Source organism: Peromyscus leucopus, chromosome 5 (assembly GCF_004664715.2).
Source record: "Peromyscus leucopus breed LL Stock chromosome 5, UCI_PerLeu_2.1, whole genome shotgun sequence".
Classification (NCBI taxonomy): domain Eukaryota; kingdom Metazoa; phylum Chordata; class Mammalia; order Rodentia; family Cricetidae; genus Peromyscus; species Peromyscus leucopus.
Window position 1 is genome coordinate 36,290,758 of NC_051067.1, and position 72,089 is coordinate 36,362,846.

Sequence of the window (72,089 nt, forward strand, 5' to 3'; positions counted from 1 at the left end):
CACATCACATCCATTTAACAAAAATCTGATCATATCCTTATTAATGGAGACCATGACGTCCTCAAGCACTGTTATTTCTTTCTATTTGTTTTTCTTACTATCTACAGATATAACCTTGTGGTGATATTTTATTTGTGCTCTAATAAATAAAGTTTACCTGGAGATCCAAGGAAAAAGCCAGCCACTATATTAAACATAGAAGTCAGGCAATGGTAGCACATGCCTTTAATCCTAGCATTTGGGAGGCAGAGATTCATCTAGATCTCTGTGAGCTCAAGGCCACACTGGAAACAGAGCCAGACATGGTGGCACATGCCTTTAAATTCTAACACTAGTTGACCATAAAGGTCTGGAGGTCTGTACAGACAGACAGGAAATGACAGAGCTGGGCAGAAAGAGGAAGTGATGAGGCTGGGTGGAGAGACGAAGTAAGATGGCAGGGACAGAAAGGATTTAAGCTTCAGTATGCAGGAAGTGGCTCTCTCTCTGGAGGCTGAGGTGTCAGTGAGGTGAGGTTGGCTGTGGCTTGTCCTATTCCTCTGATCACAGTTTTCAACCCAATATCAGGCTCCAGGTTTTTTTTTTTATGAATAAGACAGTTTATCAATTCATCTTACATAACCTCTGGATTTTCTTGTGTGAGGTGACACACAAGAAATCAAATCAGCTAAGAGTTGATTGCAGTTTATAACTGTTGTGTGTCACTGCTTCATTAGCTGATAAACTTTGCCAGGATTGCCTTACCATGCTGCTGAGCATAACAATTGTTGATAATTATCCTGAAATATTCTACATAATGACTTTTGGTACTATGGAAGCCATTCCAAGGTTTGGGAAGTTTTACACCATTATAAGCTCAATTTTTAAAATTTAATTTTGCAGCTAAGTTTCCTTCAGTACCTTCAGTAATATGTTCTATATATTTAGTTTTGCTGTGGAATCAGCAACAGTTATAGAAGCATATGTAGATTAGGAGCATCACGTGCCTCCTTTTCCAAAATCTCCTGTGTAAGAAACTGACCCAATGCACTAGCCATTTATTTAATTGATTTATAAACATCAGGCATATCTTCTCCTATGTCTGGTGTATATATATGTACAAATTTTTAAAGTGTTAGATTTACTGTTTTATTTCCAGATGCATTTTTCCACTAATAAGCAATGTAGGAGATAGAAATGTCATGGAAACTTATACATGGTGACCAATTTCAACAGAGTAAAAAATTGTCATTTGATTTTGATTCTGTAGAAATAGTTAGAGAATTTTAAGAAAGTCTCCTACAGTGTAGTTTGTCCTCAAAGCATGTAACAACTTTTTCCTCTGGAGTGCAAGTTGATTAGCTCAATATGTATGGAAAACACTGCACTACTTAATTTTCTGTAATCTGCTATCGTTCTATCTGAACCTGCTTCTTCATCTTATCATATTGAGTAAAATGACTGCAGAGGAGAATTGCTAAAGCCAATTTTTAAAGATAGCTAGGGATAATACATGGTTGTATCCTAACACTTTCAGATTGCTTGGCTGATAGTGTACTGTATAGAAGCAACCCATTTTCATCGTGCTTGATTTATCCAATCCTACACTAGAAATTTGTCTCATAGAAATGATCTAGCTTTCAACCTTTTGGGAAGACTGGATGGATTTGTTAATAGTGACTTCCTTCTTCAATTCTGAAAATCTTGGCCCATATTAACTTTCTATACTTTTAAGTTATTTTGCCATTTGTATTATTTATAAGCCTTGAACCTGTTATTTGTGACAAAATTTGAAAACATGATGATGTAAGTGTAATATTTTATATTAAATTAACAAGTGAAATGTTGACAGATTGCTTTTTCAGACTTTGGCGTTTTTAAAAAGTTAGTTTTTATTCTTTAAAGAGACCCATTGCACCCAAGCATGCACTGAAAGCTACAATACTAACAGAAGTTTTGAAGAAACAGACGTTTAAGGACCATCTCAGAAGTAAATGGAATGAATGTGGACTTAGCAGTTGTTGTTATGGATAATTCTGCATCTCAGGAGCTTGAGATAATTGTCAACTTTGTGGGTATCCCTGCGCAGGCAGCGAATCTTGTTATAAAGAGCCAAGTCTCTGGATTCTTCATCAACTCCCTGCAGAGATGGAAGTTGTGACCAAACAGAGTAGATCGCATTTCCTCTGGCTTCAGGATAGGCCTAATTAGAAAACAGATAATTCCAATTAGCATTTTTACATCCTTATTTCTTCTAATTGTTAAATTCATGTTTTGGGGAAAGAACAATGTAAAATTTTAGCCATAATTAAGCAAGTTACAAGAAGTCTCTCAGCCATCTAAATGTTTGAACCAGAGTATACAGATACGTTTGGTATTAGGCAAGTGGTCTGAGCTGAAGTTTGTCTTGTTCATGTGGACAGATGATAATCACCATGTCCTAGGCTTTTACCAAGGTATGGTGAAAGAGAGAGTGTCTGCTTTTATCCAAGGTGTTTGTCTGTTTCAACGACTTTGTACTTTGTCACTTCTGATAATGCATTATTTGCCATCTTACTGTTTTGAACTGAATTGCACTTATTTGAAACCTTATTGAGGAAGAATATGCTTGGTACCTCATTATGAAATAATCACGAAGTCAGAATGTAGCCTCACAGAAATGAAGATAATACCTCAAAATCAGAGTGTTTACTACATATGTTGCTGTTTTAATGGTTTTATTTACATTTGCATATTTGTGTTTATTGATCAGAATTGCATTCTTTCATGAAAATTACAAAAATGTCATATGTTAACATATACACCAAACAGCTAGGAAGAAATATAAAACAATTAGTATGTCTATACTCCTACTTTCTTTCATCAAATGTATTTTATTTACATGATTTTCAGAAAGCTGATTAGCTATTAATTTCACCAGCACTAATAATTATCTTAACTGGAGAAATTCAAACTACTAAATCAACTTAAATATGTCAAATGATTTGGGTCTATCAAATGCAATGACTTGAGTTTGATATAGGAAACTCAAGTGAAACAACATGCAGAATAAACTGCATTTTGTTCTATACATGATAAAAATAAGGAATATTTTAGAAAAAGTATGCCCCTTTTGAGAGTTTCTGGAACAGTATTGATGACCCATCCATATCTTTCCAGTTTCCTATGGACGAGGGCCAAAGTTGGCAGGAGGGTTTCTAATTTGATTTTTATTTTCTTTTTTCTTCCTTCACACTTTAATTCTCTGGTGTAGTTGTAGAAGGGGAATCTAACCAGAATGTCAATACATGTATATGACATTTCTTCAAGAAAGCTTTATCTTGTCAATTCTATAGTCTGTTTTCCTTTCATTGTTGAATTTTTAACCATCCATTCCCAAGAAAAGGCAAGCCATTTGTGAATTTGTAAGAAGCATAAGGAAGGCCACACCTAACAAATATCATAATTGAATTTTAAGATTCAAAGACATTAGATTCTACTCTAGTAAGAATTTGGTTCTTGCTTCAATAGAACTCTAAAATGTAAAATGCCTAAACTTTGTTCTTGCAAACAAGAGTTTTTTCAAAATTTGTTTCTCATTGTAGACACCAGATTTTGCATGAATAAGAAAAGCAATCAAGTTTCAGGGAAGTGCTCACCTGGCCAAGTATCTTCTCAATTCCCTCTAGAAGACGCTTATTTTGTGCCTCGATCTCTTTGGCTCTTGATAGGAGAGCATCAGGGGCTTCATGAATACCATCTACTTCAGTTATTAGTTGAAACAGAGGGTCATTCCAGGAGTGCACCAAACTGAGTATCAGGTTCAGAAGGACTTCCGGCTAAGCAATCACATTGAACAATAATTAAAGCAAGTGAAATACAGCCGAGTTAGTGACATATGGCTTTTCTTCATAAAAGTGGGATTAAAATATTTGTTTTATAACTGTGTGTATCAATATGTTTCTAGACCACAAATATATAGAGAAGTAAAATTTAACTATTGGCATATACTTTGAAAATTCAACCAAAAAAATGACTTATTTAAATGACTACTTTTCTTTATGCATTTACATATGTGTATGTGTGTGCATTTGTGTCTCTGTGTGTGTATGTGTGTAGTGTGTGTGTGTGTGTGTGTGTGTGTGTGTGTGTGTGTGTGTGTGTGTGTAGTATGTATGTACAGGCTTTTGGAGGCTTGGAGACTAGAAAGCAAAGTTAGGTGTCATTGCTCAGATGGAGTCATCTTATTTTATGAGACATGGTATCTCCCTAGCCTGAAAATTTCCCAGTAGGCTACGCTGACTGGCTAGACTGTCTTTACCTTTCCAAAGCTGAGATTGCAAGCATGCAACCTCAGGTTCTATTTGCTTGTTTGTTGTTGTCAGTGATGGTAGCTGTTGTGAGTTTTTCGCTTTGTTTTGTTTTGTTTGTTTCTTGGCTGACCTAGAACATAGGTCCACCTGTTTCTGATTACTGAGTGCTGGAATTAAAAGCACACACCACCCTGACCAGCTACACTCATGCTTGGCTTTTTAAAGTAAGGTTTAAGGAACAAATTCAGGTCTTCATACTTACGTGGAAAGAACTTAATTTAGTTATATCTCCTTAGCATTTAAATTACCAGTTTTTCTACTAAGATACAAATTCTCTGTGCTTGATATCCCTCTGAAATTCTACCATCTGCCCTCATGGTCAGGTTTTTTCTATTTCATTTCTGTGTACGCCCATAACAAACCAAAGCTTTGGTGGCACTCAGTACTTACAAGAAGTCAGCAGGTTCTGGGAAGACCACAGGCAAGATAGATACTACCCCTAGAAATGACCAGTGGCCCAAATAATTTTCACACTAATGAAGGAGACTGGTTATTATGTGACTATATTATTTTTATCTTCTTTAGAATATTAAAAGACACAATAAGAATAGCATGATACCCTTTCCATCACTTTGAGAAGAATGGCCCATTGTTTGGTTTGTACATATGAAGAATAATGACAGAGCACTGTATTTAAATAAAAGTATGAATGAAAACCATAATGGAGTTTTGAACACCCAATGTTAGCTCACTCCACAGATAATACATTAAACTCATGCTTGGTTTGAAATACTTGCTGTACAGCTGTCTGTTATGTACTCAAATGGTAATGGAAATGATGAGTAGAGTACAATCCAAGGAACGTTACAATAGAAGAGTATAAAGCATATGAGGGAAAGGAATAGGACCAATGGTAGTGGCAACATAGGCTCCTGGGAGCATAATAGCATGTGAGTAAGAGTTAGAGCTTGAGTTAGATGAAGCCAGCACTCCTTGTCTACTAGTACCAAAACTGCTACAAATGCAGTATTACCTCTTGGAGCCCAAGTCCCTCATCTCAACAGTGAAATAATAATACATTGCAACATGAAACTTTTTGTAACGAAGAATTGGAGCAATGTAAATTGTATGCTTTGTGGAGAGTATAGCAATGGAACATCTTTCACCAAATATTTCCTTTTCATCCCTTGTCCTGCTATTTCAGTTTCTCTTCAGTTACCACTATAACATTAATGAGAACAGCAAGAATATAGAACTCAGATGTGACTAATAAAGTAGAGAAACTATTGTACTTTGGTACAAAAAAAACCCTATTGTTTTGTTATTATTTTTTTTGTTTCTTGGCTGACCTAGAAAACACACACACACACACACACACACACACACACACACACACACACACACACATATATATATATATATATATATATATATATATATATATCACATAAATTTATATACAAATGTACTATATATAGAGAGAGAATGATTGGCTGATTGATTGGTTGAGAAAAGATAAATGCCACTAGTGTTGACCAAGTAGTCCAAAACATTTTTTGAGACAAGGTATCTCTTTGGCTTCTCTCAGGCATAATCATCTTGTGTATATATTTTGATTTCAGTTATGTTGAGATTGGTTAAGACATGGTTTACAAACTTAATGATTAAACCTGCTATAATATTAAGATGTTATTAATATAAGAGACCCCAGTCACAACTGTGAGAAACACAATAAAGTATTTTTCAGATACTGCTTGGTGAGGAGACTTTCAATTAAGTCATAGAAGAAGGCAAAGGAGTCTGGGAAGAATCCAGATGTTGTTAGAGAAGTAGAAGTAGAACTAGGAAAATGAAAAGTTAAGAAGTGAAATTGCAGCCGTCAGTAATGGAAGCTGTCAATGGAAGAGTTCCTGAAATGTAGAAAAAATGCAACTGAGTTTGCATTTCTTACATATGCATGAATGTTAATTTATCCACAACCATGAAAACATTTCAAAGTTTCCTACAGAATAACATATGTAATGTCATCTTCATGGACAGCTCATGACTCTGTTACAAAGTTATTAAGTATGACATTTTACTCTTACCCACTCTACACTGTATATTTATTTTGGTAAATCACTCCTCCTGTTTTTTTTTTAAACCATGATTATTGTACCTAACTCAGTGCTCTAATAACCTGGAAAACACCAAAACCTCTGTACTACCTCAATTATGTTGGAAATAAAACAGGGTTAGAACTCACAGGGACCTGCTGGGCTTGTTCCTTGTCTTCAGGGGTAGCCAGGGAAGAAGTAGGGCAGTCATTGATGGCCTTGGCAATAAACTCATGGTCATGAGCATACTGTTTATCCTGGAAATGATACAAAAATCTTATTAGTAAAGTTTAAGAATTAAAAGATATATAACCAGAATGTTAAAGCACTTGGTGTATATTTAAGTTTAAATTAGCATAACACTTGAAATTAAGGAAGTATGTAAACCTTTTCCTACTTATCTCCCAATTATATCCAATTTTTTTCTTACATTCAATGTCTAATCTTCCAACCTATTCTATACTGTCTTGTTTTCTTGTCCCAACTTCTTATGAATTATAATTTAGAAAATAAACATTAAAAATACCTAAAATATAAAAATATCTTTTAAGTGTTATTTCTCATATTTGAAATAAATACCATAGCATGTGTTATCTATATTACTTTATTTATTGTTTCCCATGGCTTCAGATTGATATGATTCTTTTTAAGTAGTTATTATAAAACACAGCTTCATTCAAGTGCTTCTGAATCTATATATTTGTACAGTACAAAGTTCTTCATAAATACTGAACATAATTATGTGTATTGTGAAAAAGTAAACTGCAAAATGCTAGACATACATCTTTGAAAAATGTTAAGTGCTGGCCAGTGGTGGTGCACGCCTTTATCCTCACCACTCAGGACACAGAGCCAGGCAGATCTCTGTGAGTTCAAGGCCAGCCTGGTCTACAGAGCAAGATCCAGGACAGGCACCAAAACTACACAGACAAACCCTGTCTCAAAAAAAAGTTAATTAAAAAAATATTTAATATATACATTGCAATTAATATTAAATCATTTGTGTAATTTTATTATTTATTGTATAAGATATTGTTATAAACTAAAAACTAGTAAAACTGAAAATTTAGAAGAATTTCTAGGAGGATTTCAAAAGTAAACTATGATCAGTCAATAACTGAATGAAATGCTAATGAGTACAGAGAACATTATGGATTCATATTTATTGCTAATGATGAACCAATTTCTGGATATCCACTGATGTACTAAAACTGTTCCTGGTAACAGTCCTGTAGATTAACTCAAAGAAATAATGTAAGTCCTCTAAAAGACCCTCATCAGCATGAGAAGAACTTTCTCTGCTTCTGAACTAGCCTTCCCCCTGTAATTGAAACCATGCTCTGAAAGTTTGAACAAATGACTTAGCATTTGGGGCTGTCTGAGTGGTGCTTATTTTTATTTTCTCTTCTTCATATGGTTTTAGTTTAGGTTAATTCTAGTCCATCCACAAAGTTTACTCCTTCCATGCTTTTTTCCCTTCACTGGGCATCTGCAAAGCACTAAGTGAAAAATGCTGCTTCTGGAGCCTGACCCTACACATGCAAGACTGGGAATTTAGAAGTCTTCTCCAACTACACTGAGGGCTCTACTTTACATCTCTAATTTAAGTTCAGAAACATGATTTAAAAAAACTGAAAATCATTTCACTCTTGTAAATCATAAGATTTCATGAAATTGCTTCATTCTTGTTGCAATTTTTATCAGCTAACATTTTTTTTTCCCGTGAAGATGCAGTATTTGAAGTTTGGATCTTTGTTTAAGTTCAACTGCAGCAAAGAGACCCTTTTGAACAGATGCCAGATTTGAGTGAAGTACTTACAATTTCAATGAACATATCTGTAGACAGCTTATAGACGTAGCGAGAAAGCATGATCACCCGGTCAAACAGCTCCTGGAGGGACATCTGGCAATTCTCGTTGGGACAGATTGGCAGAGGGTGCACGTTTTGGCAGAACAGCAGGTTAGACATCAGGAGCAGCAGGAGTGTCCCTGCTAAGTAAACACAGGAACCATTGTGAGATGATTTTTTCAACTGAAGCAAAACCTTATCTGTCTCTAGTATTTTACATGTATGGTTGCATCTCTGGGGAAGGAAGACTCACCATCTTCCGTGTTTTCCCAGACCTGTAGCTTTAATAGGATGGCTCTTGTCGTTTTGTATTTTGCTCAGAAGTACTTGCGCACTTTGCAACTGCTTTGAACATAAATAAGTCTAAACTACTGTATTAAGTCAATCTCCTAAAACAATTTCATGTTGTGGTAGTTTCTTCTGGTCTTGAGTAGTCACATTCCCTATGAAAATTACTATATGATATTGCTAAATAACCTATTAGGTGAAAACTTAAAATGTTATTTGGGTATAGTTCTTATAAAATACTTCTAATTTTCCAAAAACATACTCCAAATATATTTATGTAATACAGAATACATAAATACATTTACGTGTGAGTGAGTGTATGTGGTGTGTGTGTGTGTGTGTGTGTGTGTGTGTGTGTGTGTGTGTGTGTTAGGAGACTTGATAGTTTATATACATGTGTGAGAGAAATATACTTTGCAGATAATGGTGCTATAACAAGAGCTCTTGTAAATTCATAACTACATAGATATTCTCTAACTCTGAGTACACTGTTCTGAATATTTATCATGTGAGGGGTTTTCAGTTTAAGAAGAAATAAAATAGAAAAAGTGTTTGTTATACATGTTACAAAACAAATTTATGGTGCTACTAATTCTTTTTTTTCTTTAAATGACACAAAGAAAGTAAAGGTAATTAGTTAGTACTAGAGTCCTAATACTTTTTTTCTCTTCTATTGAAATGTCATTCAGCTTCCACCAGATTGTTAGAGCAGTGTAAAACAGACACCTATTATCACTATGTGCATTATGCCTACATCACTGGAAGTTTCATCATATTTACTTCAACTGGCCAACATAGATATTTGGCAAAAAGAAAATATTTCTTGCTTCTTTCTAGAATCTGACAGGTGGACCCAATGTTCTTATGGTTTGTGTCAGTACAAGTTCTCAGTCTCAGCAACACCAACTTTATGAGTTGAATTGCTTTGTAGTAGAGAATATTTCCGAGCATCCACTGTTTCTGCCCATTAGCTACCAGTAGCACTCTCCTTTTTCCTTTTTACTTCAATTATGTTAGCACGAATTGTCCTTTGACATCCCAGGAAGAAGTACATCTCTCCCATTAGAAAGCCACTGATATAATAGTCTGTTATACTTAGGTAAGAAAACTTTATAAATCAGTTAATAGGATAGTCTTCTAAACTATGTTGTTAATGAAAAGACAACTGCATCTTTGAGAAACTGACATCAGAATAGGTGGTGATGCGTAGCTGGAGTACAAGGTGAGTGTCCCATGATGCTCCCAACTCCTTCTGTGGAAAATTAGCAACCCCACCACCCTTGCTTTAAACCTAATTATCTCTGTATTTTTGTTATCTGTTGCCATGAATAAGGTATCAAATTATTTTGTACAGCACCACAGTTGTCTTGGGTTCATGTTGATTCTAGTTATCCCATGTCTGGAGAAAAGCAGTTATTCCCCACCCCTCTCTAGAGTTGAAATCGGAATTAGCTAAGTTTTTACATTAGACATCCCCATACTTCCCCAGAATACTGAGAAAGCGAATTATTCACTGAGCAGCAGCACATACCTTTCCGGACTGGACCCTGGCTGTTCATGGTGGTGATTATTTCTGGGAACACACTTCACCAAAGAAGGTCTGAAAGAACCACAGCTTTCTCATCTGCAGATATTGGCTTTATAAACCTTTGACATCTTCATGAATATATATATAATCAGGCATCCTCTTCCCCTCCCCGTCATCTATTTCCGTCATTAAGATTGCCCCCGTAATTTTAAACATCAAATGGTATTTTATTTCTTATTCATATTCAGGAAGACATATTGGCCAGAAATGAAGGATTTTGATTAATTACCACAAAAGGAAATGAGAGTGTAGTTTGAGGTAGAGAATCTGTAAAACTTATAGAAGGTGATTCCTTCAAAATATAACCTTATTTCTTTTCAGAGTCTGCACCATGTATTCTGACTTTTAATTTAGGAAATAGCTTGAAACTACACTGATTATAAAATTTCTCCTTCAAGATTATTGGGTGAATTAAAAGCTTCAAAATGTATGCACTAAATACCAGAGAATATGGACATAAGCTTGAAAGTGCAGGATATTCTGTTCCCTCTAACACTCTGAACCCTTTTAAGTGATTTTTACTATCTCACAAACTATTTTTTTCCTTTTAAAAGTGACATGTACATGTATGATGGTTATAACTTTTGGTTATAACACATAGTTTCATATGTTTATCTCTTGATTTTAGTATGTGAATTTGTATTTTCACTTTTTATGTGTATAGTAAAAAACAAGCTTAGAGAGACTAAATGCCAAGATAGTAGACACTCTTTTAAAATGAGGTTAGATGTGGGAAGGATTGTTGCTTGAATAATGGGAAGACTTGTGAAGACAGAAAAATGCTAATTACGATGTGTCTATGTGTACTCATATCTAAGGAGAACCAGGTATCACCTATTCTTGCATGGTTTATTTAGGGAAGAAGCACAGTCATTTTTAGGGCAAAAAAATACGTATGCACACACACACACACACACACACACACACACACACACATTTCCACATAGATGCAAGTACACAATGCAATCAAAAACAATCCTAGCCCCTTATCTCCACTCACAGGGAGGATGTAGATAAACTGTTATGAACTCATGATCTATCTGCCTCTCCTGACCCCAAACCACACTAGGGCAAGGTGACAAAAATGCATTTGTCCATGCACTCAAAAGTTCCATTCATCTGTTAGAGATTATCTAAGTAATTTTATTTTAGTGAATAATAATGAAGTTACTGATGACTTTCTTTAATTTGGGGGTTCATGCATCTGAAGCAGTTTGTGACCTTTAGTTTTGGCTTTACTGAATATGGACTGACAGATGCAATATATTTTTTTTTTTTTACCAAATCATATCTTCTTGTGGTGTTATCATTTTTCCTCTTTTAAAGAAAATTTTAAATATTTTGCTACACACACACACACACACACACACACACACGTGTGTGTGTGTGTGTGTGTGTGTGTGTGTGTGTCTGTCTGTCTGTCTGTCTGTCTGTCTGTGTATAGGTGTGAGTATGACTACAAATACTACAGATTCCAGAAGAGGGTGTTACATGACCTAGAGCTAGAGTTACAGGTGGGAGTAAGCCTTCATTGTAGGTTCTGTGAACTGAACTTGGGTCCTCTGAGAAGCTAGTACATGTGCTGTTGACCTATGAGTTATCTCTCCAGCCTTTTTTATTTCGGTTGCACATTTATTGCACATGTTTGTGCTCTTATGGGAACTTAGAAATTTTTACTAAAGAATACCATCCTTAGATGCTTTCTTGGTAAATGCCTTAGTTGTCCCCCCTCCCCAAATTGCCTTGACATAATGTCAGGTTTCAAACTAGAAGACTCAAGTGTGGCATCTCACAGATGTATCTACTAAATGTAGATTTGGGTTCATTCTTGCATGCATGCTTAGTATCCATTTATCCTCTTGGACAAAAAGTCTGGATTGTCACAGAAATAAAGATGCATAATCCTGTGCAATACTCTCCTTCTTTTCCATCAACTTTAGCATAAGGAAATCTGCTATAAAATGGATACTGCCAACATAATATTAAAATTTAAATGGGTCGGCATTTTGACCATTTGAGCAGTTGTAACTTCCTGTTAGACTCTTTATAAACTGCAACAGGAAGCTTCTTTATGGAAAGGTGAGAGCTGCACTCTTCCGTAGGTATGAGGATAAGTACGCAGTAACTAGTTTAATAAGAAAAGTGACAGTGGTGGCTTGTCATCTATCATCCATGGCCTCACCCATTCTTTTAATCTGATGCTATCATCATCATTGAAACACACTTTCCTAGTGTAATATATAATTTCATAGTCAGATAGTAACTAAAGAGATAATTATCTAGCTAAACTCCTTGTCCTTTGAAATTAACATGGGAGGAAATGCAAATATAGATTTGAATAAACTCATTGTTAATGAGCTCTATTTACTAAGAGCAAGTAAAAGATACAATAATCAGCATCTTTTCAATGACAGGGGACAAGTAAAGTTTCAAAGTCATGAGGAAGACAGCTGATGGGAGGAAGACCACAGAATCTTGCCTGTAGCTGGTTCTGATGAAATGAATGGATATTATTCTTTAAAGAGCTAATAAGAATATCTGTGATCAAATATAGAGAGAAGTATGGTTGTATTGATTGAGATTTATAAACAGAAATCAAATGATATGTTCAAAATGATTATGGAAAAGGAAAGATTTCACAAGATAATGAGAAATGATAGTTACAGCTTGAGAAATTTCAAAGAGATTGTAAACTTCTACTTGTAAAATTATTAAACTTTCCATTTGACAAAAGATAAAGAATAAAATAGGAGGAAAAGACACAAAATCAGAAAAAGCTCAAATATATGAGGAATCTTTATTAAGAGAGATAAAGAGGCACTCTCTTTAAAAAGTCAAAATCCAAATTCATGCTTGCATTCAAGTAATAAAACTTTAGGGAAAGAAAGATTTCTTCCCTTGTCTACTCTAGCTTTATGGCCAAGACTCTGAAAGTGTAAACACAAGAAAATATACAACTTCACAAAATGTAAGTGTTAAATGTCATAGAGCCTTAAGAAATGGATAGGCAAAGGAACCTAGAAATGTCTGTTTTCATGCTTAAATAGGAGGATGTGGGGACTGTTGTGTGGAAGGATAACTAGAGAAAAAGTAATCTGAGCTAATGGTAGTATATGTAAGTGAACTTAGAAAGGTCTGCTTGTTCAGCTCTTAATTGTATCTCTGTCCCTAGAGGACAAAGGAGGTCATGTACTTTGAGTGCAGGGAAGTCATTTCTGGAACAGAGGGTCTTGTGATCTACTTTACACAAAGGTCTGTGAATTCTTTCATTGGCTGCTTAAGGGGATAAAGTTGAGACATCTCCAAGAATGGCCTCTCTGTTTGTAGGTTCTCTTAAGTAAAAGGCTGCTGTAAGTAGGAGTAGGACATCCTGATACTTCAGATGTAAAACTGATTTTCCAAGGACAAGAAGTTAGTGGGTGATTTCTGTGTCAGTTGGGACACATATGGATGGCTAAGAATATTTTTGATCGTACTGCTGCCTTTTGATAATTAAATGACAGCTGTAATCCTAACCATCTGACCCACACAGGGACAACCTCAGAGCTACATTATGCTATCAAATGCTAGTCAGAATTTACTAAGTAGGCCTGATTTATAATGAAATGCCTAAGAAATGTTAAGGTTTATTCTGCTAAAGAAACTTAACAATAAAATGACTCCTGATGGAATATTGCTATCCCCAGAGATCAGAGCATCTCTCAATCCTTATCAGAGAAGCTGCTTCTTGCAGTAGATGATAATTAGCAATGTATAGAGACTGTAAGACTTTGGAGCACTTGTCCCTAAATGTGACATATTTATCAAACCTCTACTCTCAAGACTCAAGGATCTAGGTGGAAGGTAAGATGGAAAGATTTTAAGAGCCAGAGGAAGAGGATAACTCTAGGGAAATAGTATCTTCATGGCACAGTGGGACTGATATACATATGAACTCATGGAGACTGTGACAATGTACTTCTTGTATTTTTGTAAATGTTTTGTTTTGCTACTTTTTTGCCTTATTGATTTTCCTTAGGATTGTTTTTCTTTTTATTTTTTGTTTTACCATGTATTTTTTTTATTTTGAGAGAGAGAATATGATGCTGAATTGGTAAGAAGGTAGGGATAATGGGAGGTGTTGAGGGAAAAGAAATAATAAGAACAAATCATAGTCTGTGAAAAAAATTAATACACTTTTAATAAAAGTTATAAACCAAAAGGAAAAAAAGAAACAAGATATAAAAATAGGCAAATGAAAAACTACATTTAAAATTACTGGAATCATACATTTATTAACAGATAGATGTGTTATGTTACAACAATTTGTGATATTTCATACAAAAAGCAGTGATGCTAAGGCTGTCAATACTCCTTTAATGTTCAATTACAGGATATAAAGCATAGAGCATTGATTTTTAAATGCCAGAAGAAATTATCCAAGACATTTCAAGCACCTATAATATTTTTTATTTGTCCTTAAAAAAATGTTATAGTTTAAAAAAAAAAAGGAGTGCTCCTGGCAACAAGAATATTAAGTAGACATAGTAGTTAAGTGTGTTTTGAATTATTTCTCCTAATGGTCAGCAGTGGTCGTCCTATTGCTGGCCTATAAACAGCACTGGCAAAGTCACTTCACGTAAAGCCTGAGGCCATGAAACAAAAATCCCCAGGCCCCACGTGATAAAAACAAAAAAACCAAAGTCCTGCAAATTATCCTCTGACCTTTAGACATGCATTGTTACTTCTTTGTACCACCCCCACAACACACACACACACACACACACACACACACACACACACACACACGAAGGAAGGAAGGGAGTGTGAAAGGGAGGTAGAGAGACAGAGACAGGGACACAGAAAAGGACAGAGACTGGGTATATCAACAACTTGGTTCATTATCTTTGTTAACTTTTTGGTCAACCCTACATTCTCAGGCTTGGCTAGCTGTTTGATGTTAGAATCACTATATCTGGGAACATGCCCCCAAATCTGTTTGCATCTCCTTCATCCTGGTGACACATTGATATTATTTTGCCCTGAAACTTCCATGAAATTCCTCATTATTCCTTTCCCTGGTTTAGCCTGGCCTAATTCACAATTGACTTTCCTTCTTTTCTCCTTCATTTAAATAATACAGTTTTATTCTCTTCATTTCTCACAAAGATTAATCATTCCAGAAGAACAACTTCTGAGTCATCCTATTTGGTTTAGAGTATGGAATTCAATGAAGAACAGTAGAATAAACCTGATCAATTGCAACATTTTGCAGATGGGAAAATGAGGAAAACTTACTCAGTTACTTGTAAATTGGCATTGTAACCACATGTTCAGTAGTGATACTTCTTGCCTTCTATCTTCATACTCATCAGCATTATATATGGCTGTCACAACATTGTATATGGAAGTCTTTATGAAGAGATGAAGATGTGACCTTGAAAGTATATTGAAAATCATGTTATTATCTCAAGAAAAAAAAAGTCAAGGTAAATTGGATTAGCAACAAGTAACAAGAGAGAAGTGGGGCCTTCAAGGAAGCATTGCCCTTGTCAAAGAGAATTTGAGTCCAATTCTAAATCATGCTATAAAAACAATTCATTTGCTAGACACTTTGTAATATGCTGTTTAGATAAGTGATGAAAAGCTCTTAAATGTTTTTCTTATTTAAATTGGTGCTGGTTTTATCTTCCATTTCGGTCTCCAGGAGTTATTTTACTAATATGAGTCTTGCATATGTCATAAAATCTTCATTTAACTTTTCTACTTGTCACTTCTATATCATTAGTAGAATGAAAGTCACAGATTTTTGCAGATTAAAAAGAAGATAAAAGGTTACCTGTCAACTACTTGAGAGAGGCAGTATTATTAACACCATTATGGGTGACTTGGCATTTGGATTTTCCCTCTTCTGAGGGCCATTTTGTAGTCATGTCTTAGAAGTCAATGGAATAGATAAGAAATGGGTGTTTCTCCCTGAAAAGGGCATTGGTTTCATGCAGAGAAGAAGAGAATGGATACAAGCTCCAGTTTCTGGCAACTTCCAGTAACACTTACTAACAAAACATCCATCGTAATAATGAAGGTCATAGATTATTTTTATGGAAACAGAAACAGGGTTCTATGTTTTCATATTTGGCTTCTAGGAAACCTCTTAATTAATGTTGCATTAAATACTCAGGAAAGCCTATTTGATCATTTAAAAATGAGAAAGGTTAGTAGGGATGGTCAAAGTATATGATATACAAGATTGCCAAAATGAATTTCATTGTTTTTGCACAATACATTGAGATGATATAGATAACAGATTTTATGCTACATTTTAGAGCAGTAAAATGTAATTTTATTTGAAAATAAAATGAAAATATATTTTTGAAGCATTCAGGACCACTATCTTAAGAGCTATTCTCTTTATAAATGGATTTTACTAGTGATGCAATTACTTATATGAGTCAATATGAACAGATTTTCAATCCCAGTTCTCAACAGAGTGGCTTGGCTCGGTGTTTCTTTTGTTTTTCATTTTCCAGGAATTTTCAAGAAACGTCATTACACGTTTTCTTCTGTGCATGTTCCCTCTTGCCAGCTTTCTTTTGTTATAATAACTACCAAGATAGTCCACTTAACATTAGGAAAGGTTGACAGTAGCTCAGAATTCCAGGGGCTCCCATCTCTGCCCCTGCTATTGTTGGAGCCTGTGGGAGAGGTAGCAACATTGCCCAGTGAGGTTACATGGCAGAACAGACCCCTCAGTTGGTGGTTAGAAACAAAAAAAATTAAAAAAAAAAAAAAAAAAAAAAGGTAAAAGGCTAGACTCTGCTATCCACCTCAAGGGTAGGTTCTCCAACGTCTGAAGACTTCCCACTGGACACATTTGACAGTAGTGTCACCTGGCCGTGGTACCACCTGACACTGTAACACAAGCCTTTTTGGAGACCTTTAAGATCCCTGTCAACTCAACTTCTAATTTTCGTTTAAAATGTTTAAAACTTTTTCATGTCAACAAATAAGAGAGTGAAAAATAGTCATGTTGCTTGTTAAATATCGAAGGCCCAAACACATTTTAGTGAATCCTTGAGTACTTTTTACTTTCTAAATTCCTTGAGGTCCAAACCTATCATTCTAGATGGCAGGCCAGAATCCTGTTATAGTATGAACACTGATGTACTGTTATCAATGTTGCTTGAGAGCTTTAACTGTAAGTACCATTGAAGTAGTTTTCTCCCCTATGTTGGGACAGCGACACACACACACACACACACACACACACACACACACACACACACACATGAATATGAATGTATATGAATGTGTGAGTGCACTGAATCAAATAGATGAGTGTAATGGTCTCAATTTGTACTGTATACATTCACTTTGTTTAAAATTCATTAAATTATTCATCAGTGATTTTTAGCTGTGTTTTTAAAGAGTTGTTCATAGTACATCCAGAATATAAGGCTGTTTCTAGCAATGCAGCTAAACATAAAAATCTCATGAAAATGATTCTGGTTGATCCTTAAGTTGTTCTTCAGGAAGGCTGAAGACAGAAAAATGGAAAGAAAGCAGCTTTTTCTGACCCTAAAATGTTCATGTCACAGGTATGTTAAAAAAAAAAAACAATAAAAAAGAAAGGTGAAGATAAGATCTTCCATCCATCCCATTTTCACTCAATTATTCTTGCTTCAAAGGTTGAATTCAAATGCACACTTGCTGATTATTTGTGTGTTAAAAAAATTCATTAAAAGTAGACTATACCTTTCTATTTAGCCACTTCCTTAATGAATATATTTGCATTCAATAATAGCAAAGCACCTTTAGAGATTTCCTGCTCATTTTCTCTGCCTTTGTCCTGAGCATCTGGATTTCCAAGGTTAAGACCAAAGGCTTTGTGAAAATGTCATGGCTGTGACCTTGTGAAAAATAAATCAAGCCTTGTAGTTTATTTTACTGGCATTTCAAGCATAGAAATTTGATCCTCTTAAACACGCAGCCGAAAGTGTTGTCCTGTGGTGTTATGGAAGGCTTCGTTACATGTATTTGTGTTTGTAATAGATATATCTAAACACAGTTCATGAGAATGACCTTAAGATTGTTTTACTTTCAATACAGTCCAAAATTATAAGGTAACAGCTTAAGTTTTATCTTTGTAGAAAGATTTTTTATGAATGAAAGAAAGCCAAGATTGTGAATAAAGAAGTATATAATTTTTCAGAACAAATTGTAATTCACTATTTGTAGTGTGTGTGTGTTTGTGTATGTATATGTATAAAAGTTACTGTATAAGGAAAGGTGGTTTAGAAAATACAACTTACTATTTTCTCTTTTCCTTGTCTCTTTTGAATGTAGCTTAGGTAATAAAGAGATCTGGGAATAGTGTTACTAATTCTTAGTATTTCAAAAAAGTACATTTGATATATTTTCTACATGTGCATTCTCTCATGTTTAAAATATAGTCAATTATCTATCTTTCTATCCATTGTCTCTTTGTCTATTCATATATATTTATTCCTCTTATTTTTATGTTTTATTGTTTAATTTAAATGAATATATTATATATTTATTTTTATAAATATATAACATTTATATTTAATATAGTAAATACAACTGTTTTATTATATATGTATTTCTGTCATTTATCTATCTACAACTCTCTATATCAATCTGTCTTTAAACTATCCGCCCATCTGACTATCATCTATTTAATTAGACATTTATTGCACATCATGTAGATATCATATGTTTATATCTTTCATCTCCTTATCTATTCTCTATCGTATATCTTCTTTCAATCTTCTTCCTTTACTTTCTTTCTCACCATATATGATTCTAATTAGGAGAATCTTCGTGTCACTGTATGCTGTATCCTGTATGCCTCATCTGCTCTTTCTTTGGGTATAGATGTGCTCACATTGCCCTCGTCTGCTATTCCCACCTTCTGCTTCCCACTCTACCTATCTCGTCTTCCAGACAATGTTTTTCTAACAGCATGAGTGCGAAAAACACTTTAAGAAATACTTTTGCCTGTGTTTCTATGTAAAAGGGTGACATAATAATTTCTTATGAACAGAATTAAAATTAAAGGTCTGGTAACTGCTGTGACTGAATCTGTGCTTCACAATCTTCCTGGCACTACTAGAGATTCTGTCATGCATTGAAAATGCATGCTGCTTATATTGTTAACAGCTCCAGGTTAGATTTTTTTCTTTTCATTTATTACAAAAAAGTTTTTTTTTTTTCATTTTACATACCAATCCTGGTTCCCTCTCCCTCCCCTTCTCCAGGCCCCCAGCTCTCCCATCCCACTCCCCATCCACTGCTCAGGGAGGGTAAAGCCTCCCCTGGGGAGTCAGCAAAGTCTGGCACACTAAGTTGAAGCAGGACCAAGCCCCTCCCTGCTGTGTCAAGACTGAGCAAGGTATCCATGTGTTCCAAAAAGCCATTTCATGCACCCAGGATAAGCCCTGGGTCCACTGCCAGGAGCTCCCCAAACAGATCGAGCCACAAAATTGTCACCCACATTCAAAAGGTCTATTTCCGCTTCCATGAATGTCTAACCCCACCCCCTCCCCAAGCCACTCATAGGTCAGAGTTCATGAGGTCCCACCAGCTTGGGTCAGCTGGGATGTGTAATAGAAGGGAAAGGATGGGAGATGGGAACAGGAGGGACTGAGATGGCAGAGTAGATGGAGGGACAGAGAGGGAGAGCAATGGAAGAGATATCTTTGTGGAGGGAACCATTAAGGGGTTAGGGAGAAACCTGGTCCTAGGGAAATCCCCAACAAGCCACAAGGATGACACCAGCTAAGACTCCCAGAAATAATGGAAAGGGTGCCTGAATTTACCTTCCCCTGTAATTAGATTAGTGAGTGCCCTAATTGTCATCATACAACCTACATCCAGTAACTGATGGAAGCAGATGTAATGATTTACAAACAAGCACTGGGCTGAGCTCCTAGACTTCAGTTGAAGAGAGGGAGTGGGGAATCACAGGAGCAAGTGAGGTTAAGATCATGATGGGAAAAACCAAGGAGATAGCTGACCCAGGTTAGATATTATTAAGAGTGAACTGTGGATGCTTATTCCATTGGAACTAAATGTATTATTTTATATGTCTTAATTGAAACAATAGCCCCTGTTTTGGAATGTTTATTGTATCAGTTTGAGCCCTTGAGATTTTAGTAGTTGCTGTACAGTTTGAAACACTAAGCCCTAGCTCCCACCAGCCTAGTTAACATTAATAATGTTATATTCTATCTAAAATACTGAAACTTTAGAACCATAATTATTTATTGACTTCCTTTGACTTTTTTGTTGTTACTGTCATGCTTTCTATGGACAGAAATTTTGCAAATCACAAAAAAAGGCTACTTTAAACAGCTATGTCTATTTTCTTTTTTAAGAATGTGAGGAGGGAAATAGTATTTGGTATTTCTGGTATCTTCCTCTTCTTTTTGGGGATCCAAGTTTATTTGTGATGTCATTTTTCATAAAGAATTTCCATTAGTGTGATCCATGTTGCTTTTTTCATGATTCCGCATTTCATAACATTTATGAAAATGCTTTCATTTTTAAATTCTACTGTGTTTTCATTTCATATTTACATATTTTGTTTCCTCCCTTCCCTTCTTCCTTCCTTCCTTTTTTTCCTGTCTCTTTTATTCTTTTTCTCTCTTTTCACATAAGATAGACTTTCTCTAAATACATCCGGGCTAATTTTGAACTCATGGCCTTCCTTTTACAGCCTTTAAATCCTAGAACTACAGGCTATACCACCATGCCCAGTTTTGCTTTTATTTCTGAGCAAGAGTATTGCTGGTATAAAAATATCATGTTTTAATTTTTGGTGTTTAGAAAATTCATGGGTTTGCTATTTGCCATATCTCCCCTTTTTTCTTGTTTTTTTTTTTTTAATTAATCTTCATTCAGGTGTTAAACTAATTGTGGTTGTCCTGAATGAAATGTATTAATTTCTTCTTGATGTTTTCAGGTTTCATATTTTGAGTGTTAGTTCTACAGTTTTTCTTGTACATGATCTTCTTTGAATTCACTTGCTTTTGTTTCATTAACATAATTGCACCTATACATTTATTATATTCACTAACTTCCTTACTTTTGTTTATTTTTTATTTGAAACTTTTTGTCTCAGTTTCTATTCAGCCAAAATTGAATTTTATTGACACATAGTTTCTGGGGACCATTTTGGTTTTCTTTTGGGGGGGGGCGGTTTCAAGACAGGGTTTCTCTGTGTAGCTTTACGCCTTTCCTGGAACTCGCTTTGGAGACCAGGCTGGCTTCGAACTTAGAGAGATCCACCTGCCTCTGCCTCCCGAGTGCTGGGATTAAAGGCGTGCGCCACCACCACAGGGCCATTTTGGTTTTCTTCAAAATCTTTCTCTACTCCTCAATAATACTTTCTATTATTCTATCTTCAAAGTCACTAGCTCTTTACTTCATATTTCCCTTTTTACTAAACACCTATGATTAATAAAAATAGACACTACACTTTTCTAGAAATTTTACTTGTAGTTTTACCTATATTTTGCTGAGATTTCTGCTTTTTTGTGTGTGTTTTCATGAGCATTTTCTCTTCATATCAGTTGATCATAAAAGTCTTGTGTATTCATGCTGACACCTGCATCATCTCAAGACTGACTTCTACTAATTGAGTTTTTTCCAATAATTTATTGAAGTCTTCATGCCAGACTTCATGTTTCCACATGCCAGGTAATTGGATTGCTCTCTTCACATTATAAATGATATGCTGTATTTGGGGTTTATTATAGTACATGAAGAATGCTGTTTGTTTGCCTCTCCAATTACTGATTAAAGAAGGTAAGAGTCTACCATTTAAACCACATCCCTCATCAGCCTCTCAATTCAAATGTATGTTTAGAGCCCTTAATTCTGTTGCTTCACATCTCTCTAACACACACAATTTAGTCAACCATATGCACATAATTCATGGTAACGCCTCTCAGTCAATTTTCTTTCTTGACCTTGTCTTTTATGTTCAATAGCTAATGACTTTGAGTTTTCTAGCAGAGATTTAGCCACTCTGAATGGCATTGTTGCCATTTCACCCAGGCAAGAACCATGGAATAGAGGCAAAAGCCCTTTGCTCTTACTTACAGTTCATCATCTCTAAGTCTCTGTTCAGTGTGTCATTCTCTACACTGCTCATGGAGAGTTCATGAAGTTCAAGTTACATTATTGCTCTTTTTTTATTCTGCCCCTTCTGTTGTCTTTGCTCTTTTTTATCCCTCCCCTCCATCCCTTTTCTCTCATTCTTTTCTTCTCCTTCCTTATGTTTTCTTCCTACCTGATCCTCTCATTCTCTGACTCTTTCTTCTTGTTGTCTTTCTTCTCCTCCTCCTCCTCCTCCTTCTTCTCCCACTTCCCCTGTCTAGTGTTTCCTTTCTACAATATTCATAGTAGAAGATTTTATTTCATGAGACTATAATAAATATTCCTTTAAAAATCTAACAAAACACAGTCGGGCGGTGGTGGTGCACCCCTTTAATCCGAGCACTTGGAGGCAGAGGCAGACGGATCTCTGTGAGTTCGAAGGCAGCCTGGTCTCCAAAGCGAGTTACAGGAAAGGCGCAAAGCTACACAGAGAAACCCTGTCTTGAAAAACCAAAAAAAAAAAAAAAAAAAAAAAAAAAAAAAAAAAGAAAAAAAATCTAACAAAACACATTTTTTTGATGTCCTGGATTGAAAAACATAAATATCCCCATGGCTTTAATATAAACCACTAACTCTTTTAAGCAGCTAAAGACAGCTGCAGTTAAATAAACATAGATTCTATTAGTGTTTACAAAGCTGTATACTCATTTTACTTTTTCTAAAAGGAATACAAGTAGATAATCAAAAGTTTGTTTCTATCTGAAATATCTAGTCTCTTATTTGTTTTTAATGCTCCTAAGTTCAATATTTGATTCCAAAGTTATCTCTGAGAAAGGAAGGAAGAAAATACGTCCACAGATGTTGTGATAGTCAGGTCACCTTAACCTGTCATGCTGCTATCAAGTTCTAAATATTGAAACATTTTTAATGCTAAAATTAAAAAAAAAATACTGAGTGCCTTACCTAAGAGTGAAAGAATACTGTAGCCAATGAATTCTAAAAGTAATCAGAACCCAAGACTATATGGGCAAGAATTTAGTCAGTCTCAGCAAAGGCTGATGGATGAGAGTTTCTCTTCTTGTGCGAGAGTGAAACATGCTTATTTTTCACCTTAACTACTGGAAGAGAAAAGTGACAATTAGATAAGCCAGATTTTACTAGTCTTAGTCTAGTGGGGAATGGGTATACTATTCAAGACAATATTTTCCCTACAATTAGACAATGGAAACAGAGAGATGGCTCTCAGAAGTAATAAGTAAATTTAATAAATTATTTCTTAATCTGATTTTATTGTAGCAAACAAAGCATATAACAGCTTTTGTAATATACCTATGTATGTATATATTTTCCATGTATATATAATATGTTTTATAAATTCACGTTTCTATTCATACATAACACTTAAAGCCTTATTTAAATTAGATTATGTTTGTGGATAAGGAGAGCGTTCCTAAGCTCTTGGTGATGGGTGATCAATTATTTACTGGCATATGAGTAAATGTCTGATTTTCTTCCTTGCAAATATTATCTAATATATTACCAATATGGGTATGAATGGGTCCTTCTGACCACCAACTGGGGCCTCAGTGATGGTTTAAATGTGTATGATTTTCACAGTTCAACAGGAACTGTTAACTAGCAAGTACCATTTGTCTGATTCAGTTTCAGCACACCTTGTCATTACGGCCTTCTGCCATCCCAGATGGATACTGAATTTTCCACACATTCCAAGAAATGTAGATTTTAGAATTGTGCAAATGTGAACCAAATATTTACCTTTGCTCTGGGCTCACAGGACACCCAGTTTCTGCTCCGAAGCCTGGACTGTTGACTCTGAACATCCCATGGTCCTGCTCCGAAGCCTGGACCATTGACTTCTAAACATCCCGTGGTTCTGCTTCCAAGCCTGGGTGGTTAATTGACTTCTGAACATCCCATGGTTCAACTACCAACAACCTTCTTCCTATTTCACTTCTGTTTTTTTTTTCCTTGTCATGAGACTACTAGAGCTCTTGATGTTTAGATTTTCAGGAGTGTTTATTTCATGTTCCTGATATTCATTCATGCACTTTGCTTCTCAATTTCAGTCTCTATCTACATGCTAATTTGTCTCTCTCTCCTTCATCTACAATTTGGTTTTTTGCTTTATTGTACTTTTTAATGTATGAAGCTTTTCTTTCACTGCCAGTCACAACTTAACCTGATTTCTCACTTGTGTTTTGAACTCAGATTTGCCTGGAATTATGGGGACTCAGTTTCATTATTATGCTATTCCAGTCCTCCTTAAATCCACTGCTAATTTCTAATCTTATTCCCTATCCCTCCTCCACTTTGGTCTTTCTCTGGTCACTACAATTTCAGCACTTTGATCCTTTACTTTGATATTAATTGTGATATACTATAAACCTAATGGACCAGAGATTAAAAATATAACAGGACTAATAAATATTTTACTCAAAAAATAAAAATCAGTTTACTGTCAATTTCTTTCTACATACATAGGTAAATATATATCCATAACAGCATTGAGGTCATCTAGCTCACTATCCCTGGTTCAGTTTTTTTTTTAATATTTATTTATTTATTATGTATACAGTGCTGTTTGTGTGTATCCCTACAGGCCAGAAGAGGAAGCCAGATCTTATTACAGATGGTTGTGAGCCACCATGTGGGTGCTGGGAATTGAACTTAGAACCTCTGGAAGAACAGCCAGTGCTCTTAACCTCTGAGCCATCTCTCCAGCCCCCTGGTTCATTTTTTAAATAGAATTTAGAGAAACATTGAGATTTTCTTGCTTTGCCCATGTCTCATGTGTGAGTACTGATTATTGCTCAATTTGGGGCAGTTTTGGAGGTCCAAAGGATGATTTCCATTGAGTGAAAGAGATATATTCTGAGCTGTGACATTCTAAACAATAGATTGAGATGAAGGAAATTAGATAGATGAGACAGATAGTCAAGTCTTTCACTGCTTTAGATGGAAAAGCCAAATATATTTGGTTTATAAACCCATCAGAACTGTTCCTCTTCCTTTTACTGTTTATAACATTGAGTGTTAGTGTCTATGTGGGAATGAAGAACTTGCCCATGACAGTGTATCTAAGAAAAAACAAAGGCAAGAAGTTACGAAGTTGTCTAAGTGCCATTTAGCAGAGGGTTAGTGGTTTATGTAGCTAACAGTGAATAGAAATGATGGAAAGTCCATCCCTGGCACCCCTGTTTTGGATCTTCCTAATACTTTGCAGTGCTTTCTTTTTACTGGCTATCAACAGGCCAGGCTCCATGAATGTGGTCATTAGTGTGCTTGGCAGATGGTTTTCACAATTGCCAGATTCAGATTCACTTATCACTTGAAACAGATTGTTAAGAATAGAAGCTGCCCATCTTCTCCTTTCGAGAAGATCCTAAAAGCTGAGTTAGGGCAGAAGGGCTGTTAGCTTGTCCAAGCTCAGGGATCCATTTGTCCAGCCAGTACTAGAAAATTGGGAGATTAGTTGAGCTGTTTGAGCATAGGAAAAGTTGTTGCATATGCATGCTATTTTAACCTAGCCATATGCATGCTTGCATGCACACAATCCCCCACTCCCACATACACTACTAAAATGGAGGTATAAATTAAGAGTCTCTCTTTGTATTTTACAAAGAGCTAAAGGTCTACTCACCTTTGTTGTCAATTACATTCCTAACAGAGTAAATTTGAATGAGAGCAATTTAAGGACCATACAACAAAGCTCTGAAATCATGAGAAAAACTTAACTTTTCCTGGATTCTCTGAAAAATAAATTAAAAACTGGATATATTTTACAACACATAAATGCATGCACAGAGTGTATCTTAACAAAGGTGTCATTAACTTTTTTCTCTAAAATAATTGCAGCATTTGTAACAACATATCACTGAAAGCATTCATTTTTATGTTTGTGTGTATCTAAGCACACTTGTGTTCATGTACACATGTGCATGCATATATAGAGGCCAGAAGTTAACACCAAATGGCTTTCTCAACCACTCTACCTTGTATTCCGAGAGAGGTTCTGCCACTGGACCTGGTAATTATTGACTCAGTCTAGCTGGCAAGTGTTACTTGGGGATGTGACTTCATGTACTCCCCAGCTGCGGGATATAGGTGTACATCACCATGTTGGGCCTTTATGCAAGGTAAGGCAATTGAAATCAGGTACTCATGCTGTGCAGCAAGCACTTTATAGGGTAAGTCATCTCTTCAGCACAAGGATTAATGTTTTTGTCTGGACAAAACTTTTTATTACCTGAGCACTTTACAGCTTATAAACTTTCTGGAACCACAATTAAAAAAATGGACAAACTGGGGCTGGAGAGATGGCTCAGAGGGTAAGAGCACCGGTTGTTCTTCCAGAGGACCCAAGTTCAATTCTCAGCACCCACATGGCAGCTCACAACTGTCTGTGGTTCCAGTTCCAGGGGATCTGGCACCCTCACACAGACATACATGTGGTTAAAACACCAATGCACATAAAATTGGTTAAGATACACTCTGTGCATGTATATATGTGTTGTAAAAAAAAATTTTAAAAATGGACAAACTTGCCTTCCTGTGAGTATTACCTTTGGTGACCCTGTTTGGAGTTCCCCGGGTGTTGTTTCATCTAAAATGGTTTCTAGGAAGATTTTATTTACCACAGAATGTGTATTTTATATGAAAATAATTTTACAATTTCTTTGACTAAAACATGAAAATTTAAAATGATTTCCAGTAGTAGAAGATGTATTATTATTGTTCTTATTATGGCTATTTAGTGAGTGGATGTGTTGTGTTGATACATGTTAATATGTACATGTATATATGTATACATGTGTGTGAGGGTCAAAGGTTGATGTCAATATTAATAGATAATTTTATTAGGTATAATAATTTTGATTGATCTTGTGGCCTTTCAGAATTTGGAACACATCCATGTCATTCTGAAATAAAAATTTTCTTTTGAGTAATAAAGTGATATTCTGATGGTCCTGCCTTAATAAGTGACTTGACTTTCTCTGTTGCAATGTTTCATAATCTTTCTTTATTCTATATGTCTAATGTTTTACCTATACTATGTTATAGGTCCTTATTTTTCTGATCCTGTCTAATTGGGTTTTGGAGGCCTCTTGTACCTGAATGGACATCTCTTTCAGTAGGGTCAAGAAATTTTGTAGAAAAATTTTCTTGTATATTTTATCCCTTTACTATGGTCTTCTTCTTCTATGCTTATAATCCAAAAGTTGGGTCTTTTTGGGGTTTCCCATTGCTCTTTCTCTTTCTGTTGATACTTCCTGTTTTTTTAATTCTTTGTTATTATGTCTTTGAGTTTCATATATGCTTTGATCATATTCTCCCTCTCAAACTCTGTCCATATCTACAGCCCTGCCCTTCCCACTCAATTTTGTGTCCCACTTTCTTTAAACCTTCAAGACCAATTTGTACTGCCCAGGTACTCATGGATGTGTGAACTTCAGCCAGAAAGTGATCAACTTACCAGGGCCTACACATTCTCAGAGAAACCTCTCTTTCCCTTTCCATCAGCCAAAAAGTATCAATAGCTCCACAACCAGTGGTGAGATTGTATGCTGTAGTCAGAGTTTTCTTTGGGCCACCAGCTCTCTCTCATACACACACACACACACACACACACACACACACACACACACAGATACGGAGACTTATAATTAATTATGAAAGTTTAGCCTTGGCTTTGGCTTGTCCCATAGCTCTTATAGCTTAAATTAACCCATTTATTGTAGTCTATGTTCAGTCAAGTGGCTCATCATCTTATCTCTCCATACTGCTCATGCTGCTTCCTCTGCATCTGGCTGGAAACTCTACCCTTTTCTTCCCAAAGTTCCTCTCTGCCCAGGAGTCTGACCTATATTTCCTGATTAGCCATTGGTGATTCAATTACACCAATCACAGAAATTCATTTTCATATAGTGTATATACCCAGCCCCTCTCTTCATGCTGTAATTTGTTCTGTCTTCAGCTTGCACAGGTTTTGTATGTGTCTCCAATACTGTGGGCTTATATCCACAGCTGCTCTGTTGTGTCCACAAAATATTTCTTTGTAGTCATCCACCTCCTCTGTTCCTCACATTCTTCCTATGTACTCTTCCCAATGATCCCTGAGCCTTGCTAGTGGGGGCCTAAGTTCTATATCTATAGTTACAATTATTTGTATCTACCTAGCCGTGTGTGTGTGTGTGTGTGTGTGTGTGTGTGTGTGTGTGTGTTTCCTTTATGATTGAACATTTTGAACTCTTTTGTTATACTATACCTTGGCCAGTTGTAAGCCTCTGTTAATCACTATGAATAGATATTCATACCATTATTGCACCAATAGGTAGGTCTTTTCAGTCCAGTCATTAGAGTTACTCTAATGACAACTTTTCTCCTCTGCTAGATTAACACTGTGAAAACTATCCCAGACATATTAAGCTCCCAGGTTCATACCAACCTGATTTTTCCATATTGTATGGCTCAAAGTATATGATATCTTCAGAACTAAGGTATTACCATCAAGTTTTTTAAAGCAACCAATAGCAATTGCAATATAGTGCACTGATTTGTATTCTATAGGAATTTACTGGCCAACAAGTCATAAAGAAGCCACCAACTCCCTAGCACTGGATTTTCATTTGTTAGCTTATGTTCTAGTCAAGTTTTTTGTTGTTTGTTGTTAGCTTATTGTCTAGTCACGTTTTTTTCTTTTTTTAAAATTTCTGTCGTGGCATTTGCAATCTGTACATCAGGAATAAATCCTAGTAGGACTGAGGTTTACTTTCTTCTATGAGAACAGTGTTGGGATCCAGAGGCTCTACTGAGTCCTTCTCTGAGGGTTGATTGTCATCTTGTGCTGGCTGGGGCCTCCTATGTTTGTAGCTTGTCCTGTGATTTTTCACACATCTTTGGGCATTACTGAGAGTCAGATCTAGTCCCTTTTCAGTTACAATTAAAGCTGCTGGGAAATTTGGAATGTGTCAAGCTACTATGGGCCTAAAATGGAGTCATATCTGATCCCTACCCTCATCCACAACTTCCTTTGAGATTACTTCAAGCAATGGCACTCTACAAACACCAACATCATTTATTCTGGTTTCACACTATTCTACCTCTTGGTTCCTCCACAACCATTGGAGATGCTCAGAGATGTGCCCCTATTTACTGTTGTGAGGCAGGTTTAAATTCAGTGGCTCAGCCTCCATAGTCATGGGCTGACCTTGTTTACCACCACAGCCACAAATTATTTTTAAATGAGTATCTTTAAGTTAGAGCTACAAAAACTTTCCATAGGTTCGTTTTAAGAAACTTTGACCATTTCAGAGCTGCCAAATAACTCAGGACTTACCAAATCTTACTCCTTTTGCTCAGTTTCAAAGTGTGGACCACATCAGACACTGACTATTCTATATTTTCCAAATTCCTAAAATGGTCAGAACACAGTCTCCTCTAATGATTAATTCACTCCATTGCTCAATGAAGTAAACTACTGGAATTTCTTAGTCTATACCTTAAAGTTTATGCTCACCCTGGTTTTGTACTTTTGGGATTCTCCTTATGCTGATAATAACTACTATAGTAAAGACTGTCCTTAAATGGTCCTGGCCTGCTTTTTCTGTAGGTTGAGCGTTTTAAACATTTAACATTTCTCATAGGCCTTACTTTATTCCATGTTCCCTCTTGTGTATATTTGGATTGATTTTAATACTTAAAGTTGTTGTTTCTTAGCATTTTCCAAAGCACTTTTGCATCCATGCTTTTTTTTTTTTCATTTGATCTTTCCAATAAACTAGTGATATACAAGGGCATGATGCGATCCAAGTAGAATACAATGAATCTGGGTGGAAGGTGGAGTCATTGGAATTTGAACTGAAGACCAAACAGAGAGGTAGATGGGTGTGACAACATGGGATAACACAGTTGCCAGAAGTTGTGTGTGCCTCCTTAGCCTCCCTCTTCAGGAGCTCTCATTTTCTTAAAATCAAAGCCCCTCACTTTTGTCCTCTTTCCTAGTTTTATGGACTCAAAATCTCGCTGATACCAGCTTATGCAAATACACACACAGCATGCTGGATGCTAATACACAGGCCTTCATCTCCAAATACAATGGCTTATTCACATTGTAACTACCACTACTCTCAGGTCTTTCCTGTGTCCCTTCAGGTTTCTGTACTTTTTGTCCACGTACTTTCCTTCTTCTACAGCATAGAAAGATCGTGGGGCGCTCCAAACATTAGAAAAAAAAAAGAGTCAATGCATAAAGTTACCTCATAAAACAAAACTTTAAATTCTATATTTTTATCCTGAAAAAAAAAAAAAAGGCTAAATCTGATTTAAAAGTTAGAAGAGTTTTGCTGCATTAAAAATAAGAGAATGTTTTACAGAGGTTGGAAGAATGAACCAATAAATTTGATCCCTATAAAGTTAAACATTTAGAGCTGGAGGGAGCTGTGATGTAGCAACGCTGGAAAGCAGATCACGTGACACCTGGGCTGAAAGAGGACACAGTGAGGCAGCCTGAGTGGCAAGGATCCTGATTCCAGCATGAGGACCAAGGGCGAGGCAGCTTACAAGGCCAGGAGGGTGGTGGAGGCAGCCACCCAGATGCAAAAATGGCCTCTTCTCTTCAATCCTGAAAAACAAACAACTTAATTTGAAACTGGAAACTTTAGGGAGAGAATTTTTTAAAGCTTTAGGTTCATGAAGCCATCTGGTTCTTGGAGTTCACAGCCTGGTTGCTAGGACGGTGCAAAGTTTGGGTTGGCTGCTCACTCCTCTTTCTAGAACAGTTCAGTCCAGTCTCTACATTGATATTAAAGTTGTTAGTTTTTAAAAGTTGCCAAACAATTTGTAAAAATCAGTGGAAATCGCAGTAATATACCTGTTACGTTTTAAGGGTGGTTTTACTGCCTGAACCACAGAGTATTTAGCTCAGTAAGTGAACTCTGAGTTTCCATTCTGCTTAGCTTCCCCTGCTGTGTAATTTGGACTTTGTTTTGACAGTTGGTGACCTTTAACCCCGCTGAGTAAAATGTTTAGGCTGTGGAAGGCTGAAAAGAGCTTTCAGATGGGATATTTCCAGCCTCTCTCGAGCAAGAGCAGGCTTCCACTCAGCACAGCAAACCCATATATAGAAATGGTTTTCAGCCTTCATCGGGTGTTCTGGTGGAACAAATCAGATCAAAGACTTGCTTAATATGTTTGAAAAATGCACATCCGCATTGCAGAGCAAAAACATGTTATGGAAATCAATAAGATCATATTCAGGCATCCCTAACTTCAAAGTAAATCTTGTGTGTGTTCTCAATTTCAAAAGAAGAAGGAGAAAATGAGAATGCAAGCTTTGTAGGCTTAATTCTATTTGCAACTGAACAGAGCTCTCCAATGTCTCTTTACTGATTTTTGACAGGTCCCTGAGGACAGGAGATGGAGGGCAAGCAGATTATTAATTGGTAGCACCTGTGATAATTTCCTATCCCTAGGTTATTAAACTGGCTAACATTCTTCCACGTCACACTTTGGAATGGAAACGATTTGGACATCAGTGGAGGAGTGACATGTTCAGAAAATATATCAAAGGGAAGATGCAGAGCTAATGTAGATTAACGGCTCTGACTACACTTTATTCCAGACTATTTGTATTGATAGTTCTGTCTCCCTACAATATTTGTTGAGGAGATATGGTATGGCTATCTCTCATTCAGTGACCTACACTTTGATTGTTACTTTAAATAATAGAGTCTTTTGGAGGTGCGGTAATGTTCCTTAAATACAGTGAGCAAACATGACTGGATTATGTAGTTATGTGTGTTTTTATGTGTGTAGCAGTTTGCTATTTAACACCAATACTTTTTTCCCACCTGCCTCATGCATGTGTCATCAGATTTGCATCTTGTTTTTCTTCTCCGTGCTTCCTTTCTCAGAGAAGAATAGTGAACTATAATATGGTGGCCTTCATGCTGATGACTTAAAGCTCAGAAAGAGAAGGTTAGGGTCTGACTCTTGAAATATGTTGCTAAACTTTGCCTTTACCTGCTGAATTTTTTGCTAAAGATTAGGCAAGGCAATATTTTTACTTCCATAACAATACTTTGTGTTTTCCTGCTCAACATTGATGAATGTTCATGCTTGCAATCCCTTTCCAGACAGTCTTAATATGTCAAAGTTCTCATGACAGACAGAGATAAAGCTGTTTGAACTGTGGATTATAAATGATTCTCTACTGGCATTTGTTTAGAAACCAGGGAGACTAGAGATTTACCAGATATGATACACTAAGTGATTTGTTTGGTACATCCTGGGTCAGAGTTACATGCAATTGAATCTTGTTCACCAAAAATAGAATGTGTTGTTCCTTTGTAAACCCAAAATCGGCATCGATGAATTTTTATCAAGTTCAAATTATAAAATAATTTGTCCAAATGGAATAGGGTGTAACTTCCATCAAAATGCAATCCCATCCCTTGAAAGGAGTCCCTCTTATAATGCTTACCCTGCAACCGCAAACAGAAGGGGGCTGGCTTAGACTATCTTCTTTTCTATCATTTTGTAATTCATGGGAAAGCAAAGGTAGCTTTTAAACATTGATGGCAAAATACACTGACCAATACTCAGGACTTCGGGTTTATCTTCCTTCACTATTTTTCACTGTTGCTTTTTAATTTCCAGAACCTATCAGCATTGTCTTCATACTTTACTTCCTGGAGGCAAGACTTTTTCTCTTAAATATCATATTAAGTGCTATAAAAGTATATTTCAGTTTTGATGTAAGTCTAATTCTAAGTTGTTGAAGGAAGTTGTTTTGGTTTGCCTTAATGAGTAGTAGCAAATAAACCCTCCACAGGTGATTATTACTCTTAAAACTGAGTATTAGGTCTCATCAATAGTTGGAATTGTTTTTAAAGAGACACATTTAAAACAATGCTTGTAATTGGGTGACAGAAACAGTACAGTGGGTAAAATGTTTGTTGTAGGTACGAGGACCTGAGCTGCCATCCCCAGCATCCCTTCTAATTATGAGAATGGGTGTCTGTAGTCCCCATGCTGGGAGGCAAAAAACAAAGATACCAGATGGCAACCTCTGACATGCACAAGTAAACTGTAGACAAATTTCTAAATGGTCTTACTAAATAAAAAACAGGGAACCAAATAAAGGGGTGAAAGCCTTAGAGATCAGAGAAATAGGGAAAGCCACCAGCTAACCTTACCTCACCAGCTCTGCAGCTTCCAAAATGCCACCACTTCCTGTTCACCCAGGCTTTTATTGTCTTGCTGTTCTGCCCTCTCATTAACTATCTTAGCCCAGCTACCTCACTTCCTCTTTCTACAGAGCTCTATCGCTTTCTGTCTGTCTGCACAAACCTCCAGTTCTCTATGGTTTGTACTGGGATTAAAGGCATGTGTCACCAAGCTTGGCTCTGTTCCCTAGTGTGGCCTTGAACACATAGAGCCCCTGTCTTCTAAATGATAGGATTAAGGGCGTATGCTACCACTGCCTGACTTTTGTGTTTACTTAAAATGTCTCGCTATTTCCCCTGATCTCCAGGCAAACTCTATTTATTAACATACAAATAAAATATCACCACAATAAACCCCCAACACACATACACAGGAACACACATGCATATGCCACAGATGTGTACATAAGCATAAATATACTATACATATATACGAATTCATATACCACATGTACATACACATGCATATACCACACACACACTCATGTACACATACCACATATACACAAGCATGCATATATAACATATATGTAAAACACGCATATACATGTAAAAGCACACTTATATACCAGAAATTAAATATATGCTCTCAAGAAAAAGCAAAAAGAAATTCTTCTCAGTTTCCAAGTGTGAATTTTCTTTGAAACCTTAAGAATTAATTTGAATCTTAATATTAATAACATTGAGAGCCACAGATTGCTTGGGCATTTTTTGCCTAAGAGTAAAAAATTCTCTTCTGTGTTTTTCCCCCTGAATTTCAACATAGCAAGCCTACTGTTTGCTTCAAAACTATTATGAGACTTTTATATGTCCAACTTCATGATCACCAGTTAGTGATTTTTATACTAATCATCCATGCCTCAGTCAGTGTGTATATACATCCAGGCTTTTATTTTATTGTATTATGTTTACACTCTTGTTCAAGTTGTTATCAAAGGGGGGTGGAAACTTTATTTTTAGAATTAAAATGACCCCTAGGTCCTGAGTAAATTACAGATTGAAGAGCAGATGACATGGTCAATTGAGGAACTTTGGCCTTTGGCCCAGAAATATATCTAAATTTCCACAGAGATGCTTAAATGTTTCCACTGGATTTGGGGGGGGGTACTTTTATTCCCTGCTGTATTTTATTAACCTCCTATGAATACGGTTCATGCTCCAGAGATGATGTTTGCAGTCTTGGAATTCACAAAATTTGTCTGACTCACAAAAAACAGCTCTGAGTATGGAATTCACTACTTTTAGCCTAGAACACCTGAGGTGTGAGAGGTGATGGAAAGAATTCTGAGATCTGTGAATTCTTTATTTCTAGTTTGATTTTTTTTTCTTTTCTTTCTATGAAACAAAATTCAGATTAGTTTAGTGGGTCTTTTGTTTGTTTAACAATGTGTAAAATATAAATTAGAATAATAACTGAATCCATTCTTATTTCTATATGCCAGAGATATCTCTTGGTTCTCCCATGTAACATTCTGTCATTCCCTTCTTCTTTCAAGAATCATGTACTCATCCTCTACTCAAATCCATGTGTTTGTGGCAGAGCAGTCCCTGCTATCCAACCCCAAGGATGGCCAGCAGTTTTAAGCTGATCAGCTATAGGCTGAGTGTGGTGATGCTAATTGAGAAATCCAGCAGGCAGAAGGCTAATGCAGAATGACTGAAAGCTGTAGGTCAACATCAGCCAAATAGGAAGGTGAATTCCAGGTCTGCTTAGGCAGCACAGTGAGAGCCTCTTATAAAGATAAAAACAGAAGTATCTGCAATTGTTCACAGGTGGGTAGATGACGGATGCCATAATTATCAATGGGATTTTTGATACAAGAGGAAGAGGGTACTCAGAGCTTTGAATAGTTATGCTTTCAGCTCTGTGTGCACAGCTTGCCTGAGAAGGAAGTTAGCAAGGACAAAAGACATAGTCCTGATCCCAAAGTTTGAGCTACTGCATCTCCAAAAGTTCTAAGTTGATTCCAATAAACATCTCATTGATTCACTTGAATATCTCCAACCTACCTCTCCATCTTTTTGTCTCTTAATTCCATAAGGCTTTCTGTTGTCATTAACCAGGAGTTCTACTTTATTCCCATTCCTTATTCTCTGACTGCATAGAGAGCTGTGGGCCCTTGATCATGACACCTAACTTTTCTCTGATCCAATTTCCATTTTTTTTTTTTTTTTTTTTTTTTTTTTTTTTGGTTTTTCGAGACAGGGTTTCTCTGTGTAGCTTTGCGCCTTTCCTGGAACTCACTTGGTAGCCCAGGCTGGCCTCGAACTCACAAAGATCCGCCTGCCTCTGCCTCCCGAGTGCTGGGATTAAAGGCGTGCGCCACCACCGCCCGGCCCAATTTCCATTTTTAAAATTAATCAAAACATGTAGTTTAAGGTTCTGTTTTCTACTGTTTTTTTTGTTTGTTTGTTTGGTTGGTTGGTTGGTTGGTTGTTTCTGAAATAAAATGCTGGGATCAAATGCAGCTTAAGGAATGAAGGTATTGTTCAGATTATACTTTCAAATCATACTTCCAGTCCATCACTATGGGAAATCATGACAGGAACTCAAACTAGAACTTGAAGCCAAAATGATAGAGAATATTGTTTGGTGGCTTGTCCCCAGGTTTATGCTTTCTTATAAAGCCCAGCACCACCTTTCATGAAAGGGTATCACACGCAGTGGGCTGGGACCTCCTACATTAACAAATAAGCAAGATAATACCCCAACATGCTCACAGTTCAATATGACCTAGAAAAATGTTTTAACTGAATCTCCCTTCTCAGTTAACTCAAGGGTTTGTCAAGTTGTCAGTTAACAATAACAAGTCCAGGTTTAAAGAGAAAGTGGATGATTCAAGGAGATATGAGAATGCAAGTGAAGTTTGTTAATAAGGTTGTAAGGACTGACTAGGAGTAGATGAACTGCACTATCTTCGGTCCTAAGAGATAAAGAAGAAGACAGAATGTCTGCAATCTGAATATGGAGAGTCTTGCTGAGATCACTTTGAAGTTGCAGTAGTTTATGTTAGGAGCATGCCTAGTGAGAAAGTATCAAGGGATGAGCTCACTGGCATCATTTTTATTGCTGATCTATTACTTTCCGGGGCTTCCTAATCATAGAAGTTAGCAAATCATCCAAGGAGAGGTCTTGCTGATATGGTCCACAGGGCGTACTCTGCAGAGACAGGCAGTGTAATGGAGACAGAGGAGATGGATCAAGAGGAACAAAGCAAGGAAACTTGAACTAGGCTCCTATTTCTAAATTTAAATGAGAATCAATGAAAGAATGGGAATGAAGCAAGTTTGAGGATAATTTGTATTTATGATATATAACTGTGAAAAGTGAGAAAAATTTAAAATTTGTCTTGTCTTCCTTTTTTTCTTCATATTTATTATTCTGGTTCATTAGGAGTACATAAAGTTTTGTTAAATCCATACTATTGTTTCTAATGAAATGGGAACTAATTCATTAGGAACTAATTCAATGGGAAAAGGTGAACCAATTCACTAGTTAAATGAAATAATGCTTTAGCTTAAATTATGCTTGAAATTTTCTTTCAGCAGTTTAACTCAATAATTTATCCATGTCAGGCTTGAGTATAAAACAACAACAAACCCCAGCAATTTCTTGTATTGTGCAGAAGTTACATGGCTTTAACCTACTCATATATAAGAGCTTGCAAATGAAATAGCAGAAATCACACCAAAAATACCAAAAATGTATGTTTTGTTCTGATAATATAACTGCTAAGTTCAGGACTGATATTTCATCTAGTGTCTCCATTGAAGACACAACAATTTGTGTCAATGCCTGAAGAAAAGCTGGCTGTGTGAGAGCGATAAAATAGTGTAGTGTATACAAAACAACATATAAAAGAACTTTATCACTAAGATGTCTCCCCAGCTCCATATATATTTTTAAATAATATTTTATTGAAATTTATTTTCAAGAAATACTTAAAGGCCATTCACTAATTGTAGAGACTGATTTTAGAACTATAAAGTGAGATTTTGCAGAAAGTAACAGAATGCCAGGGCCCTTGCTACACTCATATCTTGATATTGGTTAAAATTTCCACCATTCCCATCCACATTGGGACTAATTCCCGCTACCCTTATCCATACTGGTGTTATACATTCCCCCAAGGGACAACTAAAAATCTCAAAGATTTTGGATTTAACACAGGAAAAAAAATCTTTAGCTTTCATGACTTGTGAGAAGCACGAAGTTTAATTTCACTTTAAAATGGATATTTAAAAAATAAAGTAAGATAAAAGAAAACAAAGCCCAGCTTGTATTGTTCTCAGTCTCCATAACTAAGTGGAGGTGTTTCTTTGTTATGCTCAGGGTTTTATTTACACAGTTAGAGCAATGTTGATATCTAGTTTTAGAAACAGAAATTGAAAACACCTCTAGCTTTTTTTCTCCTTTCATATGTAAATTTATTTGTTAAGGCTTCACACCTTTCAATGCGCTAGCATGTGTACATCTGTGTGTGTGTGTGTGTGTGTGTGTGTGTGTGTGTGTGTGTGTGTGTGTGTGTTTATGCATGTGCCTGTATGTGTGTGTTTTGCTAAATCTCTTGTAGATTTCTCCGCATCATGTTCCCATACACACCAGCATACATGACAATTCTGAGGATAAAAACACCAATGTTCAGGCTAGATTCTCTGTCTGTATGCTTCATACAGATCCTCTTTACAGTCTCAGGATATTTTTTCTGATCACAGTTACTTGTTTAAACACCTGCTGTTTCCTCTAGAATACAGGAAGTCTGTGGCCTCATCTACTTCAGCCACATATCATCATCTAGAATAGAACTAGGCTCCAAGAAAACATGCAACAAATTGTAGATGAAGTAGAAATTTTGAAGTAAACACCCCTGAAATGTTAAATTACATGCTTAAAGACACCCCAGTTGTGAGTAAAGACACTCTTGTGAATGACAGCCCTTGGGTCAGAATACAGACAAGTTTGAAAAGAAACTCTAGCTTTTCTTACATCCCACCATTTTCTGTTAGAGTGATGTGTTCAGCAAGAATCTCATAAAGCTTTTGCAGTTTTCAACTTGGGAAAAGTGTCTTGGATTCAATCTTCAATTGGGAGTCAACTTCTCACATGAGACAATTCATGTTTTGTTGAAATAAGAAGAGGGGAACCTCAGTGTGGGATTAACTCTAAGCTCTTTGCAATAATAAATTACATTCTATTTTTCTCTAGACACTCTAATTAATAGAGCCTCGTATAGCTGGCCTCAAATTCACTATTTAGCTGAGGATGAACTTTAGCTTCTGATGCCCATGCCTCCATTTCCCAAGTACTGGTACTATGGGTGTGTACCACCATATCTGGCATGTCTAGTGCTAAGGACTGAACTCCCAGCTTTGGCATGCTAGGCAAGCATTCTACCAAATGAGATGTATCCCAGGCTTGTAAAATTTTATTTAAAAATATAGGTACCAAATCTACCTCTTCTCAAAACCTTGATATCTCCTAAAATCCTCTTCTGAAAATTATCAGACTATTAGCTGCTGAGGAGAATGCTTTTTTCTAATACAGCTGAGTACTTGTGGCATTTACCTCTCCTCCAGTTCCGTATATATTTTGTAACTTTCCATAAAGTAGAAAATAATTGAGTCAGCTGTAGTGTCCCACTTGTGGCGTCTGTTGTGTCATGCTGAGTATCATTGAAGGCTTGATTGTTACGTCAGAGTCAGGAATGTTCAGCCCACCTGACCATTCCCTGGTCCTCTGCTTGTGTGACTAACTGGCTATGATTTCATTTTGTTTGGGTATAATTTCAATGTCTCCTTGATGCCTGGAATTTAGTATGACTTTGGAAGTAAATTGCAGAACCTGATCTCTGGGAACTACAGTGGAGATGGAAAAGACTCCTGACAGTAGAAAAAAAAGCCTTTCTGTTGTAGTTTGCAAGAAGTTGGCTTTGCAACTTAGTAATATGGAATATTATATCACACTATTATCTCTGAACTAATATTAAACAAAACAACTTAAACAATTGTTTAATTCAATAGTTTACCTGTTTTGTAATTTGAAAGCCAAAAACTACTCTTTATGGAGAGAAAAGGGTCTATACAATCTTTTCACAAAGAGCTGAAAAATCAGTTTATTTTCAAATAAAAATACTGCATGTGACATTCTTTGCAGAAGCTCAAAGTATTTTCACCACTTGGTTCATAAAAAAATGATGCTTATTTGGTGAAATATAGTGAAAGTTGAAGCTGTCCATACTTATCACCAAGAATAAGGTGGAGTTGTATTTTATTACATGAAAATGCTTGATAACCTTAATCTGTTACATAGAAAAATTACTTTATTTAACATGGTACCAGCTGTGACCCACATTAGGTAGCTTTCTGGTAGAACCAGGTCTCACATTTGAGGATATTTGAAAACATAGAGGCAAAAGGAATGAGGTCAGGGAGTGGGTTGATAAAGGCAACTTGAGAAGAGAAGCAAGAAGGCATTTTCCGTTGTCTCAGTGTGAATACCTGTAGTGTTGTATTTGGGGGGTTGCATGCCAGTGGTGTCTTTCATGATTCTCTGTTGCTTAACCCTACCCTTGGAAACGAATCTGCAAAACTTGGCTAGAGTTACAAAAAAAAAGCCATAAAACATCCCAGTCCCAGCATTTGAGAGCTGGTCCCATAGACACCATGGGACTGAATAAAAAGGCATAGAGATCCAGGACTGCACGGGGCGGGGGGTGGGGTGGGGGAGTGGGGGTGGGGCTTGCTGACAGAAGAGTGGTCCTAGATGGCCACAACATCAGATTACTGCAATCTGAGTCAGGAGGAGGCCTTCTGAAAGCCGGAACAAAAGTTTTGTCTATGGTAGAATGTGCCGTGCTGGGATAGTCACCGTCCTCCCAGCTCTGACCAAATGTCTAAGAAAATGAAGCATAATAAAGTTTTATATAGGTTTACAGTCTAAAGGTGTCCTCTGCCATGGTGGGAGGGCACAGGAATAGGAATGGCAGTTTGCTGTGGCCAAAAGATTGTGAGGTTGCTTATCCATGTCTGGAGGAATCAGGAAGCACTAAAGGGACAGAAGCCCAGGGAAGGTTATATACTTCAGGGCCCAGCCCTGCCTACAAAATATTCCACAGTGTTGTAAAGTGCCACCTTCAAATGAGCACCCAGGGTTCAAACCCTTGAGCCTATAGTGAAGATTTCTCTTCAAATCAAAACATTAGTTTACCTTAAGCTGGTACCAAAGATATCTAACATATCATTGTGCTGGCAGGGTCAATAGTTTTAGAGCTACGTATCCAACTCTGATGGTTTTGTTTACTTAGAGTATAATGAGAAATTACATTAAAAAAAAAAACCAAAGTTATTCGGAAACAGTCATGTTAGATACAACTCAGGAAGGCTGAAATGTTGTAGATTACAATCTTTCTTTACATTTATGGCCACTTGGTTTTCAGTTAGAAAACACATTTCCCTTATAGCTATAAAATGCCTCTTTGGTTTGAAATTTATTTTGGAACGTCAGTTTTCTTATTAAATCCTAATGCTTAGCTACATATGATTATAATTGGAGAGTGTCTTGAACTTTTCTAAAACATACTATTGCATCTTAATTAGTAGGAGACAAGATGAAGCCTTGACCATGAAGAGACTCAGTTGACAGTGAGAGAAGAGCAGCCTGTGGCTAGGATCATCTTATATTGGAGACATTTGCCATCTCTCATACTGCATATGCTCCGTTCATTCCAAACATAAATGTCTAAATATATATTGTGCACTTCTTTTTTTGATGCAACATTACATTACTTACCCCATGACACATAAACAAAGAGAAATCATACTTTTTATCCTAATACATAAACACTGTGGCTCCTATGGTCTTCAAAGGAAAATGTAGTATGCAATAGACTTCACAGACTATCTTGTTCACAGTCACAGATGAATTTTTATGCTTCAGGAATAAACAAACTCATTTCTCATTGGCAAAAATGTATTGATTGTAGTGGTTCCTATTTTGATTAATAAATCTGTGCATGAGCCTACTTATAACAATTTGAAATTCTGAAACTGCAATCCCATTTGCTTCCAACTGAAAACAAAACAGATAAACAAACAAACAAACAAAACCTATATTCAATCAGTAGATCATTCCTAACTCAAAAGGCATCAAGACAAGGATTTTTTTTTACACTTAAAAGTTTCACTGAAGAATTCAATTTTAATGTTGAAAATGAAAATAGTTTTCTTATTGCACTCAGATGTCAATGGTTTATGCACATAGCTTTTATTACATTATATAAATACAATGGTAAGCACTGTGGGCCTACATCACTGGAAAGACAAAATGGTGTGCTGATCCACCTCCACATATATAAAGCAAGCTGTGATGGGTATCTTTCACAGTCTGCTGGTGACTCGGCACCCCATCTACATCTGGACCCATGCTTCTCAGACAAACCGAGGGCATCCCCCAAACTGGAGAGTGAATTACATGGGAGTATTTAGATGACTCTTTAGCATGAGCTAGTATCCTTCTAACCACATGGTAGAGTGTTTTCTTCCTCTTGTTGATTGTGAACACAATTTTCCAACATTATCCTCATCAACAACAAAACATTGTTAAGGAGCTTGAAATGATTAGGAGAGGACTGGTGAATATGGTGAATGAGGCAAAACTTTGTTCAGCTTTTGAAGCACTGGTTGTATGACATGCCCTTCAGCACTGTCCTGGCTCTTCTATTGATGATGCTGGATGTAGGCAGTGCAATTTCAGTCATCTCATTGACTTGCTAAGCACACTTCATAGATGCAATGGTGTCACTAGGATTCAGAAAGATACAGTGAATGATCTGGCATCAGACCACACAACTATAACCTATTTTGGTACCAGTACAGCTTTGGGAAGTATTTCAGACAACTGTCTCTGGCCAACCATGGAGCTGGTTGACACTGATTGTCCTAAACCATCCACTTTTTTTAAAATCATACATCACAACAATGCCTTGTTGCAAAGAATAATAGTGAAAGCTCAAAACAATTATTGTATTTTAGTCACAAATGGTTAATGACTATATTTAAAAAGTTTATCAGCTTTAGTTATCAAAGAAATAAATGCAAATCAAAGCTACAATAGCCCTCATCAAAGCAATAGAAGACAGATGTTGTCAAGGATACAGGATAGACAAAACTTTCTGCACCCCTGGTGGGGAAGCTAACTTTTGTAGCCCCTGTTGCATGGAAGTAAGTATGAAATTTGGCCATTAAAATTAGAACTTCCAAGGCTGAAGAAGATGCTCTTCCACAGGACCCAAATTCAGTTCACAGCACCCAAACTGGGTGGCTTACAACTACCAGAAACTTTAGTTCCAGCAGACCTGATTTCTTTCTGGCTTCTGTCTTTGCCCACACATACATCATACATTCACTTACACACATGAATAAATAGTTACAAAAATTACATGAAGGGATTGAAGACATGGCTAACCAGTTACTTATTGTTGTTTCAGAGGACCCAAGTACAGTTCCCAGGGCCCACATCAGGCAGTTCACAACTACCTAGAACTCTAGCTCCTGGGGATCAAAAAACCTCTTCTGACCTCTATGTATACCTAGCCTCACTTCAATACACACCCTCTAAAAACACACACACACACACACACACACATACACAATTAAAAATAAAATCTTTACTTTAAAAAAGTACTTTCTATAATATAGCTTTAGAAGATCAGCTTACTTTAGATATTATATTTCCATGGCTCCTTAAACAATGTTCACAAGTCAAGTCATAGAATCAGCCAAAGGGCCCATTGGTGGATGCACAAAGGAAGAAAAGGTGGTGTGTGTGTGTGTGTGTGTGTGTGTGTGTGTGTGTGTGTGTGTGTATGTGTGTGTGAATCTTATGAAGCCATAAAGAGGAACAAAAGTGTGTTATTTGCAGGAAAATGGATGGAATTGGGCATTACTATAATGAGAAAACAAGCCAGTCTCCCAGCAGAAGGCATCACATCTTCTCCCAGATGTGTGATTCAGAGGGAGGTGAAGGGATGTGAAAGTAAAGGAAAAACTGTTAAGAATCTGGCGAAGGGAAATGACGGGAAGGAGAAGGAGAAAACTGGGTACTAGAGGGGTGAATATGATCAAAGTATCAAAGTGCAATATGTTCAGTTACGGAAATGCCACAAAGAAATACATTAGCAATTAACATATGCTAATTTAAAAAGAAAGAAATACTTAAAACTTCACTGCGGACCTATTCAAAGGAGAAACCATGACCACATTAAAAAGAGACCTTTTCCTTTTTTTTTTTTTAAGTTTTTGGTGGTTAGAATTCCTAACTTTGATGTACTTTTTTTTTTTAATTTACAAAGAAATTCCGGGTGCTGATCATTTTGATTAAGCACCACAGACTGGAGCTTCCTCGGCAATGAATAGAAATTTCTACTTGGAGTATAGTCTAGTAATTTCAAAATAAAGTGAGATTTAGACCTAGCATTGCATTATTTATTGACTTCCCCCATCTCTTCTTCTCATTTTGAAGAACTACAATTAAACCCTCTGCTATTCTGCACTGTTTGTGAAGTAGATGAAATTCAGAAAAACAATCTACCACCTCTGGAGAAAACAAAGACAATGTGACAAAATCCTTCTCTCTCAAAGTGGAAGCTCAAGAACGTAGCCCAGACAAAGGTGGTCCCATGTGTTAAGAGGGCACACTAAGCTTAACTTTATGTGTGAAGAAGAGATACAGAGAGGTTAAGCACATTTTCTCAACTCCCCACAGTGAAGTACATACTAAAAGTGCAAGGATTTGACTCCTAGTCTAACATTCTTTTCAGATCAGCATAAAACAGTGGAATATAAAATATACCCATGGTATATGAAAACTATAAATAAGTGTCCATAATTTTCAGCTAGACTGATTATTTTTAATGAATTTAATTTAATTATAAACTTAATTCTATGACTTCAAATTTCCTATATTTTCTGATTATGGAGCATTGGTTCGCATTATTGGGGTGGAAATTCTTTTCTCCACTGGAAAGGCACTCAACTTGTACTGAAGTCTCAATGAAGCAAACAGAATGCCAATGTATTTAAAGCCTCCTTTATAGAATCAGTAGCAAAGAGGGGGTTATATTGAAAAGCATACTCGCCTTCAACCTAAAACAGTTCCTTCTTACTTGATAAAAACTTGAGAAGTGAACACAGCTAGTTGTTTTCCTTCTCTCCCATCTATACACAGTGATAGCATAGTGTTTGTTGACATTGTGCTCATGGGCTATAAGGTTTTACTGATTACTTGTTAAAATGGTTATTCCTGACAATGAACATGGCTTCTGAATATCAAGTTTCTCATATTTCTTCCTATGACAGAAGCTCCTTTACAGAGACAGAGAAGCAAACCAACTAATAAAATAAAATCACTTCATTTGCAGTAAAGAGGAATGCTAGTTTTGTTTGAAGTGAAGAGGAATGTCACGCTTCTTTCCAGAGCTCTATATAGCTTCTTATATGAAAGAAAATAAGGATGTGTGCATTTAAATTAATGTTTTGAGCTTGTAAAACTGAAGCATAAAAATTTCTGACAGGACACACTTGAGTTTTCTGTTGTTTCAGAGCTCCCCTAGGTAGCCCATTTACACACCTGACAATGCACCCTTATTGTGCAAATCCGGTGGTTTTTAATACAGAACCCTTGGGTTCTGTCTGTCTGTACTTACTTACTGGAAGTGAACTCTGACAGATGTCTAAATAACTGAGTCATTTTAGAATGAGTAGGAAGGCCTGTCAGAGCATGGATACGTGACAAAGAGCCAGTCCAGCAATGACCTTAGGGAACAAGATCATTTGCTCTTCTCTGACTGAAGCTTCAAGCAAGTTCCAGACGTGCAGTTAGGTGACTGTTAAAAGATATGATGACATACGTGTGGCTTTGGAATGTACTCTTGAGAAATGCTAGATTATGATTCAGGTTTGAAGTCATGCAATGTGTGAGCAAAATATTTTCTTTCCTAATTTATGTGACCAGACAAGCTGACTTGAAACATTAGCCGCATAATTGTTTTTAGTTGTACAATAGATATCTATATTATCATGGCTTCCTCAAATGAAGAGGAATTAGGAGTGCTTTGTAAAGGTGGATTCATGTCCCCTTAGACTGTCCTAGACTTAGAGATTTCTACTGCTTTGTCTTCACAGGACCTTAAGAGAGCTCTGAGTATGAAGAAGACAGAGGAAAAACATGTTAAAAGTTCTTTTTTTTTTAATAGCTTTTTTGTTGTTGTTGTTTTGTTTTTTCGAAACAGAGTTTCTCTGTGTAGTTTTGGTGCCTGTCATGAATCTTGCTCTGTAGAACACCAGGCTGGCCTTGAACTCATAGAGATCCTCCTGGCTCTGCCTTCAGAGTGCTGGTATTAAAGGCATGCGCCACCGCCGCCCAACTTAAATAGCTTTTTAAAAAATTATTTGGCAATTTCATACAAGTAGACAAGGAATTGCAACATTCAACTCTCATTTCCACCCTCAACTGCCCCTATCCTGGGCTCTCCAACATCAATTCCTCTTCAAAGAAGTTATTTTTTCAAATAAGGATTAATTTATCATTTGTATTTGTAGATTTTGTGTGTTTGTACCTGCCTGAGTTTGTGTGACTCTCATATGTGTAATTGCTTTTGGAGATTAGAAGGAAATTGATCCCTTGGAGATAGAGTTACAGGAGATTGTGAGGCCCCTGATGTGGGTGCTGGGAACCTAATCTATGTTCTCTACAACAGCAGTAAACACTCTACTCCATCTCCAAAGAAGTTCTTAATAAGAGAAAAACACTACAGCCTGAAGATATGCAAGTACGGGGGGCAGGGGAGACAGGAATAAATTTAGAGGAGTCGGGATGCAAATGGGGACTAATGAATTCATGAATGAGGAAGAGGCAAAAAGTGATTGAGGAGGATCTAGGATAAAAATTGGGAAGAGGTGGAAATTTCTTGCTCAACCAAGCCAAGAAGCTCAGGATATATATTGGTTAAAAAGATATTTTGTCTGTGGACTTCTGCATCTGCTTTCATCAGTTACTGGATAAAGGCTTTATGATGACAGTTAGGGTAGTCACCAATTTGATTACAAAAGAAGGCCAGTTCAGGCACCCTCTCCACTATTGCTAGTAGTCTTAGCTGGAGTCATCCTTGTGAATTACTGGGTCCACAAGGTTTAGCACCAGGTTTCTCTCTAACCCAATAATGGCTCCCTCTATCAAGATATCTCTTTCATTGCTCTCCCACTCCATCCCCTAGCTTGACCATTCAGTTTCCTCATGTTCTCATCCCCTATCCCTTCCTCTTTACCCACCCTTGCTCCCAGTTTGCCCAGGAGATATCATCTATTTCCCCTTCCCAGGGCAATCCATGCATCCCTCTTAGGGTCCCACCAGTCTGAGCTCCCAGGAGTCCAATGGAAGTGAGGGAGGAGGGATTATATGAGCAAGAGGGGTCAAGATCATGATAGGGAAATGTACAGAGACAACTGAACCACAAACTATAGACCAACACCTGTGGAGCCTGCATGGGACCCAACTAGGCCCTCTGCATGTGGGAGACAGTTCTGTAGCTGGGATTGTTTGAGAGGTCCCTGGCAGTGTGATCAGGATCTATCCTTGGTGCATGAGCTGGCTTTTTGGAGCCCATTCCATATGGTGAGATGCCTTACTTAGCCTTGATGCAGTGGGGAAGGGCTTGTTAGTCCCTCAACTGAATATACTAGGTTTTGTTGACTCCCATGGGAGGCCTTATCCTTTTGAAAGAGTAGATGGAGCATGGGAGGTATGGGGAGGTAGGAGGGAGGGGTGGGGAGGAGGGATGAGAGGGGGAACTGTGGTTGGTATGTATGTAAAATGAAGAAATAAATAAATAAAAAGATTATAAAACACATAAAATGAAAAAAATCTGAAGTAAATCAACTTATAAAAAAAGACATTTTGGTGGAATTTCAGTTTGGATGACTGTAAATAAGTGCGTGGGTATGGATGAGACATGTTTGTTATTTGGCCCACAAACCATATAGTAAAAAAGGAGCAACAACTGGATCAAGGAAATGTCTTGCAGTTAGATAGATAGTGTCTGTTTCAATGGTACAGAGTCAGAAGCATTTCAAAGGGAGAAAAGAGCTCCATATTTAATAAAATGATGGGTTCTGCTTGCTCCCCATGCAAGCTGCCTCATGTGACTTTTAGTGTATATGCAAGCAAATGAGCTGGAGTTCACGCTTCCACTTTAATGCTGCCAAGTAAAATGACCCAGGAGCATACTTGAGTTTTTTTGTTAATGTCTTTGGTTATTTATTGGTATTTATATCTTCGGTAACTCAACATCATTACATTAGTCTTTGAATATAAATGTAGTGTTGTTTCAGAAGAGACATGGTACTCAGTAGATATATTCAGGTTTGTGAAACAGCAATGTGATAGGCTTCATTTTTACCAAAGGAGGTAATTGTATATCTAATTCTGTCTTTCTTAAATGGCAAATATATATTCTTTATGTAACATGCTTTTGTGGAAGAGAATAAAGACAAATGCATATATAGTGGTTAGTGGGTGGTATGAAAATGAAGTTAGTAAATATCCATTATACCTTCTACCAGAAATTTGACATTCATTGTAAATGGAGCAACATTATTATAAATTATTATTGAGATGAAATCAAATGTGTGAACTGAGTGAGTTATATTTTACAAAGTGGGACCACTTTGCCTGTGGTGTGTTTATAATAGTGTTTTATTATGTGATTCCTGATGAGAGGGACATATATATGGTGATGCCGTGCTCTGAGGTGATTTAAATTTCAGCAGAATACAGGAAATGAGAGCTTTGATTTAGTTGAATACATTAAATTGTTTGGTTTTATATTTGATTTTGATTCATGTACAGATGTTATAACAGAGATGCAAGTACTAAAAGAGAGTTCATTCAATCAGCTACAATGTAAAATCCATTTTAAATATTTAATAACTTAATTAAATTTTATTGATATGATGTTATTTTCTTTGCCAATTAGAAATTGACAAAGCTCTCATCTTTTAAAGTATTTTGGACAGTATCTGGTTGAATTCAATTCTTCTGTGTTTTTATAAACATCGATGCATTTTTCCAGAGCTACTCATATTGTCAAGAAACAGTAACAAGTAGTCATGACTCATTACAATAAATTCACTGACTGTTTACTATTTTGGATCAAATATTGGTGTTTTATGCATGGACACTTAGAGAACATTTGATTTGTTTCACTCCAAATTTCTCTCTATTGGAGTAGTCTGTACTATGTAACACAATTTTTTCTTTGGGCAGCTGCCAATGACTGCACAGGACCTTGGGACATGAAAGGGAGCAGACAAGGTGGTGATCAGGCCATCAGTGAGAAGGAATGATGAGCCATAGCAGTGTGCTCACTGAAAAGGGGTTTATAAAGATCAGAGAACCCTCAGGCTTATATCTCAGGCTTTTATAGGAATTCCCAGTGAACTGGTTATAGAAATAGCATAGAAAGAAGAGAGAGACTTTGCCGGATGAGTTACCATGTGATTAATATTCATGATCTCCCATATGGAAGGATGTCAGCATCTGTGCCTGTCTAGATCAGTAGAATGCTGTGGTTTTATAGACCATAAACAAGACTAGGCTGGGGGAATAGAGCATACATTGTAATTATCAGACAAGAAACAGTATATTCTGGTAGCAGAAAATACAAGTTTTCTGACTTCCCATAACTCTCTTACTACTTGACCAACAGTAAACAGTAGTGAATGTTACCTTGAAGTACACTTCCAAAGGAAAAGAGACAATAGATGTGAGTAAGTGTTTACTCTGCCTTAAAATGTTAGATAACCACATTTAATTGGTGGAAATTATAGCCCTCTGGTCAAATTTACCAAGATTTCATACCACATGCTAGTTATTTAAAATTCTTTAACTTAGCCTATTGTAATTGTACATGCCTTTAATCTCAGCACTCAGGAATCAGAGGAAGGCAGATGTCTGTGAGATCAAGGACAATCTGGTCTACATAGTGAGTTCTAGACCAGCTATGCCTCCATAGTGCAACTCTGTCTCAAAACATTGCTTAACTTAGTTATAATTAAGTAAGAAAACAAACCCTTTCAATAACCACATGATTTCCATGTCATCCATACTCTATAGAAGAAACAAAATTCCATTCACTGAGAGAGTTTTATCACATAGCACTGGACTGGAGTATATGTGGTTATGTTGTCCATGAGGAATAGACATACAGATTTATACTACATATGGTAATAAATGATGTCCAGCATGCTCTGATGAGTCTTGGTATTTCACTAAGTCTCTAGTTCTGACATTCCTGATTTCTGGACTCCTGTTCTTCATGACATGAAACATCAGCCTCCTTTAGTGTTCTGATTCTGTCCTGTGTGACATCTTTAGCATCCTGTGTCTTGCTACTCAAAGGAGAAAAGGGAGCACAGAAATTGTATTACTTTCTTGGCCTCTTTGACTTACAGTGATGAAATCATTTCCCTTTAATCCATTGGTGAGTACTGATCATAGGATTTTGCTGAACAGGAGGCTTTCTAAGAGGGACTCCATCTCTGATAAGAGATCACATATAATCTTTCAGTAGTCACAAAGCCCTTCAAAAGAAACATACATTTTAATAGAATTGGAACTGGTGGTCAGTGGCAGTATCATAAATTATTAGAGCAATTGGATTATTTCATCAATGTGTTTGTGTTTTCTACCTTTTTACACTATGTTCTAATTTCATATCTAGCATGAATACTTTTATTTTGCTGTAGGGTCATCTTGGTCAAAAAAATTCTTGTTTTGACTTCATTTTATTTGTAATATATCACTTAGGATTAGGATGGTAACTATGAGTCAAGGGAAATCACAGTAGCATGAGAATTCCATGTGCACATCCAGGGGCCAGTCACCAAAAGACTTTGGAAGAGATGATGGTCATTGAGTGAGAAGCCCATGTATTCTTCGTGTAATAACATGAAGGCTGCAAGCTAGCAGCATATTTTATGTTACTCACAATTAAAATACAGTGGCCACTCAAGTCTTGACAAGTACTTGGAAGATTGTGCAATTTAACTAAACCTATGAGACTGATTGGTTCATATTGGAACTACACAAACAAGGATTAATTCTCTTCCTCCCTTCTCTTCCCTTTCTGCCCCTCTTTTCTGTCTTGCTGCTTTCTGTGCTTCCTTTGGGTGGAGTCTTTCCATTCTGTCCTCAGACTATTCCCAATTCTCTGTCATCACTGCTACTCTTAAATTCACACAAAGCACACCCCGGGTATCATGTACCACACACCAGGAAAGGCCTTCATCCACTCTCCAGTAGTGTGTATATGATATATACTGGACAGATGGGAGAAATTAATACTAACACTGAGTGAAATTGTAATGCCATTACCTTTGGAAATCAATTATTACATTGATTACAGTGTTCATCATGGGGAGGGCCACACCAAAAAGAATCTGTGGAATCCATTATATTGATCCTATAGCATTACAATTTATAAGCAGAATGTTCATTGCTTAAGAGAGGAAGTAAAAGCTAAACCTACTTAATTACTGTGTTGGAAAAAGAGCAACGTTAATATTTGTAAATAAATTAGACGTGGCTCTGGTGCACTTGCTGGTGTTCTTGCAAAGTGAACTGAAACAGTTGGTAGACATGCTGTTCCCTAGGGTTATCTGCAAGAAAATCCAGACCACTGTTCTCAAAACTTTAAAAGGCATTAGAATTGCTGGCAGGTTTTGTTTTTTGGTGAGAAAGAATCTGAGATTTGGATTTAAGAAGCTTCTAGAAGATATTGCTGCTGCTGACCAAACAGTGAGCCTCAGGGATGCATATTAGTTCAGATTCTACAGTATGAGAGTGGAGGAAGACAAAGCTTGAGCAAACAAAATGCTATTACATTTCAAATCACTACATTACATTGTTCTCCATTTCTCAGCAAGTGGACAACAGGAACAGGTTAAGTAGGTTAAGTACAGCACTACCCTGATGCTCACTCCAAACTTCCCCATATCTCACTTGCCTCTCATACTGTATGCAAGATTCCTCCTCCTTTTACACCTACATCATTTCTTTTACTCAGGGTGTGGGGAGCTCTTCAAATCTCCTTAATTTGGATGGAAAGTCTCTGAAAAAGTCTTTCTATGTGCAAAGCAGAACGTTGTCGTAGTAAACTTAGACTATAATTCAATTTTTATATATTTTTATTTTATAATTAATTTAATTTTACATGTCAGGCATGGATTCCCCTGTCCTCTCTCCTCCCACTCCCCCAGCCTTCCTCCTCAATCCACCCCATTCCCACCTCCTCCAAGACAAGGTCTCCCCTGGGGATTCAGCTCAATTTTTAAAATACGAAATGGCCAGTGATCCAGACTATCCTGTGGGTATACTTCAGCTCTACTGTGTAAGAGCAAAAATTAAAAACCGAAAAAATTAAACTTATTTCATGGCGTGGTGATGGATAAATTAATGGAAAAAAATCTAACTCATTTCACATACAGAGGGCTGTGCTTAAGAAAAATGTTGTTGTGTTAGATAAAAGTAAATATTTCATTTGCCTTTTTAATATGATTGATAATGCCATTTTAAATTTGATATGATTGAAACAAATTAAGAATAGGCTTTTAGATTCATCTAATATTAACAAATTGCAGAATGGTAATTTTATTGAGCCTTTCAATAACGCTATGAGTAATCTTTATTATAACTCTTAGGTTCTAAAGTTAATCTATATTCTGAGTGATTTACAATGCTCATTTGTCCTAAATATTAAACTTCCTTCCCATGAGCAAAGATGCAAAATACAAGGCAAAGGTCTCCATTAATAAAAAAAAAGGGGGGGGGGCTGCCAAAATGAAGATAGCCCAGTAAGTAAAGGTGCTTGCCACCAAGCTTGAGGACCTGAGTTCAGTCCCTGAGGTGCACATATTAGAAAAATGACTCTTGAAAATTGTCCTAAACGTGTGTGTACACCTATCCCACACGAACACAAACACACATACAAATAAGTAAATGTAATAAAGAGACTACACCAAGTGGAATGTCCCAAGCCTGCATTACCAGCACATGAAGCAGGAGAGTTGCTGTGAGTTCTGGACCAGCCTGAGCATGTAATGAGTTTAAGGTTGCTTGTGCTGTGGAGAAGACATTCTGAAAGAAAGAGAGATAGAGAGAGAGAGAGGGAGGGAGGGAGGGAGGAAGGAAGGAAGGAAGAAGGAAGAGGGAAAGAAAGAAGGGAAGAAGGAGAGAGGGAGGGAAGGAGGGAGGGAGGGAAGGAGGAAGAAATGAAAGCAGGCAGAGTCCAGCTGTGGAACATGTTGGAACTTGAAGATAACTGCATGCCAAGAGTTTTTCTTTCCATTTTCTCACAACTGCAGTGTTTCTTTTAGTAATTTGATTTATTTCTCAAAGCCTTCTCCAACAAATTTAATAAACTTACCATGTTAGGTAAGAGATTTTTTTCTGATTGCTAATTTCACAATAAAGGAAATAAAATTTATGAAGAATATTTAAAAAGAGAAGTATGCAAAGAGAGGAAAATTAAAAAGAGAAGAAAGAAGGCTAAGAAGGGGAAAAGAAAGAGCCATGTGCCCCAGATAAAGGGTTAGGTAAGTTGACTTGACTATCCAGCTGCCCCTTCATGGACCCTGACCTGAGGTGAATGTGGAGCTACATTTTACAGATGTGCAGAATATTAAGTATCAGGGCACAGACTTTAATAAGCTACCAACTCCCCAGGGTAAGTAGGTACTAGGAAGCTGTTTACATTCAATTGAGTAAAAGAAATCCTAGAGTTCAGTATTAAAATCAAATAAGAATTCTGTCTCCCATGGGTTTTGGATTGTAAATAATCAACATGATAGTGATAGCTAAACTTTAGCTGTGAACAATCAAACAATGGGTTCTCAGGATCCCTGCTTCTTAATCATAGTCCAGTATTACATTTGGAACACTACGAACACACCTTTGAGTTCCTGTCTCATGTGTTCTACATATGAATATATGAAAGAAGGAGGGAAAGGATGTGAAAAAGAGGAGAAAGAGAGAGAAAGGGGAAGAAAACGCAAGGGCAAGAGAAAGAGGAAGAAACAGAACAGAGGGCAGTGCCCACATGGTTGTGGTTCAGCCATTCTTTTAAGCCTCGAATCTTTTTCAGGTCTTAGAAGCAGAACTCATTTGTTCCTAGAGGAACATAATGTTAAAGAGATGTGGGAAGAGAGCAGGAAAAGTCACCTTTGTCTGTGAGCAATAACTCAGTCACAAAAGCAGGCAGCTGAATCACAGAGAACAGCAAGAAAGAAGAAGCCAGGTGCAGCTCATCAGTAGGACTGAAAACTTTCCTGTTGGAGGACACACCCTGCCCGACGTGTTCCAGTCATCTGCATTGCTCAAGCTAGGGTCATAATGTCACCAATGTTTTCTGCTAACTTGTTTAATGTAATTCAAATGACTAGCTGAAAATTTGAAACTACCATTAAAAGTAGTGGCTTGTCTTTTAAAATGTGTGTCATTCATTTTTTTAATAAAACAAGATGAAATAAAATAAGGTAAAACAAAACTATGACACCGTAGTTGGACAAGACAAACCAACAGAAGGAAAAGAGCCCAAGAGAAGGCACGAGACTCAGAGAGCCACTTGTTCTCCTTCAGAACCCAGGTCTTGAAAGCCACTTGTGCTGTGCCACACGGCCACGGAAAGTGGATGTTTCATATAGAAGTTTGATAAAATCCAGGTATGGTATAATAAAAATTAACAACAGAAAACAAATCCTTTCTATAGTGATTATTTCATAGAAATTTTCTGTCATCTCTACTGAGAGGTTTCCTCCTTCTAACAATTGCATGGCTTCTTGCAGCAGAATATATGTCATTTATCACATGGGTATAATGTCCAGAAGAAATATTAGAAATTTCACAGATTTATTCACTTAATATCTTGACATTTGTAATCCACATCAGTACTTCCCTATTCAAGCTTATAGATTTGAATAAAAATAACCTAAGCTATAAAACCTAATGTGTGTTTTTTTTTTCATTTTACATTTTAAAATTTATTTCTACAATGTTTTTTGCCCCCAAAATGTAGCTCAGAAATGCTTAGAAATGAGTCATTATTTCTTTATATTAGATGTTTAATGTAAACAGATTATTGTATACAGTATCCCAATGTGATAGAGGATGAAAATCCATTTTCCAGGGCTATCCATCTTTGGAGAAATTTCTTGTACATTTTAATGGGTTTGCCTCACTTTTTAATATCAATAGTTTTCAAGCCAATAATGATATTTAGCAAAAGTTAACATTTGTAGGAGTTAAGGAATGGCCTCAAATAATCAATTTTCAGGGGAGGTTAGTTGTCACTTTAAAGTTCAGGGTCTGTAGAATGGCTTCATAATGGTCTAGGAGGAAAACAGTTCCATGGAGAGGTAAACGTTTTGACAGAGATCAGGACATCATTATCCAGTACTAAGCAGACACATGTAATTTGTTCATTTGTTGATGCAAAACTATCCTGCTTGCTTGCACCTTTCTATTTAATTTTAAAATCCAGTCTTCTCTCTAAGCTATGTCATGGCTAAAGAGGGCCAAGTGGCTGCTAAGAAAGAAAAATTCTTTAAATTCAACCAATATCCAAAGCATCCCATTCCCCACCCCACCCCCTTCTGCAGGTATCTTCAACCAGTCTTTCCTTCTGTACTCTGAACCTCCCAGATCATGTGTAGCTATGGTAGAATTCCGTGTTTCTGGGTTAGGGAAGAAGAAAGTAATGGCTTGAGTCTCAGGTCATAGGTCTGATAACACTCACCAACATTCCAATTGATGGAATGCAAATAGCTTGGTCTTGTTAGGGTTTCTTGCAGGTAATCATAGTTCTCTGATTTCAAGATGGCAATGGCCTTGCCAATGACAGTGTTCCACAAGCCATGTGCTGTGAGGGAAGGTCTATTACAAATGTTCAGAAGAGGGAAGGTGGATGTACATTCTTCCTTTTGGGGAAAATGATGAGTCCAGTCTTACTTTAAGGTTTATTTTTCTCTTAATCTGAGCTGTGCTTTGAGGGCTTTCCATTCTGAAAATGGGGGTGAATTTTCCCCTACCACTTTAAATTTAGGAAATTTCAAGTTCTTAAATTATCAAATGCCAATAAACCCAAGGGAGGTTTGATGAAGACAATGTTGGAAAATCATTTCAGAGAAAGTTTAGAGCAAAGTTGTTGGTGTTTAAGCTCATTCGCATTTTCACACAATCATGCTACAGGTTTCCATTTTGTAAAGTTTTAACAGAGAAGATCCTCAATAAAAACCAAGGCCCAGCTACATGGTAAAGAATTTCACCTTTCCCATTGAAAGCTGGCTTTGCCTTTGTCTCTTGAGAGGTCTGTCCTCCGGCATTGAATCTGATAAAGGTAGCTTTGTCATCTGGAGACTTTAGGTCAGCCAGACAGTAACACAGTGATCTAGATTAAGGGACACCAGTAGGGAAGTGTCAGCTGAACCTCTGCAATGGCTGAAAAAAGGTCTGTCCTTGTGCAAGGACTCAAAAGAAAGAGAGGGGCCCTGGAAAAATCCCTGAGCAGAGACTTTGGCAGTTCCCCTGTTTGGAAATGTTATGTGTATAGTGTCACACGTTGATGACAGGAAATTGACAATGTTCATGATTCCATAAGAATGCATGTAGAAGCTCTATGCTTGATGCTTTGTTAGACTCGTTCTTGGTGCTGATTCCCTGGTTGACTTGGACTGCCGTGTTCCAGATGACAAAATGTGTAATGAGGAAGTTGCTTCCAGTGAGTCCTATGTATTACTGTAGCTAATGATCAAATCCAAAGTGATCTTGAGGCTCTCCAAATCTTTAGTTGATAGAAATGAGCTTGGTCTGGGAACTTCTTTATGGTTTGTAAACTTTAAAGATTTTTCTCCATGGTTTTGTGTTGGTCCCACTGGATTTTGTGATAGTTTTACTAGTAGTTCAACAATGTGCCATAATTTCCCAAAGAGAAATATTTAACATAATTAATAAGCAAGAAAGATGTGAGAGAAGCTTGTTCACTTCAGTGGAGTCCACCAAGGAGGCATGATCTCAGGAAAGTTTCTCCAATGACCTTAGCCACTCTTGAAGCTTCTTGCTGGCATGATTTAGTGGGAAATGGTTCGTCACTTGTCTTTTTCACCTATGGTAATACATGTGGAACAGGCTACATAGGTACAAAATTCTTAACAAGTAAGCATAGGGGCAGACATGTAGACCATGAAGCTATTGATTTAATAACTCTGTGGCAATCACTTTTTATGGAATAGATGTAAATACAAAGTTTCCCCCACCTACTTACATTTGCTAGGCACTCTACCTTATGGCACATGTCACCTTGGATAGACTGTGGCACTCATTTATTAGAATAAATATTAGTCTATATTTTGTTTGGAGGTTATATTTCTTTATAGATTTGATTAACATTTAAATTAGCAGAATTTAAGTAAAGGGGACTGCTATGAAGTGTATGGACATCATCTAATCAGTTAAAGCCCTCAAAAGCAAAAACAGTTTGACTAAATTAAAAGCAATCCACTTCAAAGGAACATTATGTGAAATCTGCTTGGCTTTCTAACCTCTCTTTGAATTGATTGAAATATTATCTTCTACCTGAATTTTCATTCTGTTCTCCAAACCACGTGAGCCTATTCCATTAAAACAAAATTCTCTTTCTATGTATCTAGAATATGTCTGTGTTTGTGTTTATATCTATAATTCTTTTCTATATTCCTATATGTATGTTGTTTCTATATCTCTATATCATCTGTATGTACATTCATCTACACCCAATTGTTCTGTTTCTCTTGAGAAATCATACACATAGTGCTGGAATTCAACTGCAATAAGACCAAGGTTGTCAGAGTATGAGCTATACTTGGCTTTTTGGAACAAAGAACGGGAAACAGTTGTCTGTGTGTATTATGTATGGATTGCTTTTCTGTTCTTGATGTCTCTTACTTAGACCTGTTAGTTGATGCTTTCATTACTGTGGCATGGAGAAGGAGGAAGGTTATTCTGTCTCTCTGAAGTGGTATAGTCCACTGTAGTGTGAAAGGAGTTGGTGGTGGGAGGAAGACATGGCCATGGAGCTTCTTGCTCATATCCAGATGGCTCCTGGAACAAAGAGAGATTGTACCTAGGATATAAGCTTCAAAGCATGTCTGCCCAGAAATTCACTTTGTGTAGCTAGGCCCCACATTGCAAGAATTTCACAACATCCAGAAAGGGTGCTTTGAACTGGCAGCCAAGCATTGAAAGCTCTGACTCTGTGGAGGAGATTTCACTCACAAACTGTGATACCTTATATGTCATAAACACTCACACCCTGCTGCATGCAATCCTCCTGGTAACAATGAACAGTAGCTGCACTGACTCCCAAGTCAAAGATGAGGACCTGAGACTCAGAATGCTAAAGAAACATGAAAACGCAGGATTGAAGACTTTGATATCTAATTCCAGTATGTGTTATCTCTGCTAGAGAATTGTTTCTAGTCAATACTTCCTGGAGGAAGAGTTATTGGCTCTACTTTATGTAGGAAGTACACATAGCAAAATATAACTATTACCTTATTTTTATCTTTAAAAATAATTGGAATTTTATTAACACCAAGAAATGGGTAGGTTGAAGCATACCACCTACAGACGGCTGAGCCTGTGTGCTTGCAGGCATCATCAGTAGGACAGAAGCCTGGGAGGCCTTGTTTTGACAAGTAAAACATGAATGTCATGTCAACAGCAAGATGTCTGTGTCTTCTTGCTGAGGTTGTTATGTGTGCCAGTCTTGATTGTGGGTGTTCTTCAGAACAGCAAGGAAAACACGCAGGTGCTGAGGAGGAAGTTCTAATGCCACTCTGAGACCGGCTGCCTGGTGTCACTCCTGTTCTCACAGATCTTCTCTTTGATTTATAGAATGATCATTTTTCTTTTTTGGAGGTTATAATTATCTATGCAAGGGAATAAGATTCGATAATACCTTTTCCCCAAAAAATTGTGTAAATCTTTTTGAGAAACGTGACGTGCAGCAGAGCTTTTGTCCATAGTCCTCTCACACTGAGAAAGGTTTACTGTGTATTTTTGCTATTTGAGTCATTTATGTTGTTCATGCTCTGCTCTAGTTCACAGAATATTTACCAAGGTTAGGTTTACGAAAATGTCTCACCACCTATGTGAACTCCACTCTTACAAAACGATATTTTAAGTCTGTTTGATTTTTCATCCAATAGTTTGCAATCTGGTTAACAAACACTGGTGAAAGAAATTATTTCAGAAAATCACCTTGAAAAAAATTTACCAACTTAAAAGAATGAGTCTTGAAATACACTCAAAATCCCATGATTCACATAGGGTGTCCTTCCTTATAACAGAATCATTCTAAATAACACTTTGAAATGTCCTTATTTACCAAAGCTATTGCTTACTCTAAGGAAAAAGTATTTCTTTTAACAGAGAAAATTAACACTGTATTGGGGAATTTTTATGGTCTGGAATGCAGATCTAGTCTAGCCATCTGTCCTAAGACAATGATAGCATTTTGTGAGCACGGTCACGAAGAATGTGGCAAGTTGCCAGCAACATCATTTTCTGTTTCTGTTTGATGATTATTTATTTAAATCCTGTAAAAAAAAAAGGGGGGGTGGGGAGTCAACCCTGGCTGAGAGATTTGAAGAAAAACAACTTGGGAGCCTTAATTTCCTCAAATCTGAACTGCTAGTCCTTATAATATGTAGCACCAAGATTTTAGTGAGATAGTGTCTATATATACCTGGAGAAGTCACTGACATGGTGGAGATGATCTTCAGGAGGAGTTGTTCTGGCTGCCCAGACTAGTGGGAACTGGTGCCGTCTAAATAGCAGGCCACAATGTAGGCTACATGTGGTTAGTGCAATGGAATGAAGAGCCAGATGGAGTATCAATGAATGAAATGATTGTAGCTTTAGCTAGAGAAAATGGTAGCAAATTTGCCAAAAGTTGACACTTCTTTTAAACCTTAAAGTTGAGGTTCTGTTTGGAGGTTTTGATAAACATTGTGAAGATTTATAACTCCTAGACTTTCTGAAGTGGCAGCTGTGGTCAGGATAATGTTACTAGGGAAGTGGCCTTTTGTGCTTAAGAGCTACAGTCCCAGTCAGCAGCAGTTTCAAGGGGCAGGTTTCAAAGGCTGTCTCTAGCTGTAACATATGTAACCCTTGGCACTGACTCCATTACATGAACAGATGACTTAATGTGGGAGGGAAGGCCTTTGAATAGAAATTCTAGAACCCCAGAGGATGTGTTCATAGAACTAAGTGCCTTCATCATGAAATTAGAGTGATCTCATACCAGCAACTTAACAAAACACACTCTGGGGGCAGGGGAGGAAGTAAAAGCAATACACAATTTTGGCACCTGTAGGTATCAGGCATACGTGTGGTGCGCAGACATACATGCAGACACAACACACAAAATAAAATAAAATAATGATGTCTTTATTTGTGTGTGTGTGTGTGTGTGTGTGTGTGTGTGTGTGTGTTTAATATACGTGTACCACATGTGTACAGGAACCCAGAGAGTTAAGAAGAGGGCTCCCTGGGAACTGAAATTACAAAAACTTGTGAGCCATCATGTGCTTGCAAACCCTAGTCTTCTGCAAGAGTAACAAGTGTTCTTAGCCACTGAGCCAGCTCTCCAGCCTGATGTTCAACCCAATAAGGTGATGTATGAGAACATGAATTTATAGTCTTAAGGTTAGGCTCAGTAATCAGAACTTAGGTTGAAAATGAAAAATCTTAACTATGTGGTGTTATTTCAATGAAAGTCTATGTGTAGAATAACATCTACAATTTCACTGATATTTTGGTGTTCAATAATAAAATTATTTTATCAATAAACATCTAACCACCTGCTTGAGTCAATGAATATATGATAGTAAAGAGAATATTGCAAGCTATATAATCATACGACATATTTTGATGGAATAAATATAAATGAAATGGATTTCATAGGTAAATTTTTATCTATGGTTGTGAACACTGAGAGAAAAACTCCGAAATGTTATATACAAACCTAACAAGAAGCTTTGGGTCCTTAGGATAAGGGAGAGATCAAGAAAAGACTTTTTTTTTTTTTTTTTTGGTTTTTCGAGACAGGGTTTCTCTGCGTAGCTTTGCACCTTTCCTGGAACTCACTTGGTAGCCCAGGCTGGCCTCGAACTCACAGAGATCCGCCTGGCTCTGCCTCCCGAGTGCTGGGATTAAAGGCGTGCGCCACCACCGCCCGGCTAAGAAAAGACTTTTACTGAAATCTGAAAGCTGGCTAGGAAATTAAACATAGAAAAGTAGAGAAGAGTCTTTTTGGTAATGGCATAAGACATATAAAGGCTGTTACCTAAAAATGAAAACATAGAGTGAATAAAGAAAAAGACATGCCACAAGTATGCCTTAAGGGCATTCAGTCCACCACAAGGTGGACAGTGTCATGAAACAGCTACAGACATGGAACGTATCTCCATCTACCTGGAAATTAACTAAAGATTTCTTAGAATGACATTTTATTTGCTTCTTTATAGAAAACTCTAAATTTGCAGGAACAGTTCCTGTATTCTCAACATAAAAGCTGATTGCAGAAGGATGAAATAGCTAAGGCAATTCCAAAGAAGTAGCCAGGTTCGCACAAGAAAACTCAGAAATGCATGGCCTTGTTGGAGTTAAAAGAAGAGACACTGGCAAAAATAAAGGGCCATAATTTTCAAATAGGAGGACTGGATTGTTTTCACTGTGTCGGTGGAAATGGGAATTAATGATGAACTTGGTGTGAGTACAATGTGCTTTGACAAGAAAATGAGTAAGTGGAAAGAACAAGAGAAAATATTAAGAAACTCAAAACTAGGAGATCCAAAGAGTAGGCTCCTTGTAATACTCATTTTGTACTTGGTGGAAAGAAATGTAATACAGTAGCCATATAGGAGGCAAATGAAAATTAGTTTCAGTTACTGAATGTAGGGAAACTTGGAAAATGAAAGGTTAATTAGATTATAAGTAGGGCAAGGCTTTTTTGGGGGGAGTGCTGAGATTATACTCTGACTATCAAATTACTAACTTTGTGACCTTGGGCAAGTCACTTAACCATTTGGAGTCCTAGTTTCCTCATTTATAAAATGAGGCTAAAGATAATTGGTACAATTACCCTGGAGAATTTTTAATATGAAGAGAAATCTTGACACAGTCTAGCTGGAATCTAAAAGAAGTCAGTGTTTTTCCTGTGTCTGAGATACTATGTGACCTTCTTCTGTGAATACATTTCCCAGTCACTTTAATATTGAGGTGGCCATGAGATTGAGTTAGTCAGTGACATGAGAAGAGATGATTTGTCTCAATCTAGTCCTTTTCCATTGCCTCCTTTTAAGGGAACATTGTGTTCTTTCTTACTTCTGATACAGATTCAGATCTGGAGCTTTAGAAGCTATGCTACCAACTTAAAGAAATAAACCTTGATATTAGGTGCAAAACTGTAACATATTCATATGTCATCACATTGACATTATACTTCTAGGTAGAGCAGGCTCCCCTTATTCATAGGGGACATATTCCAGGACCCCAGAGGATATACAGTGAATAGTAGTGAACTCTATACATGTAGTGCTTATTTCTATACTAACATACTAACATGATAAAGTTTAATTTCTAAATTATGAAAAACAAGATATTGGTAATGATAACACAGTAGAATTACTATAACATACTCTAGTGCAAACTGTGTAAATGTGGTCTTCACATAGACAATTAATGTTGTCTCAGTCCTTTAGAAATGTTTTGCTACACATGTACTATTATTAACACTGAACTACAGATATGCTTCACGCCATCTGAAAGACAAGAGTTATGCCACCATGGGAAATTTTGATATTTTTAGCCAGCTCTTGGTAGTGTTTATCCCAGACCCAGCTCAGCTTCAGGTTGGGTCTTTCCCCAGAACATAGATAAAGAAAGTAACTAGCTGGAAGACAGTGAGCAGAACAACCTACATGCCCAGATGTGGTGAAAGGGGAAGCAAAAGGTTTCTCCTGAATCCTGTGAGCTGCTGCCTCCAGTGAAAGTATTTCAGCTCAAACTAGATGGGTGACATGGTACCCACTGCTCATGGGACTTGTCATCCTTGGTTTTTGTGCATCACAGATGTTAGGGTCCTGGAGAAGTTCCACAAAAGACCACCATCTACCTATGCAATCAGCAAAAGCGTTTATTATTCCAGCATTCTGGGGCTGACCATTCTACACAAAGGCAAAATGGTAATGATCCTGAGAGAAGCTTGAAGGCTCCTTTTAAACATGACCTAGGGCAGTTAGGTCATCTCAGATGTGATTGGCTTAAGCAAGTGGCAATAATATTAGTACATTCTAATTGGCTAGGGTTAGTCAGGAGCTGGTTAAGGCTACAACTTTTCCATTTTGGGGCAGGCCTGGACAAGTCCCAAGATCTGTCCTTATTTGGTTATTACCTTCAGCTTTTGACTATGGGTACTGACTGGCCTAATATGTGGCGACTGTGGGGGCTGGCTCAGGCATGGTATGTACAGTCTCCCTCGTCTCTGCTGTCAGGGGCATTGAAGATTGATTGTCCTTTGTGGCTTCCTGAGAAACTTCTTGCTCAGTCTCAGGAAACTGAAATTGAGGCCCGATCTCTGATAGAAGACTGAGCATCCTGTGATGGCATCTGCTTGATCCTCTCAACAGAGAGAGTGAGCCTTCACACGCTGGAAGCCTGCAAACAGAAAAGTTGTTGTAGGCATAACCAGATATTACTCCTTTCCCAGGGCAATGAGTCCTTCTTTTTCTTTTTCTCCTCTGACACACTAACTCTTCTCATACACTTTTACAAACTGCCCTTTCAGGCCAGTGTATTGGGATACATGGTACTGAGTAAGATAATTGTCATATCCACTGAGACAGCTCCTATTTAGAGAGAGAAGCATAAAACAAACAGCTGAACTTTGAAGTGCTACTTCTGTTGCCTCCACTACTACATAATGAGAAAGAAGTTTGGGAGTTTTCTAGGTCTGTTATTTCTGAATTTTTTGTTGTAGGGTTTTTTTTTAATCTTATCTTTGCACTCTTTTATATTTTATCTGTATCAAAAGATTCAATTCTTTCCCTTTATTTCTGCATCCTGAGACTGCTTACTTGGGATTCCTCTGTCCTTTCAGAATGATAGAGAATGTAGAGGAGAGAAAGGCATTTATTTCCCAACCTAGGCCCCAACACTGAATGTGTTGTAGGTAGACAAAGGAGCTGAAGAGAAGAAGAGAGGCTAAGGGAAAGGAGGGCAGGAACTGGGCAAGGAGGTTCTGAATACATAAAAGCATTTCTTTGTGATAATTTTGAGGACATGCCCACAATGACGTCCTGATGCATTTGATGGAAAGCTCCTGCAAGCATTCTACCCTTCTTCCTGGGTCATGTTAGCAGTATGTTCATAGTAATGTTCAAGCACTAGGGTGATGCCCCTACAGCCCTGAAGGAGTAAGATATCAGGACACATCCTTCCTTGTTTCCTCTGGGAGAGTGAGCATAGGTAAATGTGTATTCTTCCTGAAGTATTCTTATTTGTCATGGTTACAAATGGAAGGACTGATATGCCTGCTCAGTGACCCTAAGAATGTCCTGATACCTTAGGACAGTCCACCTACCTGGATCCCCTGCACAGCATCTAGAAGGTGAGCCAAAGGAAGACTGTATGAGTCTCTCTCTCTCTCTCTCTCTCTCTCTCTCTCTCTCTCTCTCTCTCTCTCTCTCTCTCTCTCTCTCTCTCTCAACAAGAGTCCTATTAGCCCAGATGCCAAAAACTTCCTATTACCTAAGTACTGGGATTACTGGCAGAAACCACTATACCTGGTAATAATATGAAACTGAAGCTGATCGAAATAATAAAACCTTATCTTCAAGATGTTAATTCATTTACAGAAGAAGGATATTGCGGCACTATATGTCCAGTCCCAAATCATAATGTTCACCAGTTAAAAACCAAACAAACAAACCAAATACCCCAACTGATTACATCTTCGGCTATTTGGCATACTCAACTCCAGATGCCTGGCAGAGCCAATTCAGTATCTGAAAAAACTATGACGTCAGGCTGCTGGAGATACAACTAACTACAGAAGGTCTGAGTTCTGACAGTGCCCATACATAGTTTAAGAATTTTTTTTCACATCTTACTATCAATGCTGTACAAACTCAGAAGTAGAAGAGTTGGAAGAGTCAGAGAAACATGTGTGAGGTGACTGAGGGCTATTGCAAGCAAAACGGAACTTTGTTTAACCAAATGGCCTAGTGTAGTATGGGCTTTTGAAAATATTGCCAAATATAAAAACCCAAATTTGATCCTTTAAATCCTCCTACTCTTTATGATACATGTTTATTCAATGAACAGATGGAGGAAAAAAAAACAGAAAAATACTTTGGTCGACTCACATAAAACAGCATAGCTGAGTGGGGCTTGAAGGGAGATGAGTTTTGGGCAGACTTCTATTCTTTTGATGTGGAGATAGACCGGGGAAGTGGGAAGACACAGACTTTATTTAATCTCTCCCAGGGAAAAAAAGGAAAGCAAACTCCATTACTAAGTATATATTTCTATGTTCTCATGTCCTTGGTATTTTACAGTCATAATAAAAGGGTTTTTCCAGGACTGGAGTTATTGCGCATATGAATAGGAAGAAAATACAGGAATGAGCATAAACCATCATCCACAAAATTGACATTTTTATTTTTAGATTTTGGAAATTTTACATAAAATTCCATGGGATGAGATCATTCCTGTGGACTCCCCAGTAAAGCCCAGGCTGGATGTGAGCAGAGAGTTGAGTGGGGAATGAGTGCTCTTCTGACAGCACTTAAAACCTACCTCCCCAATCCTAGGCCCTCAGAGAAACCGGGCTCCTCTTGAGATGTCCAAGTTGTTACTGTGTCAAAAAAAAAAAAAAAAAAGCTCAGGCTTAAAGACTTACTTAAATGGGAGTGTAAGCTTTGATGGCTACTTAAAGTACACAGAGTTATTTAGGACCTCAGGAAGGGTACCCTCTGAACTGTTGGCACCACTCAGGACCTCAGCACAAATTAGGGAGCACAGGAGGCAGGGTTTCATGACAACAATGTGTTAATACATTAAAGCATTGTGGTATTACCACCATAAACATATATAGATTTTATTTTCCAATTTGTAACATGAATCTTAAAAGGTTTTATTAGTAAAAATCCCAAAGCCAGAAGTTGGTGTGAAAAGCTGAGGAAGCAGAAAGAAGCAAGCCATGTTCTTACCCTCTTAGAGATCCTCCGCCAAAGAGACCTACTTCCTGTATACCCATGCCTATATGCCTTTCTGTTCTGCCATCTCATTTCCTCTCTCTGCCCAGCAACATCACTTCCTGTCTGTCTGTACAGACCTCCGGACCTTTACGGTTAGTGAGGGGATTTAAGGCATGTGCCACCATGCCTAGCTCTGTTCCCAGTGTGGTCTTGAACTCACAGAGATCCAGACAGATACCTGTCTCCTGAGTAACAGGATTAAAGGCATGTGCTACCATTGCCTGACTTCTATGTTTACTATAGTGGCTGGCTTTTTCCTCTGGTCCTCAAATAAACTTTATTGGGGGACACAGATAAAATATCACCACACCAATTTAAAATGATTCTATCTAAGTTTAAAAAATAAGTCTCATTAAAAACCCCTAACATGAAATGAGGAACATGATATAAAGGTGTAGGACAGGTCAGGGAGATGACAGTTATGGTGTTTTCATTAATCATCAAGACCAAGAAGGTAGATGAGTTTTAACTGCTATAATAAAGGGGGAAATGATATAAAAGTGGGTACCAACTGTCCTTATATGATGATTAAATCTCCATTGTCAAGTAGACTGGGCTAGATTCAGCTAGGGCACAAATCTCGATGTCGCTGAAGTAGTTTCCAGAGATGTTTACTGGGGAGGAAACATTCACCCTGAATGAGAACAGCAGCGTCCCCTATGCTGGCATTCTGCAGGCAACAAGAGAAGACAACCTGCTCTCAGCTCCTGGACTGTGGATACAATGCAACCAGCTGTCTTACACTCCTGATCCTGGGACTTTCCCACCAAGGTGGATTCACACACACTGTAGACCGAAGTCAAACCTTCCTCCCTTAAGTTGCTCCTGTCTGATAATTTTAGTACAACAGGCAAAGCTACGAACAGAGAAACTTCTCCTAAACTCCTTTCAGTCCAACGAGAACAGTATGAAAAATATCTAAATGCTGTACCTTCACTTTTTGTCTTCATTGGAAAATAGAGCATCTTAAGAATGAAAAAAACCCTCTAAATAATTCAATTAGTTCAACAAACTCATGACTCAACATATTCAAACTTTTAGGAAGAACTTTTGAAACCTCGTGGATGACACTTATGTTTCAGTCTGATACATAATTAATAGTAAGAAAGAACATTGATTTTTATCGCAGAACCATTGATCAGGAAGCAAAAGGAAAGATTTCCCCCATCCCTCCTTTACTTTCTCTCTCTCTCTCTCTCTCTCTCTCTCTCTCTCTCTCTCTCTCTCTCTCTCTCAATTCTTTATGGAAGAAAGCAAACTATTAAAAACAAATGAACCACATAATTATGGCAAAATCCACGTTCTGGGATTGCTGTGGTGTCTCCCAGTTGAATATGTACCTTGAAGCCAAATTTGGGAACTGAAGGTTGAGGAGGAGGAATGCTTGTTTCCAGAACTTTAAAGGTGGAAACTTTTTCCTCCATGGAAACGCAGAAAAGGGTTCACTTGTCACAATTTCCCCAGAGTTCTCATTAGCAAGGTAACATCAGCTGAAACTCACTTTGCCACCATGGACTGTGATTTCTGAAAACCTCAGGGAAATGAATCAGGGCCTTTCTGTGTCTCTTTTGCTCTTGTGTTTCACATCCAAGAGGGTTAGGATTCTGGACCCTGGGAGAAGATGTAGAATGCCCCTTTGTTCCAAGTGCAGGTAGGAAACAGAGGGCTCAGAGCAGCCTTCTGTGAGACTTTGTGTCTTGTTAAGGATAATGAATGAGGACAATAGCCTATTATCCCCCAGCTTCTTCCTGGACTCTTCAGCCCTGGACTATTCACACAAGCTGGAGAGAAATAGAGATGTGGACCACACCACCAGGTAGAAAATCGTGGGAAGAGGGGAATGCAAGTACAGGATACTATATAATCCCTGGAAATCATAGGCTCCTCTAAGGACACCCTAGTGAGAATCCATGACAAATGGCTTTGGTCTTTATCTGTCCCTTATGGAATTCTGTCCTGCAGGATTATAGCATAACATGGCTATTGTGAAATCAAAACAGCTGTGATTATTCAGGAGACCCTCACAAATCCCACTAATATTTCTTATTAAAAGATATATGGAGGCATTAAAACCTCACCTGAGATTTCAGTCCCTTACTTCCTTCTGCCCTGCATCCCACTGCATGTAATGTTGCCCCAGCTGCACATAGTACTAGATTAGATAGGAGAGGTAAATGTTAATTGAAGGTGGAACTATAGAGACACAGCTTTCCTGAATTGTCATTCCTGCTTGGGTGAACCTTTCCTCAATGCAGGTGCCCAATCACCCATGTTCCTATAATTAGTCCTACTTTACTATGCTGAACTCAGATGGAATCTTCTTGGTGCTGTTCTTGGTTCCCTGTCTGGCTTGTGTGGGCCTATGTTTGGATCACCATAAGAAGTCACACAAGCTGTTTTTACCATCTATAAACATACTGAATAATAATATAAAAGAATAGAAAAATAATAAAAGGGAAAGGAATGAACATGCCTGCTCTTAGGTATGGTCGAGGAGTAAGTTTATTACAAATACATGGGAAAAATATATCAGAGAAGAAGACATTTGGAAGAGTCAAGAATAGACATAACCAAACTGAGGTGTCCCATGTGGGAAGAGGGGGAGAGGAAGGGAGAATGGAATGAGGTGCAGCAGCCAAGAAGACAAAGGTACAAGAGAGCAAGTAACCAAAATGCCTGGATTATATAGGGGCAAACCTCTGGAGGAAGGGCAGCCCAGCCCCTGGCCTGGAGAGTTTCAGGTAGAATGTGGGGTATAGGGTCTGTGGGATGCTGGGAGAACCTGGAAGCCAGGTCCACTTTGATTTGTTAAGTAGGCACCTCAGCCATTTGTCCCAGGGATTGAGAAAATCAGGACTGACAGTTTAGACTTCTTCAGTCTTACTAGAGATCCATATTCAGTGCTCTAAAGGAAACAAACATGAAATAGAATTTGAGAAAAAGATCTGTAAAACCAACAGCTGAAATGGTGCATGATCCTAATCTTGAAGTGCTTGCTATAAGCCTATGTTTTTTGGTCACTTTTGATTCTTGAATAAATTATACTGAAGTGATGTCACAGGAAAACATCCCAGGGAACTGACTTTCAGATTTACAGATTCCAACCTTTTTTTCTGACTCCTGCCCTCTTCAGTTCTTTCCTTTTCACTTTCTTTTCTCAACAAATGGGTTTCTTCATAAAAGAAGAAATCCAAATTTCAATATCTGACCTTACTAATTTCTAAAGGTGCTTGAAAGATGCCCAGAAGTTTTCAGCATAATGTTTTGGACATCACAGCCACTAGAACCACGAGCCAAATAAACTCTTCTTAAATGTTACCATGCCTTGGATGTTTCAGTACAGCAGCAGCAACAACAAAATGTACCTAGAAAGTCCAAGCCGATACCAGGAAAACATACCTCTATTGGGTACATCAATGAGTTTTATTAGGGTTACTCACACCATTGCCTCTCCGTGTGGACTTGTGAACTAGGAGAGTGGATCCCCAAAATGAGACAGACTAAAATCTCAAGCAATGGCCAACTTCAGGGTATCAGACAATTTATATTCTGAGAGCATTCTTGGGGTTAAGCAAGGTCATGTGAGCAAAGTTCATTTGAGTTCAAGTTGTATACAGTCACAAGGGCAAGGTCCATGAGTTTTAGGTTTTATACAATCAAGATAACTTACTCATGCCTGGTAACACCATTCTGATTATTAGTGGGTAAGATGACTGGTAATCTAATGTAAACTCACTCCTATTATTATACCTGGGAGGGACACAAAAGCACATTCCAAGAACAACCCATGTTATGGAGGAACAGAGATTACAAGACTCTTGGTTACTTTGAGATTTTTCATAATATCTCAGAAATCTCTTCACAGGACTTCATTCATGGACCAAGTTCCTAACATACAGGAATTATGCATGAGGAGATGCTTATAGGAATGTGGAGAGGAGTTAGTTATAAGAATATAAGTGTGGAGTTATTGACAGAAGTCAAAAATGACTCAAAGACAGCAGCATGACGTAAGTCCATCCCAGTTAGGGTGAGAGCTCACAAAATCTGGAAAAGTGTAACATACTACACAACCTGTCAGCAGCTCAATAGATTGAAGAGCATCCTTTCTAGATGGTTAAGCTTGTCTGAACATCTTCCAGGAGGCTTGGCTGCTCTTGTTTCTAGGAAGCTCAGTTTGACTACATGTCTTCTAATGGCCTGAGCCTCATAGCAGCTGTGCTCATCTGAGAGTGTCTCACAGCAGTTTTTGCAAATTAAATATTTTTTTATAAAAAGGATCCTAGTGAATCTGGTAAGTTTCAGGGATTTCCTGAACCTATTTTGAATTGTTTACTTCATGAACTTACCAAAGTCTCTGCAGAATGGAATGATTCACGTCCCCATAAGAACACCATGTTGTTTCATCATCCTATAAACACCCTGTGTCTTACGGAGCTTCCCCTTTAGATGGAATTTTAATCTCAGAAAACTGCTACAATACACAACTGCAGCTTATTCTGGTTAATTTTGAAAGGATCAGAGGCAGCCCTCCCTCTATTCTTTAGGAGCAATTCTGATTACATCACTAAGGAACCCAGAATGGTTTAGATGGCAGCTTCTTGAATATTATTAGTGTTCTAGCCTCATCCCATCAAAAGTTTAAATAGTGTGAAAAACATAAGCATTAAGAACCAGATACCATGGTAGAAAAATAAGTGTGTCGATCTAGGCCTCTCTAGGCAGATTTGGAACCTGCCTCTTATTAACTATTTACTAGTGTTCTGCACTTTGCTTTCTGAGTCTCAATTATCTTATAATTCACATGAGGATAATAATATGCATTTTGGAGTATTGATGAGAGGATTTATTTGCATCTGATTTATTCATAGTAAGCCATCTGCTCGAGTTTAGTTCCCCTATAAATTCCATGACCATGAAAAAGACTTCTGAATTTTGTAAGAATTAATCTACTGGTGGATGTGAGTGAGTGGATATGTGAATGTGCATCTTCATATATGTGTGCACATGTTCCTGCGAGTGTGTACACATGTGTACATGTATTCTCGGGCCAGAGGTTAGTACCAGGTGTCTTCATCAATGGATTTTTTTTAAACAAGTGTTATTCACCAGCCTACAGCTCTACAGCTGCTTTGGCTAGACTGGCCAAATAAGTCCCAGGGGTCTTCAAGTTTCTATCTACTGAGTGCTAGTACTATTGGGATGTCACAAACGCTTGCACTCAGCTTTATATGCATGTCCTGAACGCAGGTGGCAAGCATTTTACAAAGTGAGCTTCTCCCCAGCCTATGAATTTCTTTATATGTAAAGGTAGAAACAGTACCTACTTTTGGGACTCCAGTAAAGACTAAGGGCTGCATATGCCTGGTAAATATTAAATGCTAAAAGAATGAGTCTTCCTGCTATGCATCTTAGAGTGACTTCCTTGACTTCTTTATGGGGTGTCTTCTTGTGCTGGGTATAAATTACCTTCATGAAGTCCTGGGCAGGCATTCTTCTCAAGGTCCAGATAGGATCAGAGTTTATTTATTCTTGTGTGTTTGTTTGCTTTGTTGTGTATCATGGCACCTAACAATAAAGTGGCATTTCACAGTCCTTAAGTCCTATTGCTCAGTAGGTTGAAGGTCAGGCAGTCAATTCCATTTCTTCCTCTGCATGGAGAGATGCATGATATTTCTGAGTATGATTTTTCCTTTAAAGGTAATCTAGGTTTCCTGTAATTTTCAAGAAAGTCTGTCCAACATCTAGACATGTGCCTTTACTGGTGACATTTTTGAAAAACAACTTAATCTGTTTTCACTCAACATACAGGCACCGTACACATTAGCAATGCTAGATGGAGAGAGCATACTTTCTTGCCTCTGCTGACAGCCTTACCTGTATGGGCTTGCTCCTGGTTTTAGACAGTTGAGTTCATTTCAGAAGTACAAGCGCAGATATCAAGCTAACATCTTGCATACATTATCCTATAATAATTCATAGTATAATAAGCAGCTGCTAATGAAGCATCTCAAAGCAGAGATATCTGAATTTATGGTTTCTTCTATACAACTAATTACAGAAAGGAATCCTCGTGGCCTTTTAGAACGACCGGGACTGTTCACATTATGTTTTCCAGTGCTTTATTGTCTTCACATTGTGAGAATGATCTGTGCCCACAGTAGCTCATGCTCCAGATTCATTAAATAGAATTCTTCTAAATTCCCTGCCTGCCTTTTCTGCCTGCGCCCTATACTA

General features: G+C 37.4%; 1 protein-coding gene across 1 annotated transcript; it reads right to left on the reverse strand.

Annotated features, from left to right (window-relative positions):
• Positions 1-1,890: 1,890 nt before the first annotated feature.
• Positions 1,891-10,114, reverse strand: Prl (prolactin). The gene is made up of 5 exons (XM_028881884.2): positions 10,036-10,114; positions 8,187-8,359; positions 6,517-6,624; positions 3,618-3,797; positions 1,891-2,182 (listed from the first exon to the last, which is right to left on the reverse strand). The coding sequence occupies exons 1-5, from the start codon at positions 10,061-10,063 to the stop codon at positions 1,991-1,993; spliced, it is 681 nt and encodes a 226-aa protein (XP_028737717.1). The 5' UTR covers positions 10,064-10,114; the 3' UTR covers positions 1,891-1,990.
• Between the last annotated feature and the right edge of the window lie 61,975 nt (positions 10,115-72,089).

Bases quoted from the DNA above. Each gene is read 5' to 3' on its own strand.
- Prl (XM_028881884.2), bottom strand. From the start codon at position 10,063: ATGAACAGCCAGGGTCCAGTCCGGAAAG. The intron at 3,798-6,516 runs GTGAGTTCTAAC...GTGATTGCTTAG, and splicing joins AACAAGCCCAGCAGGTCCCT to CCGGAAGTCCTTCTGAACCT. The intron at 2,183-3,617 runs GTGAGCACTTCC...TTTTCTAATTAG, and splicing joins TTGAGAAGATACTTGGCCAG to GCCTATCCTGAAGCCAGAGG.